General features: G+C 38.4%; 4 protein-coding genes across 4 annotated transcripts; 3 read left to right on the top strand and 1 right to left on the bottom strand.

Moving 5' to 3' along the window:
* Nucleotides 1–8657: 8657 nt before the first annotated feature.
* LOC140236891 (uncharacterized) lies at nt 8658–36598 on the top strand. The gene is made up of 26 exons (XM_072316829.1): nt 8658–8721; nt 9731–9880; nt 11016–11159; nt 12546–12701; nt 13190–13324; nt 13611–13733; nt 13910–14038; nt 14340–14471; nt 15084–15218; nt 15694–15830; nt 16049–16171; nt 18149–18233; nt 18989–19165; nt 21489–21623; nt 22306–22488; nt 23373–23432; nt 24805–24868; nt 25478–25521; nt 26265–26334; nt 26825–26871; nt 27484–27556; nt 28232–28275; nt 28797–28803; nt 32944–33007; nt 33445–33552; nt 36494–36598. Exons 1-26 carry the CDS (start codon nt 8658–8660, stop codon nt 36596–36598), a joined length of 2694 nt encoding a protein of 897 aa, XP_072172930.1.
* Nucleotides 36599–42578: 5980 nt separating this feature from the next.
* LOC140226911 (uncharacterized) lies at nt 42579–45911 on the top strand. The gene is made up of 2 exons (XM_072307346.1): nt 42579–43684; nt 44388–45911. Exons 1-2 carry the CDS (start codon nt 42779–42781, stop codon nt 44799–44801), a joined length of 1320 nt encoding a protein of 439 aa, XP_072163447.1. The 5' UTR covers nt 42579–42778; the 3' UTR covers nt 44802–45911.
* Nucleotides 45912–52596: 6685 nt separating this feature from the next.
* LOC140236878 (RNA transcription, translation and transport factor protein-like) lies at nt 52597–58394 on the bottom strand. The gene is made up of 7 exons (XM_072316819.1): nt 58328–58394; nt 56972–57096; nt 56397–56496; nt 55047–55127; nt 54116–54267; nt 53115–53163; nt 52597–52770 (listed from the first exon to the last, which is right to left on the bottom strand). The coding sequence occupies exons 1-7, from the start codon at nt 58392–58394 to the stop codon at nt 52616–52618; spliced, it is 729 nt and encodes a 242-aa protein (XP_072172920.1). The 3' UTR covers nt 52597–52615.
* Nucleotides 58395–63409: 5015 nt separating this feature from the next.
* Nucleotides 63410–67626, top strand: LOC140226903 (galactosylgalactosylxylosylprotein 3-beta-glucuronosyltransferase 3-like). The gene is made up of 4 exons (XM_072307334.1): nt 63410–63781; nt 64639–65204; nt 65952–66248; nt 67108–67626. The coding sequence occupies exons 1-4, from the start codon at nt 63493–63495 to the stop codon at nt 67204–67206; spliced, it is 1251 nt and encodes a 416-aa protein (XP_072163435.1). The 5' UTR covers nt 63410–63492; the 3' UTR covers nt 67207–67626.
* Nucleotides 67627–68710: the final 1084 nt, after the last annotated feature.

Raw genomic sequence — 68710 nt, 5'->3', positions numbered from 1 at the left:
GAGACTTGAAAGTAAAAAGTCAGCGAACGGCGCGGTCAAAAAATTTCGTGCGGCGGAGTAGTGGTGAAAAATGTCGAGGGGGGGGTTGATTCAACCCCCCCCCCCCCCCCCCCCCCCCCCCCCCCCGGCCTTTTTAGGGTTAAGATCATTTCTCGGTGATTTGCTCTTGGAAACATTCCTGTAAATGAAATTTACTCTTAGTGTATAAATTAAAGGATTCAATGCAGTTTGTTGCTTTTTTTGTTGTTGTAATGATTTTTTTTTTTTCTGTAGTATAATCTAGTTTTAAGGGTAAGTCTGTAAACTAAGTGGACAGCAATAATGTTTTTAGATGAGTCCAGTCATATTGTAAATCTATTGGTTTATCTTAGCAAAATTTGAAAGAAAGGAGGTAGAATTTGCAGTGTTTAGAATTTCACACTGCACAGGTGCTTAATCATTCACTTGATTCTCTGTGCTTGTGCTGCTGTGACCTAAAACATTGGGTTGATAACATACTCGGCCAGCATGACTTGAGGCTTACTAAATTGACAGCCGTGTGCTTTCAGCTGCTAGACCAGTACAATTACAAGTGTGCACTTGATTTAGATGGAAAAAAAAATAAAATTCAGCTTTGTACGCTGCACATATGTGTATATGGTGTACACATGGCACATACACCGCAAGCAGTCAGTGGAGTTTAGTCAAACATATGGCCAGCATGAAAGACATTTGCGCTTGGTGTTCAATGCAATATTTGCAGTTGTCGTAGCAGCAGATTTTAATAACACGATTGGGTGTTTCCCGGTGGCTGCTGTAGTAATTTCAAATAGTGCAGCTGGCAAGAATAGCAGACCTGTATGTGATAAAGGACCCCAAATGTTGCAGAGATATGAACAAATTCCATTTTGGTCTTTTGCTGAGAATGTTTTCAGATTTAGACAGAAGAGAACATGAAAAGTCAGCCCAGAAAATATGCCAAGTTAACAAATTGCATCAGAGTTTAATATGATTAGGATGAAAAATATCTGACCTTTGAACTGCTAGGCAAGGACGGAGCTGCCAAGTCTCCCAGAAACCTTGAATATCTGCTTATGTCTTGAGAAAAATTTGGAATTGGAATTTTGAAATGCTTTTGGAATCGTTTTGGCCTGTTGTATGTAAAGCACCAATCTCTCCATGATTGCTCTTTGGAATGTCACCGATTTTGATGTGGAAGTGTTGGCAGCCCCCTCAAGTATGCATAAGATTGCCAGCTTCAGTGCCATAGGCAATGGTATAGAGTAGACTTCTAGGGTTCTTGTATGATATGTATATATGTACAGTACTTTGATTGTGCCCATTCCAAAGATTAGTTTTCAAACTCTGGGCAGGTGGTGTTATGAAATTTTTTAGCTCCCAGGCACCGGTTACCTCGGTGAAAAGAATCAGCTTGTGCCATTCCCGCGAAACTGTAAATGGTCTAATCTTATTTATTGAAATCACAGTGCTTTGATTGTAGTTGTTGAATACGTGCTTTTAGTTTAGCAAGTCTATTTCCTTTTGTTTGTCGGTGAATTAAGTTAAACTTTCCTTTCTTTCCTGTTTCATGTGTGAAAGAACAAAATGGATGTGATTTCATTTTTGGTCCCTGAAAAGGTAACAAAATATGCATGTATTCTCGCTTCAAACTAAAACATTCGACACTTGCTGTCTATGAAGGGAAAAGAAGGTTATAGTCCTCTCCAAATAGGTCATTTGTTTTTCTTTCTTAATATGTATGTGATGAATTTGTTATTCATGCGGAAATAAAAATCTTTCTTCTCTAGGTGGTGTCATCACATTCTGTAATGTTTGCCTGACACTACAATAAAACACCCTGCCTTCTTGTGGATAAACCAGTGATTTACCACCTTCAAGTTCACATGCGAAGCATTGCCTGTGTCAAGCAAAAAAGTACAACATGATTTGATGATTGCATAATTTCCACTGCTTCGACATCATTCCATTGCGCTCCAGTTGTGCATATTGATAGCCTTTTTGAGCAGTTGACTCGCCAGGGTGAAGACAATGATCTGTCATGGTCATGTTCTCTGCTGTAGTTTGGGAGTGGACATCGCCAAGAGCCATAAGGAGCAAGACGTAGTGTGCATACGATGTGCGTTGTGCTGTGTCACTGTATCCTACCATTTATGACCGTACATATTATTATGTGTGAGGCCTTTCAGTTTTTCTGCTGTTCTGGCACAAAGGTGCAACTGCATCATTTCCTCTGGAAACCGTGTGATGTGATGCCTTCTGTGGTATGCATATTAGGGTGATGTGTCATGTAGCCAAATATTATGCTAATTATTTTCTCCTACTACTACTACTGCTGCTTCTGCTGCTGCTTACGAGGTGCACGTAATCGGATTATTGTTTGACTTTGCCATTAGTAATGGCAAATGTAATCTAGCTTTTGGCTATAAACTGGTCATCACTGGGTTGTCAAGGTAATGTTAAAACAGCTTCAAACATAGTCTCATCTCCTACTTCTTGTGTGACATATGTCATATGTAAGGGCTTCCGAGTGTAGAGGCATTGTTGGGCAGAATTCAAGTGCTGGACAACTGGAACATTGGTGCTTTGAAGAAAGTCAGCAGCTACTTTATGTAAGAAAAGTACATATGCATGCAGTATATTTTGGTTGGTATAGTTTTCTTATGTAACTTTTCAGGTCAATCCACGTTATAGATGTCAAGATTATCCAATGAATGGTATTGAATTTCTTGTATTTGTTCATGCTTGGAAAAACAAAGGGATGAAATGGCCTATTTACATGTGACTGTTGTATAATACAGAAGTGTTATAAATTTCAGCACAATCTGTCATTCTGTATGTATGTGGTATGCAGTTCAGGATTAATTAGTCAAAATTTCACATTATTTGCTGCATGTGGAGATTCAATATTCCAATGGTTGCCTTGAAATCTGCAATTTAAATTATGCAAAACTGAAATATGAAATTACCACGACAGTACATGCCTTCAAAAAATGAGATACACATGTATTTGGGGAATTCAGGATGATATCAGAGCTAGACGAGTGCTAGAAGTGACTTGTACATAGTATTTGTGTAAATAAAATATGTACATACAAACAGATTTTGTGCAAGCCACAGTCATTAGTATGTAATCTCATATTTTGTATTCATTCAGGGACAAATGAGAATATTTTGTCGTCAATGTTATGCCACTGGAGGAAATCTTAGTCTCTAGAAATCTACTAGAATGGGTGTAATATGTTGACTCTACAGGCATTTGTTTTTTCTTTTTTTACCCCTCTTTTCTTTTCTTTTTCAGTGAGAAAAAAAAGAAGAAAATATTCAAGTCTCATAAATCAGGTTGGTAAGCACCAGACAAGCACCAAGACTCCACATACATTGTGTAAAGGCAATACCATTCCATTTGTGTATTATGTTCGATGACATGTTAACCCTTTCTGTACCAGTAGACACTCAAGCACACCCATGGTTGTAAAACAGTGTGTCCTCTCAGCGGGAGGATAAGGGATATTGAAGACAAAATTTAGCGAGGCAGAATCATTCAATTATGCTAGCATTTTATTGTAGTATTTGGAATATTCTTTGTTTCAGTTTTGGGATAACACAAATTTGTTGAATTAAAGGGAATTGCTCGTAATGTATTTATCTATGAAACAAAAACATAAAAAAGTGAGTGACTGCCGATTTGTAGTCAATATTTCTGCATTGAGATTCATTTATTCCAGTTGTCCTAGTGTGTGTTGTAAGTAATATGACAGCATTCCCGTGGCCAGGTTTATACGGCAGGGGATTGACTACATTTTCTTTCCTCTCTTTACTATGCAAGTTTGAGGTTTTCAAGTCCTGAAGACTCGGAATGTCCATCATCTCTGTATGCTCTGACTTGTGAGAGTGCATTTAAGAACATTCTAATGCCACATTTAGTCTACAGATCTGGCAGTTTGGGTATACATGTAAGCAACAAAAAAAATTGGAAAAAATTATGCAATTGAAAATTTAGTACAGTATTTTACTTTTGTCAATGTCAGCAGTGGTCTGATTGACATTTGTTTATAATAAAAGAAAAAAAGAAAGAAAAAAGACCCATTGCATTGCTGAAGCGGTAAAAAATTTGTAACTACCCGCCAAGACACAAAATGAATGCACAGTCCTGACTGGCTGACTTTCATCCCCATTGGTCTACACATGTATAGGGGGCCCGGATCTGTTCCTGTACTACACTTAATTTGCCAACTTCACAAATATTCTGGAGTTATTTTACTATTACCTTTTAATGAGTTGGCAGGAGAGTGACAGCTTTATGTGAAATTTGACTGTGTTTGTATTTTTAATTGAGATTTTCGTGTGTAACTATGAAGAATAATGTACAGTGTCTACAAAGTATAAGCGGAATGATGGTACAATAAATGTGTGACTAGTTCTAGCAGCAAGATGGACGTTTTGTTCTCTCTCAAGTGTGACATTTCAGGGTGTGTAGCATAGATCATCTCTAGGAGCACCTGTTACTGTACAGTGTACCATCCAACTGCTGGATTGCATTATACTTGTACCAGAAGTAGTACATGTACATGCATCTGTGTGTGTGTGTGTGTGTGTGTGTGTGCGTGTGCTAAAACACGACCATTCACCCCCACCATTTCTAACCCTGTTTAAAGATTTGTATACATGTATTTACCAACCTGTACTCAGTACCCAGTATCTCGTACCTTTCTCAACCCTTCCCCCCCCCCAAAAAAAAAGTAATAAATAAAAAAAAAATAAAATAAAAATGAAAATAAATAAACAAATAAATAAATAAATAAATAAATAAATAAATAAATAAATAAATAAATAAAATAAATAAATAAAAATTACAATGAGTACAATGTACTGTACAAGGATTTGATCTGTCCATACAATTTGTGTTGAAATTTGGGTTGTTTTCGTTGCTTCCCCAGGCTGCTACGAGGTGTAATGTCTGCCTAGGATCATGTGTCAAACGAGAAGTGACAGTACATGTATTTGTTTTATTTTAGAGCCATTACTTACAGCGCAGTGCACATCCTTAGTGTTTTCTCATGATATATTTGAAGAAGGTATATGATTGATATTACTAATCATTCTAAGAATGGCAATAAGATGAAGATAATAACATGGTTATGAAAACTTTAACCAATAATGATCCACCAAAAACACGAACTACTTAATACAGAAAGAAGACTGTTGTTATGCTAGTGACCAAGAAAAAAACAACAACAAACAAAAAATAAATAAAAAAACACCTCATTTGCATATTATTGTCTGAGATGGATCACGCATACAGATATTACGGAAAGCCAACAAATTCCCATTTGTCGTAAATGTGACTTTGTACAACTGTGTGTTGCTGCTACTTCTCCATGTCCGCCACTTGGACGCTCATTCCCATGGGTGAAACACCATAAAACGCGGTTTTGATAACGAATAAAGAACCGTTATTTGTGGTATCATGATGTAGATTATCATTCATTATCATTATCATTATCTATGACAAATTTGCTCTCAGCCAATCAGATGCAAGGATTTCAGTAGCTTGTCACAACTATGACAACTTGTCACTGATAACAAGTTTTATGAAACGGGGCCCAGTCGACGTGAAACCTCTCAGTCTCCAGACTTGCCACAAGAAGCTGATTGTTACTCGACGAAACGTTGCATGACGTAATTTCAGATCCAGTTTTCAGAATGATAAAAACTGGACGTCTTGCGTGGTGTTCTGGTGTTTGCGCCTTTATTTTTGTACGTTTGTGACAAATCTAATGCCCATGTTACAGGTGAATTTACGGGGGAAAGGTCGAATAGGAAACACGGATGTAGGCTTATAGCCATGACGAGAACACAGACAGAATATTATGGCAATTACCAGTACATGTTGGGTAGTCAGTGAGTGTTATTTTCTTGCTTGTCAGTCGCAGTTGGAATTCATTGTCTATGGCGCCGCCCTGATGGGGTCACACATTCTGGAATCAAACCATAGTATATCGCTTGTTGGAACTCCCCTTGCACAAATCTTTAACTTGGGCTCAGGTGCCTATTCTCGATATTATTGTAGTATTGTCGGACTTTCGGCACACAAAAGCTGTCCACACAAGCATCAAACAAATGAATGGCGTGCTGTGAAATGACAAAGAGAGGTTTTTAAGCAAACAACGGACGTGCACAATAACCTGAATCATAATTTTCTGGCTGGATATCAAACAGAGAAAGAAAGAGATCTAAAAAGAGAGAGAGAGAGAAACGGAGATAAGGAGAGAGCGACTTAGACGTATTCAACAAAAAATGATAGGAAAAAGTTAGTTTGCATTGTATGCGAACAAACCATTGTCAACGTCGAGCTTCTTTTGTGACGCCATAAGGCTTTATGTTGTGCATGGCCACGTTTTGCTGCACGGACTTCAGCCAGTTCTTCTCAGCGCGCATGTATCGGTTCCACCAAACCTCCTGAAAAAAAAAAAAAAAAAGAACTTCCACGCCTGTCACTGAAATCAATGTCTTTTGTGTTGCAGAGGAGGTTTACTGTGGTGGATATACCCGAGTTGGTTTCCCTTAGTTCCCACTGCAGTCAAGTCAGTTTCGTGCGTTTTGGAGGTTATTCTTTTTTCTTTTCAGAACGGAACAAGGGACCATTAAATCTCAAATGGCAGTGGTCTCGCATTGATGATGGAACTTTAACGATTTCAGCTGCGTGTATTTGGGGCAACGAATATTGCTATTCGTGGCCATAAAGCCAGCTAGCAGCATCGTGCTGCGTGATGTCAGGTTTGTGAGGATGGGAAGTCCATCGTGACATCGTGAAGAATCCATATATTTCTGCCTCAATCAGTGTCAAGGTAAGTGGTATAGGCTGTAAACAGTGAAGTGTGGAATTATGTGCGTGAGCATATACACAGCTGTGCAATGTAAGACCTTATATTTTGTTTATCCAGTCATTTGTAACACGTTTTCAGACTATGTTTGTATAATGTGTAATGTCACCCGTAAGAAGATAGTTGAGTCTGTGCATTGTATGTGTGCAAGTAGTAAGTGTGAAGTGTTGGTATGTCTGTTTGTGTCTTTCTAAGTACATCATAGATATTGATGTTGTTGAAATGAGATGAATGAATAATTGAAGAATAGGTGTGGCTGATAAAGACATAATGATTGAATGCATCACTTTCATGCACCCCCAGAAAAAGTCATTAAGTATTTGCCCTAATTAACCACGACAGTTTTGAGCTACATCAATGAGTATACTCAAAGAAAAAAGAGAGGGGCAATATATTAATCTCAGTCCCCGGACAGTACAGTGAAATGGTTGATAATTATGAGAACTACACTTACATTACCCCACACTGTCACCATCGAATAATATAAGCTAAAAAAACAACAACAACATAACCCCACCTCCACCCCCACACACACTAAACAAAACAAACAAGCAAACAAACAAACAAATAAACAAAACCCTGAAGATACTGTCTGGAAGATCATACGAAGTTATTATACATTATAGGAGGACGGAAAAGTATCAACAAAACAATCCAGAGGTAGTTTGTACTTTGGTTTCATCGGGGATAAGGTAAGTTACTTTAGTATCTATATAATAATTATTGTTAACATTCGTGTGAAACTCGGTGGAAATGTCTAAAGTGGCGCGATACAGGGCTTCCACATAATGAATGATGGGGACGATACTACAGATGGAGAAAAGGAGGAGAATGATGACAACCATGATCTACTCATTATTCCCGAGCTTTTATAGGAAAGAAATTGTCTACCCGTCATTCCCGAGCTTATATAGGAAAGATATTGTCTACTCGTCATTCCCGAGCTTGTATAGGAAAGAAATTGTCTACTCGTCATTCCCTAGCTTATATAGGAAAGATATTGTCTACTCGTCATTCCCGAGCTCATGTAGGAAAGATATTGTCTACTCGTCATTCCCGAGCTTGTATAGGGAAGATATTGTCTACTCGTCATTCCCGAGCCTATATAGCAAAGATTATTATCTACACATCATTCCCAAGCCTATACATAGTCCTGTGTCGGAATATACATCATGCGTGCTTCGGAGGAAAGAATCAGATTCATGTGCGCTGTTACAGGATTTGTTTGTTTGTTTGTTTGTTTGTTTGTTTGTTTTACCCTGCCTCTCAAAAACAAACAAACAAACCTAAAATCAAAGAATCATCTTTGAGAAGATAGAAGTCTATCGTATTTTTAGAACACAATTCATTGATATATTATGATACTACATCGATCTATGTTGAGTTACGCTTTGCACCATTTCTTTCCAGTTGTGTACCAAATCATGCATGCTTTGATGTTTGACTGAAAAAATGCATAAATTCAATGAAAATCAAAATAAGTGAGAACCATTCCAACTACGTATGTATAAAGGATGCCTTCAGGCAGAAGATATTCAGTGTCAGATTAAGGTAATGGTAAACAATCATTACTTTTTAATTATGATCATCAGTATGCGCTGAAAAGGAATACTGCTTATCTACTCAAACAAATAAAAAACGTTCATCCTCGCCATAATTACTTAGTCTGATTGAAGTTTAAACGTTTATTACCGCTGAACCATTGAGTGACTTTCATCTAAGTAATGGGAGTTATGACCATTTTGATTTGCCCACCTGCAGCGGAGGAAAGCAATGGACCTGGTGGGGACACTCTTGGTATTCTATGCGGTCTCCACTGGACTGGCGTCAGCACAAAGTAAGTGTCCATGACCCATTGTATCGCTCGATGGCTCCATTTTTAGTTTTCTAACCAACTACTGCAAAGAGACTACAACGTTATTGCTGTTTTTGTTTTTAAGAGAGATTTTGTTATCTTATAGTGACGGTGGTTGTTGTTATTCATTTTCCATCTGTGAAGATGGCTGAATAGCCCATATTCAGCTACACTAAGCTGGTCTTCCATGGGGTCCAGTTGGATGTGGGGTGGGACCACTTCACCGGGTTAGACACCCTGCTCTTTGCGATGAATGAATGAAGCGGGATCTTTTACGTGCATGAGCTGTGACTCTCTCATACGCGGGACCTCCATTTTGTGTCCTATCCGAGGGACAGAGTGTTTTGCCTCTTGCCAGAGGGGACGGTATGTTTACACACAACATTGCTCAGTCCAGACTCGGGTTCGAACCCGGGCCGCGTGATCGTGAGGCAGACGCGCTACCGACTGAGCCAAACCGCCCGTGACAATGATATGAATTTAACATAATTTTACGCAATCCAAATGACCTGGCTTTTATACCAGCAGAAAAAATAGCAATCCGTGGCTTTTTCGTGTGTTTATACAACGAAATTCTGTATTTTGATTATGAGTAGTCAATGTGTCATTACCATTCTTTTTTTTTTTTCTGTGTCTTACCCTCTTTGCTCTTAATTCATTAGTACCCATTAAAAAAAAACAACAAAAAAAAAAACAAAACTGGTGACAAATTCATTTCAGGAAAGTCTAATACTCTCTAACATATCTGAACCTGTAATTGGCTTTGACTATCATGATATCAGTAAAAAGAAAAAAAAAATGTAGACCTACTTGTAGTCGAAAGTTTGAAATTGTAGTTGTATGATTGTTACATCATTCTTATGAATTAAAATGACACACTCGTATCAGTGCATGGTCATTAGGAAAAATGACTGAAGCTGGAATCTGTTCAAAATGTTTAAAAAGATGACATGATATCATGCTGCTGCCAAATATGCTCCTGCTTCCACAGGTACGTGTGCCAACGTGAACTGTCAAAATGGCGGGACCTGCTTCAGTGCCGCCGACCCGTCCTCTTCCGTACCGTTCTTCTGCCAGTGTCAGCCGTCGTACCGGGGGACGTTTTGCGAGACGGCCGTAGAGGACGAAACCCCGAGTACAGGTCGGTGTCTTGGATACACGCTATACAAGCTCAGTTGGTTCCACGACATTTTGCTCCTGCCACAATTGCTTCCATTAAATATCTGCACGCTAAGCCAAAAATACCTTTACCCGTAAACATAACCCTAATCCTCAGATCAAACTGAACCTCAAAACCTATCACAACCCTATCTCTAACCCGAAGTCCTTGGATAAAATAAGACCGGAGCAATTGCCGCTGGAGCAAACGTCATGTCACCAGCTCAGTTTTCACTTGACAGCCCAGAGCACTTGTAACGTTGCCCGGCGTATCTTGGCGTGTTTTATATTGTTGGAACGTCATGTTTATTACATGTATATACGCAGATTGTGTCGCCTCTTGATGCGCGACAGACAAACCGCAAGCATCTTCACGATGTTGGAAATTAAATGCCACATCCAATATGATTTGATTTTAGCGCGAATAATCATTCCATTGAGAAAAAGTAAGATTTAATTTTCTGAAGTATTGAACAGTAATATTTATCGATTAATGCAATAAAGACAGAATTCTATTTCCGACAATTGGCAATTTCTCGAGTTGAATCACCCAGATTGGTTGCAGGATGCTTAAAAGGGGAATTTAGCAATTTACCCAAAGGATACGTGGATTCAGTGTAAAGTGCAGAAATAATTAAGAAGATGAGCACGCATCAATGAGGTTTGAGGAAAAAGATATAAGTGAAGTTGGATGAAAATTGCACGATTCGTTCGAAATATCTGAAAATCAAATGTAAAGAAAATATTTCTCCTATTATTGTTACACGTTAGTAACAAGTTCAGGAAATGTAAACTTTCTATAGAAATGAAATCATGTGCACTGCTCTTTATATTTTCGTTCCAATAGTATGACATCGCGAGTCGTTAGTCTTTTCATCCAGCAATGACGGCGCACGGGTTTAACCAAAACTTTAGAAACTCACAACTTTTGCGTGGATTGTGAAATTGTCAAACTTTACGGATGTGTCTAATTTGTTTCTCATTAAACAAATTAGATACACCTTTTTTTTTGCGGCACAAAGATAAGGACGCACACTAATAAGCCACTCAAATATCGTCTTAAACTATCATCATCATAATTGTTATCATATATTTCGTCATCCCGCGCTCTCTTCTAGTTTCATGCGCAGACATCGTCTGCCAAAACGGAGGAATCTGCTTCAGCGCGGACGACCCTTCGACAACCGTTCCGTTTGTATGCCTGTGCCAGCCGCCTTACGGAGGAACGTACTGCGAGACAGTCATCCAGCAGCCATCTTCGAGTAAATACCATTGAGTCACGTTCTCATTGCAAAGTCATGAAAGTGTACATTGTTTTCCCGATATATATTCATCCGCATATACATTTTGCATTATATTAAATGACTTGTATTTTTTTTCTCAAATTGCTCTAGATCTATAACATGGATTGACAAATGCATGTTTTGTATTATGTATAACTTTTTTGTTGATGGAAATAAATTACCGGTGAGTTGAATGAACGAAAATCATAAAGGAAAAGATAAAAGAAGGGAAAGATATCAAGAAATGAAAAATAATATTATATAAAGTGGAGGGCGCAGAGACAGATCCGGATAACATCTCCATTGAAGCACTGTTATCTGTCAGCAATTGGTCAGGGGTGTAAAATTGGTATCACAACGTCACGTATAATTATGTTTTGACACATTCAGGGCAAATCTTTATTTCACGTGTAATGATTATGATGTTCACATGACAGTCTAGGTGGAATACCTAAAAGAAAAGGTAGGCTCATTCTTTCTGCGAACAAATCTAGAGGAAAACAACATACCAGGAGGTGTTTCATAAAGCTGTTCGTAAAGTTACGAACAACTTACGAGCGACTGGTGATCAGTTCTTGTGCTGAATTATGGATATTCTAATAAGTATAGCACATCAGAACTGATCTCCAGTCGCTCGTAAGTTGTTCGTAACTTTACGAACAGCTTTATGAAACAGGGCCCTGGACTTTTAGGCTCAGGATCTCAACATTACATCAAGATAACTCGGACTCTAATCCACCGATAGATATTTTGGACGCAATCGAAAACAAGATATAACGGATTCATTTACTTGTCACTGGTAACCACTTATGGCAATAGACGGAGCTATGATTTGACATCTATGCCTTCGATAATTCCACACCATTCATCAGATGGAGTCTGTCGGTGATTGTGGATAACTGACAAAATGGGTAACCGTTGCTGACAGGGTATCATGACATTTGCTTCTGCGACAATTGCTCCCATGAAATATCTGCACGCTAAGCCAAACATAAATTCTACACACAAACGTAACCCTCATCCTAATCATAATATTCGTATCAAGCTAAAGCTAAAACCCTATCACAGTCCTAACGCTAACCATAAGCCTCGGAGAAAATAAGACCGGAGCAATTGTCGTAGGAGCAAATGTCATGTCACCTACTGACAAAGCACCTTCAATGGACACAACACACTTGGCCGAAGAAACAAGGACGCCCAAGCCTATGTAACTTAGTTAGATACGTGAATGTATTGCAGCAAACAAATGCAATGAAGTGAAAAGAACAGAGCGTAATAATCGAGATGTCTGTATATGTGTGTACATTATCTTATCATATCCTACGGCATGATGTTTTACTTTGTCTCGCTTTAATTCATTTTCAGCTACTGCTGCTCCACGAGCCACAGCAGAATTGTGCACCAGTGAGCCATGCAGAAATGGCGCCACTTGCGTCGATTCCACCGAGCCAGATAGGGCGACGTTCCTGTGTCTGTGCGCTCCAGGATTCGTGGGATATTTCTGCGACAGAGAGGACACAGGTATAGTATCCGAGCGATTCATAACCTGCTATTACCATAGACTCTCCCACAGAAATGTACCGCAGATACTGAACCATACGTTAAAGAATAACTGTGTTGTGGAATGTTCAGTATGGACAAATGTACTACTAATCATTGACTATAATACGTACTATCGTTACATCCCGGCAACGTAACAAAAGTTGTTTTCAACTCTTACTGCAAAATCAGTTAATGTTTGTGTACGTTAACTGTACTTTGAACATACTCTTTTTATATAATTATTATTTTCTGCTTATTTCTATTTTTCAAAAAGCTCACGGAGATTGGTTGATGCGCAATACATGTTTATCATTTATTGTCATCATCATCATCATCATCATCATCGATATCATCGTAACCATCATTAATTATTAAGGTTTTTTATTTTTTTTTTTTAAATTTCAACAGACATTTATTGCGATTGTTGTTACTATGACTTAGAATTCAATCATGATTATTGTTAACAGGGACGGGGGACTGCGAACCCAACCCGTGCCTAAATGACGGGCTGTGTGACCCTACTCCATTCGCTATCAGCGGCTTCACGTGTGACTGTCAGCACGGGTTTTTCGGCGATCGCTGCCAAAATTCAGTGTCTGTTAGTGGTGAGTCTGTCGAATTGCTGTTACTTGTAGCTACTCTGCTCATGTCGGAATGGGCACCTGTGTATCTAATGCTTGATGATAATGTCTGCGCTTTCGATATTGGTATTTTATAGTCATAGACACCCACTCACACGTACACTGAAGCACAAACATTTTGTGGTAGGCCTATAATTGCAGTAAATATTGGTTGTGCATGTGTTTGTTCAAATACTTATAGGTAAACCTATACTAACAGATTGAGTAGACTTAAATCAATAATGTATCCAACACGTTTGTTTTTTAGGCTACGATGGTTGCGCAAGCTCGCCGTGCCAGAATGAGGGAAGGTGCATCAACCAATACGAGACAGAAGACTACTACTGTGATTGTCTGTCGGGCTACAGCGGGCGTCATTGTGAGGTCACAGGTCAGATTTCTTGTGATCGCATTACATGTCCTTGAATATATTATTTTCACATTTATATGCATTCATACATATTGTGCATCAACAGTTGTGTGATCATGCAGTTCAAGGTACTGAAGCCAATGCTTTATCACGCATCAATCATTAACATTAACTTCTTCTTTTTTTCAATATCACAGGGCCTTGTGTTGGAGATCCGTGTCAAAATGGAGGCACCTGTTTTGAAGAAACGCTCGTTGCTCCTGGTTACCAATGTGTTTGTTCTGCCTCTTTTTATGGAGACAACTGTACAGAAGAAGTTCAAGAAAGTAAGTAGACATGGATGAATAGACGTCAGACTATCAACTTTTATCGCAGGACTCGAATCAAGAATTCAACACGGAACAATGTTGACTGTTTAGTATTAAACCTTTTTCCCAATCAACTTTTCGCAAAATAGTGTTGATCTTACATCAGACATCTTTAATGGACGATTACCTACAGTGGTAACGAATGTTACTATTATCATTTAATTTCTCATTAGGCCCTACTATGTGTTATTTTTGTTTGTCATTTCTTGTGAACTTCTATTTACAATACCATGTCATTGGTTTCCGTGAAATCGTACAGACCCGTGCTCGCCGAACCCTTGCATAAATGGACTGTGCTTCCGGCTTGAGCAGGCAGCCGCCATGACCACTTCGAGGCTATTTTTCTGTCAGTGTCAGCCCGGCTTCACTGGAACCACATGTCAACACGAAGGTATACGTAGTGGCCCCTACCTCACCCATCGCACTTACCCCGACTTTTCTGTGAATATTTCCCGTTCTCACAAAATGTTTTATCGCATTGAGTTATAATCCAAGATATTTTTTTATCAAAAGATGGAGTCACGGTCACCACTCAGTTGGATATATCGTGAAACGTCACACCTACAAACAGAACACTGTTATTTCTCATTATTTCCTAAACGGTGCACAACGTAAGAACGGAAATCCACATTTTTGCTTGGTATAACTCACGTGTGAAAAAAAAGACGAAATGATGTGGCAAATAGTAAAAGTGATTTGGAGAAGGATGAACGCGTGCATTTGTATCATCCTTGACTGTTTTGAAGCATTCAAAAAACTCTTCACATCGGTGACAAGATCTTACAGTTAGAAATGGGTTTGTATAGCGAAACTGTAGTCGACTTTTATAGAATTACTCAATGTGCTGCATATCGAGTCCAAAACTTTGTGAGCATGCCATGGTCGTGGGGTCTTAGAGTTAATAGTACCTGAAAATGTGTGATAGTATATGACAGAACTAACTCTCTATCGTATCATGTATCATTACTGACCATCTATCATCAAACTAATCTCTATGACACAGATCCGTGCTATTCTGATCCCTGTGAAAATGACGCGGAGTGTCGAAACGCCCTCGTCGGCGGCAATGCGGATTTGGTGATTGGCTTTTGGTGCCAGTGCACACCAGACTTCGTCGGCAGAACATGTTCGGTCCCGGGTAAACTATAATTCATCAATGGTCATTATGATTGCAAATGCTCATTTCTTTTGGTTTATCATTCTTTTTCTAAGCCCTATTTTACATGCATTGCTTGATTTTTCAATTTGAGACGACAGTGCGAATATGCGACAAAATTCTCATGATATCTAAAAGCAAAAAATTATTCAGATCATAATCTACTCATCAGTTAACTATGTCAAATATCACACTAGCAATGATAATATAGGTTAATGATAATAATGATCATTTTAAGATACATAACGGCATACAAAATGAGCTGTAATTACATAAATAACGAAGGATGATTACATTATAATAATACCAACATTTCATGATGCAGGCACATGATTGTAACCAGATGAAAAGTCATTTTCATCGTCTAAATTCTGATAATATTCTTTGTATTTATATTCTAAATCTAATGGGTTGCTTCTTTCTTACCGTGGCCTTCTGTTTATGTTGTCACTACAAGCGCCATGTTCATCGAACCCCTGTCTGAACGATGCCGAATGTATCGACGTGCGGGGTGTGGACGACCCAGTGTTCGAGGAGGAGCTAGTCAGTTACACGTGTAACTGTCTAGACGGATGGATGGGGCAACACTGCGAAGTACAAGGTGGGGATGAGCGTAAATTGTTTGTCTCTTTCTGTGTTCTATTAATCAGCTAGATCTGTCGTTTGAACTTCACGATTACCGTTGATTTAAACAGATAAGAATGAAAAAGAGGAATCAATGAACGTGTATCTGAACGATGGTATTGGTTGAGAGAGAAAAAAAAAAATACACACAACTAATTATCATCTGAATTTTATCTTTTTACGGTCAGTTCCTGTTGCCGACACCTGCTCCTCTGATCCGTGTCAGAACGGTGGTTCGTGCAGACCTAGCTCTGCTGGCTTTGCTTGTGACTGCCCGAGCGGTTATTCCGGAACGACTTGTCAATATCTTGGTGAGTTTGTTTGTGCCTCTCCATCTCGCACTCAGTTGGTAAATATATCTTGTGTATGGTATGTACACTGTATGTATCCATGTATTTATGCATATATATATATATATATATATATATATATATATATATATACACACACACACACACATATAAGCAATAGGTGATTTTAATTCCCACAGGAAGAATTTGCACGTCGAAAAAATGATTGCGCTTGGTTCAACAGTTCAGGTCAAAGATGACGACAAACATGCACACATGAACATCACTAATACATTGTATTAGGCAAGTGATGTAAAAAAAACAAAAAAAAAAACGATACTAACTTTGCGGTAATTTGTATATCTGGTGTTTAAGGGCTTAAAATCACACTGACTTCTCTTTTTTGAATGATCAGATCCCTGTCTCTCCAATCCTTGTTTGAACGGTGGCAAGTGCTACATCAGCGAGTTGGGAAGTTCTTACTTCTGTTACTGTCCCACTACATACACTGGAAATGAATGTCGGTATCATGGTAAGTCCGTACGTGTTGGACACTAACTCTGTAGCTGCATTCGTGCTGCAGACTCTCTCGTTTTCTCAAGTGATAAAAAGAGCAAGGAGAAATTTTCCATGGTCCAAATCAGGTGCGATACAATAATGAGGTAGAAAGAGGAATTATGAAGCACCAGTTGAACATCTTGATATCAGTCGTAGTTCTTTGCAGTGATTTATGATAGTTAAAGGGGCCCTGAAATCCAAATGCACATTGATTTGTGTTGATTTATGATACCCTCAACATCACTTTTGCGGTGAAACGAATATCTGGAAACATTCCATATATTTTTAACGATTTTTCTTCTATTCTTCTTCAGATTACTCGGGAACGCCCACAAAAAAAAATCCTTTCAAACCAATCAATATTAAAGGGACTGTACAGTGCTGGTTGAGGTGGGGATTCACATTTGAACATTTGAACATCGCAATGATTGACAGATGATGTCATCTCAAGAATATTCAATATTGATTGGTTTGGAAGGATTTTTTGTGGGCGTTCCCAAGTAATCTGAAGAAAAATAGAAGAAAAAATCATTAAAAATATATGAAATGTTTCTAGATATTTGTTTTACCGCAAAAGTGATGTTGAGGGTATCATAAATCAACACTAATCAACATGCATTTGGATTTCAGGGCCCCTTTGCGGGATTCTCTTGGAAACATAAAAATCCATGCATTCACGTTTTTTGAATGATTATGATAACTATACGAGCCAGATGACTGATGATCGATACATAACCTCTATCAGACCTATGCTAAAGCAGTTACAAAAAATACAATGTTTTAGGTAACAGGCACATGAAAATGGTACAAAGTAAGGTATGAAGAGGTCATTAACTCTGATGTCTACTACGTACCATTTTCATTTTAATGCTAAACTCAACAGTTGGTTTCCTTCATCTTAGTTGACATGGCATAGCATGATGGGCACATAAACTGATAAAGTAACATAAAAGCAGCACAATTTTCAAACGATAGAAGGTTTCAGGACATCTCCCTGCATGTAATAACCGTCGCCATCTTCTGGAGGACTTACTCTCTCTCTAGATGAATCCACCAGGTGATAGCTGCCTGGGAATGCTGTCTACAAACTCCCCGGAACTAGAAGTGTTTCTTGTGGTCTACCTCTGTTACAATTAACTTCAATGTTTCTGGTCAGAATTTAATGATTTAGATGGTTCTTTTCTCAGCATGTGGTCTGGAAACAAGAGATGTCTTCGCCTTAATCTTTTGGGTAAAGCCATTTTCTTCCTAGCTTTTAAATGAACCTCTCCATTTTCAGCAGAAGCACCCCGTGGTGAATAGGAATCATTCACCTAAATAACCAAAATTACAACAGAATTTATCACACAAGTAAAATGAGTTGTTCAACTTAGAGGCATTATTGATTTAAATATAAGAAGTTTTCCCTATACAGAGCCGTGCCTATCTGAACCATGTCAGAATGGAGCGCTGTGCCTCAACCAGGGTAGTGACTACAGCTGCACCTGCTCCTCAGGAACGATGGGGACAAACTGCGAAATCCAAAGTCAGTATAAAAGCGTTATGGAGTCTCGTTTGATAGGATAAAACCTTCCTAATTCGTGTAATTGTTGTCAAATAAGATATTTAGGAATACACATATACACATGAAAATTTATAATGTTACGCTGCGTGTCACATACGGTCAGTATTCGCCTTATGGATCACGTGGATTAAATAAGTTCTGAAATTTGCATTTACGCTAAAGTTTCCGTACACCAGACCAAACAATGAAAATCGTAGGGATATCAAATAAAGAACGTCATGATATTGCCATGGCTTCATTTCCCCGAGACTTGATTACAATTCGGCAATTTATGCTCGAAGAATAAAAATGAGAGACTGAGCCTATGAAAGAAAGAAACAATCCTGTTTGTTTACTCACTTTTCGGTATGACTCGAAATAGAGAGGTCAAGGCATTTCTCTCACGAGAAAAATCATAATATTAACACAACCACCAGCGATTTCTCTCAAATACGGTTACTGTAATACGCCTTTTGAAAGAAAGTAAATCAAATCGCAAGCAAATCCTGTCTCGATTTGATGTGCTAATCCAATGATATGATAACTTCGGGAACTGTTTATCATATCATCTAAGAATCCCCTTGTTATCAGAATGATGTCTCATCATTTGTCTAACAATATTCATTTAAATTCTATAAATGGCATGCCTTACACCAGAAAACAAAAAGTTAAACGCTTAGCCAGAATCGGTTAAGAATCGTCTAATACTTATTTGTGTGCATATGTGTGTGTTCAAGGTGTCTGCTACTCAAGCCCTTGTCAAAATGGAGGCACATGTTATCTTAGTGAGGACACGACAGCTTACGTCTGTCTTTGTGCGTCGGATTTCCAAGGCGATTACTGTGAAGAGCGGATGGTTGAGGTGGGCGTGTCACCTAGCTCCACACCGAGCACTGCGACAAGGCCACATGAAGGTTTGTGTCATGTCGGGCAAAACACTGGGAAATCAAAACATAAAGTAATAAGTGTACGGGTGTTGGATTGGAGTTTTTCAAATCATTCATTTGTTAACCTGTTTGTATATCTGTCTCTCCCAATCAAACAGATTTGATAAGTGTCTGTAGGATAGTTTACGTAAGATTTGGGTTTGATATGGTTCTCTCTTTTCTAGAAGTATTTTATTTCTATCATTGCATGCGACTTAATATATTGCTGTAAATTTCCATGAAACTGATCATCGCAACTAAGTGTGGCATAAACTTGGATATGGTTGTAACAGATCAGTGGCGTATCTAGGGAAAACGGCGCCCGGGGCAAGCACGAAAATTGCGCCCCTAATTTCTGAAAAAGTGTTCAACCCCAACACCATCCCGGTAGGGACTTTAAACAAAGTCCACATGATGCTTTTTCAAGCACTTAAAAGGGATCTTTTGAGGGTGATTTAAATGTAATGAATTTTGATAGATTTTGGCGAGCGAGCGCAGCGAGCGAGCCGAAAATTGTTGTATTTCAGCTTACAAAACATGGAATTCTTGTCATTTTTTGCTTATTAAATCTCACAATTATAGTGACGACCTTATAGATAACGATATATACCAAAAAACTGAGGACTTTAAAAAAACTCTAAATTAGTGCGCGCGAGTGAGCTGAAATTTGTATATACATTATGTCCTCGTCATCATCACGTATTGTTCTTATCTTTTTTTATCTAAAATTTTTGGCGAGCGAGCGCAGCGAGCGAGCCGAAAATTGTTGTATTTCAGCTTACAAAACATGGAATTCTTGTCATTTTTTGCTTATTAAATCTCACAATTATAGTGACAACCTTATAGATAACGATATATACCAAAAAACTGAGGACTTTAAAAAACTCTAAATTAGTGCGCGCGAGTGAGCTGAAATTTGTATATACATTATGTCCTCGTCATCATCACGTATTGTTCTCATCTTTTTTTATCTAAAATTTTTGGCGAGCGAGCGCAGCGAGCGAGCCGAAAATTGTTGTATTTCAGCTTACAAAACATGGAATTCTTGTCATTTTTTGCTTATTAAATCTCACAATTATAGTGACGACCTTATAGATAACGATTTATACCAACAAACTGAGGACTTGAAAAAATACTCTAAATTAGTACGAGCGAGTGAGCCGAAATTTGTATATTTCTGCGTCATTACGTTTTTTTTTTCTTATCTTTTTTTATTTTTTTTTTTGCGCCCCCTTCCCCCGTATGTTCGAAACCGTTGGCGTCCTCTTTTGATCCAACCGGCGATCGCTTCAGAACGAATGAAATTGCAGTCGCTGCTCCGTGTAACATTTTTCCTGCTAAATATAAAATGACATGAGTGAACACAATAGACATTATCATTTTGTCCGCGTCATCGTCACGTTTTGTTCTTATCTTCTTCTCTTTTTTTATACAAATTTTGGCGAGCGAGCGCAGCAAGCGAGCCGAAAATTTTTGTATTTCAGCTTACAAATCATGACACTCTTGTCATTTTTTGCTATTAAATCTTACAATTCTAATCAAGATATAGCGACGGCCTTATAGATAACGATTTATACCAACAAAGTGAGGACTTGAAAAAATACTCTAAATTAGTGCGAGCGAGTGAGCCGAAATTTGTATATTTCCGCGTCATCATTACGTTTTGTTGTTATCTTGTTTGATTCGGGGTTTTTTTGCGCCCCCCCGTATGTTCGAAACCGTTGGCGCCTTCTTTTGATCCAATTGGCGATCGCTTCAGAACGAAATTGCAGCCGCTGCTCCGTGAAACATTTTGCCTGCTAAATATAAAATGACATGTGTGAACACGATAGACACTGTCATTTTGTCATCATCACGTTTTGTTCTTACCTTCTTTTTTATATAAATTTTGGCGAGCGAGCGCAGCGAGCGAGCCGAAAATTTTTGTATTTCAGCTCACAGAACATGGAATTTTTGTGTGAACACAATAAACATTGTCATTTTGTCCGCGTCATCATCATGTTTTGTTTTTATCTTGTTTGATTTGGTTTTCTGCCCCCCCCCCCCCCCCCACCATTTTCCCTCCCCCCTTCCGAGCGAGTTTTTTTTTTCCTTCTTCTTCTCCTTTTCTTTTCTTTTCTTTTTTTTCTTCTTCTTCTTCGTTTTTTTCCCTTCTTCTTCTTCGTTTTTTTTTCCTTTTTTTTTCTTCTTCTTCTTCGTTTTTTTTTTCGTTTTTTTTGCGCCCCCAAGGAGTGGCGCCCGGGGCACGTGCCCCCCTTGCCCCCCCTTAGATACGCCACTGTAACAGATAAATGTTCTTCTTCCTGTGTAGATCAATGTTCGTCCTACCCTTGTGCTGAAGGGAGCACCTGTGTGTTGGACGGGCCTGACCCCTACGGAGTCTACACTTCCATGTGCCTCTGTCCGGACGGCTTCACTGGTGTCACGTGCGCCGTAGAACTCCCACGTAATAAAATTTCATATTATTTTATTGTCTGCTTCCCGATTAGACAAAACACCTCAGTTGAAGATGATATGAAATGTCAGACCTCGCATTATGCTCGTTTTAGTCTACGTAGGCTAAGGCATTGTTAGATTCTTTGCAAGATATTGTGCTGTTTCCGTGGTGAGCGAATACTCTTCACTGTGATACTGACGTTTTATTTAGAAAAAAAAAATCTGAAGTTCGATTGTAATAGTGTTGTATCTATATTTACGGTTCATCGGCAGGATGATATCCTTTTAGTTCTGTTTTTGTGTTGTCATAAATGATCACGGAGCTCTTCTTTATCGCATCTCCCCTAATTTTGCTGTTTCCCCAATCCTGAATACCCTTTTCTGTCTTTGTACATTTATGTATCTGATCTAGCAAACATGTTTTTGCCATCGTCCTCTGATATTCAATAGCCACACTATTTTGCGTCAGAACCGAAGAACGCATATCATAATTATATAGTACATGTCGGTTTTAACAATATTATTATTTATTCATCCCCCTTGCCAATGGTAATGACCTGGAAACTCAAGAAAACGCCACTACATTCTATCTGTTACTGATGGAGTGACGAGGTATAATGAGGACGTGATTCTTGTTGTTTACACCACGTTTTATTTCGGATCAATGTATCTTTTTGACTTCTTTCGTGCAGGCCAAGAATCCACCCAAGCGCCATCTTTCTCTCATCGTGTCTCTAACACACAACCTGCTGACAAAGCCCCATGTTCCTCCGACCCTTGTCTAAATGGAGGCACCTGTGCAGACAGTGCAGAACTCTTTGTCTGCCTGTGTCCAACTTTCTATGTCGGAGAACAATGCCAAACTGACATCCGAGGTGAGAAACCTGCTTCTCGGATGACCTAACTGGTAGAAATACAACGGAAAGGTCAGGAATGCAATAGATAACGACTTTGGTAAGATACAATGAACCGTCTTTAGAATAGACGGTTATGTGCCATTTGTTCAAACGTAACGATATGCATTATTTCGTTAGTTTGGTTTAGATTCCAATTCACCCTCTGACATCATGATCACATCACCTCTGAGATACCTATTATCTATACCTACCTACCTACCTACCTATCTCTCTATCTATATCTATCTATCTATGTATCTATGTATCTATCTACCTATCTATCTATCTATCTTTATATCTACCTAACAACCTACCCTTTTCAATTCGTTTCCCTACCATCGAACAGTTTATATCTCATTCATCTATCTATCTATCTATCTATCTATCTATCTTTATATCTACCTAACCACCAACCCATTTCGATCCGTTTCCCTACCATCGAACAGTTTATATCTCATCTATCTATCTATATATCTATCTATCCATCCACCCATCTATCTATCTATCTATCTATCTATCTATCTATCTATCTATTTATATGTCTATTTGTCTTTCTATCTATTTGCAATAAAATCTAGCTAGCTGCTAGCTATATCTATGTGCCTGTCTCGTTTATAATCTTTTGCTCTAACTACTTCTATCTGTCCAATCATCCGTTTACCATTTTTTTTTTGTCTACAAACACACCAAAACATTATACTGATGAATATCGAATTGGCAAGGAGAACTAAATTTATCAATAGATAGCTAACTGGCAAAATTTATCTTTTAATATTGGCCAGTTTTGTTTTGTTGACTTTACTTACGACTACGTGAGTCTGTTTGCCCAGTACTGCAGTCAATGTTGCCATTTTCCTACACAGATTGCTCATACAACGGTGATATTTTCAGAGAGGGACAATCCAGAAATAATGGATGTGGAAGTTGGTAAGTTGAGAATATTGTCACAACAGGTATCTACGTTCGTCTCAATCTTGTATTGATGCTTCAGACCATTTTATTACTACAAATTATGGAAGTGTAGTCAATGAATAATTGAATAGAGTTTTGTTAATAGCCTATACGTTATATTGTCCATGAGTCGTCGTGACATTGGCCAGATCCACCTGTTCCGTTCTTATACCTGATGATTTTTATCCTGTGTCTCTTTGCCCTCATGGACTGTTGAAGAGATTGTGCATATGACGTATCAGAATGTATACAAACATGTGCTCATCTTAATTGCCATTATCAACCATGATTAGTACATAATCATCACAATACGCACATAATCTGTTAAGGATGGCAAAAATGCACCTACATCCTAATCAATGTTTATTCGGACATTTGGAAAGGTTCGGTTAAAGAGATGGTACAGTATTGGTGGAGATGAGAATTGGGCTTTAACTCTTTGCATGATACCAAGAAATCACTTATGATATAGTACAGAGCATACCATTTTTAGAGGAATTCAAAGTTTATTTGATGAAAATCATGTTTGGAATGACTGAAACATAAAAAAAAAACAACACACACACACTGTAAAATAAAGCGATCGTAATTCAGTGTGGGTCCCACACTTTATTAAAATCGCTCTTTTTTGGATATCTCAGCCATTTCAAAATGAATATTCATCAAATAAACATTGAATTCCTCATAGAATTACGTGCTCTTTCATACTTCATAAGAGGTTTCTCATTATCTCACCAAAGAAATGTTAGAAACCTGAAATTAGGTCTCAACCAAAACTGTACGATCCCTTTAATATAATTTTGACTGAGCCTCCTTTCATGAGAGTAATATGTCAAAAATTCACAATGTACATTTATTAACAAAACTGGATGTTCATACTTTCCTTTTTACATGTCACATTGATTAATACAGCGTGTGCCAGAACGGAGATTGGGAATGTACATCCAGTAATTGTGGTAAGAACAAAATTTCACATCCGTATGTTGTAGCTATAATTTTAGCAGGCGATATCACTTCTTATCCTGAACGTATATAGAGCCCGACAATGCTGTAGATGATGCTTTCAGATTTATTGTTTAGATTTTTATTCTTAATTTTTGCTTCTCCGGTGTTGTTTCGCTTCAGATTCGTGTTTCTTGACTCGTCCTCCTTAGGAAGTACAACAGAGAGGATATTTGAGAAATTAGATCCACAGGTAGAAGAATGTGTGTCTAAATTTTGGACAGAAAAAAGCGTGTACAACGTATTATTTCGCGTAAAAAGCAGACAACAAATCAAGAAGAATGAATCATCGTCTTTGTTGATTTCTTTTTTTCTGATACGATTGATGTCATTGTCTTCCAGAGTGTCCTGTTGCTGGACATATTTACATGAACAACGAGACATGGACGAATGACTGCAATACTTGGTAAGAAATGTCTCCGATCATGCTCAGTTTCCTTAATGTTTCAATTGAAGGATTGCGTAAGTTGATAAGGAATAACTTTCCTGATTTTGTGCCAAGGAGTGATTCAATAAGGATGTTTGCTGTTTCTATACCACAAGTACATGTTCCAACAGAAACTGTTTAAGTGTTTTCTGTTAGCTTGTAAGCACTGCGTATCAATTCTCCTTCTCTGGTTTGTTGTTGTTGCTGGTTTTTTTTTCTTTAATCAGTAGAGAGCAAAATTATGAAGTTCGTATACTACTGGCATACCTCTATTGGTCCGTTTACCAAGATACTTCGCCTTGTTTTTGATGTTATTAAAAGTAAAAATCATACCAGCACTCTCTGGGTGCTAGTCATAGCTGAAACTTTGTTACTATGATTTAGCGATTTATAACTATTGATTGTAAATGATCTAAAAGCAAAGTGTGCCGTGTGTACATAATTATGATATATCAAGACCCACATTGACTCATTTACAAAACATCATAACCCAGCCTAGCCTTTACTGTTGCGGGTCGTGTGTAAGCATTTTTTCTTTGCTCTGTCTTGTTTTTCCTTCTCAGTTTCTGTTTTGTTTTTCCTTCTCAGTTTCTGCCAAAATGGAGCGATTGTATGTACGAATATCGATTGCAGTGAGTATTAAATTCAACTTTTCTTCTCTAAGTTTTAGCGAAAGTAATGTGTGATACATAACATATGCATATTCTTTGTGTTTTATTTCTTTGTGTTTACTTTAGTAATAGCTGGTGAATAAATTGTAATGATATCATTTCAAAACTTTAAGCTATGCACAGGGGCGGATCCAGGAATTCCGTAAAGAGGGGGCGTGTTTACAAAAATAAAGGGGGCGCACGCACCCCTCCCCCCATTTTTTTTTCTTTTTATTTCTTTTGTTTCAACAAAAAATAAAGGGGGGGGGGGCGTGCGCCGGTTGCTGTCCTCCCTGGATCCGCCCCTGATGCATGAAGTATTTTTCTGAAAAATACAGTGGAATAGTATACCAGTACAGTCCACACGGTTTACTGTTCATCATAGCAGTTCCATACGACAATGTAAGCGAGGTCAGTGTTTCGCAATCATGGAAATCTCCCTGGCAGAGATTTGTCAGTTTTGCTATTTCATCACTTCTTATGCAACCACTATAAGAATACACCATGGCTTAAACATGAATCTTGCTGAATCTTCTTTTAATTATGACCAATGGTGTTACTACTGTAATATTCTTGAGAATGATTTCATCGACTTTGTAATCCCAAAACTTCCAAGGCAAGAGAAAAAAATAAGATGAAAACAGAATATGACAGCTGTTGTTATTTCATTTATTAGGAGCCTTAGAAGGTTTTATGCTCTTAATTTCTTGTTTCATTTCTTGTAGGTACCGTCTGCCTCTTCGAAGGAAGGTTCTATAACATCGGAGAGCAGCGGGACAATCATTGTTCCACATGGTATGGTCCAGAAAACAGTTAACTACTATAGCTGTACGTAACTGGGAAAGATTTCACTCCACATGATGTTTCACTTCTTTCCTTCTTTCATCCGATTTGTATTCACAGATTTTCTTTAAACAATAACCCAACACTCCCAAAGCAACCCACTTGTTAGTGATTTAGTACTGGTACGGAATCCATCCCTGTTTCATTTAATGTTTCATTTCTATGACTTATACCTTTGAAGTCTAACCGCAAGAGCTTCAACAATATTACACTAAAATCTATTGAAACAGCATTCGCAAAGTTGGCGAAAAGATTTTGAACCGTATCATTTTATAACGCAGCCCAAGGTGTTGAATTCCCCGTAGCTCAGGCCGCAAGAGGTCCTGAATATCTTAAATGTGTCATTGTTGTCGTTTTCTTTGATGTCACTGTCTACTTACCTAATACACTTAACGCTGTTTGCCGGTATTTATTCACCATGTACTCTTTATTTTCCTTTCAGTCTTTGCCAGTTCGGTCGATGGTACTGCGCAGACATTGAAAATTGTGGTAAGACCGAAATTAATGAAATTATGTTTATGTTCTTTTGTATGAATATGTCTAGAAGAGAATTCTTCCGAGACAACAGTTTTATATGACTTTTTTGAGTTCTATTCCTTCAAAGTGTCTGCCAAGCAATCGAACATATGTGTTTTCCCTTCACACGCACACCCACACACATAAACATATTCAAACACACGCATAATCGAGCGCGCGCAAACAGCAAATGTTTATTAGAACAGCTGGATCCTGTTGCTTAAGTTAAAAGCTGAGATCGAACATAATTCTATGACTATCAAACATAAGTCTCTGAATACTAAAGCCCGATTGGCTAATATCTGACTTACGTTTGATTTACTGACTTACGTTTGATTTACTGACTTATGCTTGATTGCATCTTTTAAAGCAACCGCGGGTTCAGAGCGGTATGTGGAAGTCGTGGTGCTATACAACTAACTATTATAATGCTGCTCGGTAATCAAGAATCGCAGAACTACATTTAATAAATACTTGAACAACAGTTCAGTGTATCATACCCCAATCAAATTATGATATTTTGTAGTAGAATTCAGTGACTACGCATCATTGGAATGACATAACGATATTTGTCCTCTATTTCAGTTGACAACTCTTGTATGTACGGTAGTACAGCATTTGATGAGTACAGTATACGACCACAGCACTGTAATCTCTGGTAGGTACACTGGAGTTAAGCCATTATATTGCACAGAGTAATGATTTCACTAGCCATTTCCAAGACCTTGACAATCAAGTTGTGACTACACGATGAGTTTTGTATATATTCTGGTGCTTTCCAGATTTAATTCTACCAGGTCACTAATGTTTCTGTAACAACTGATTGGTTAGAAACGTCCGAGACGTAAAAGTTCAAAAGCCATTTTGCCTTCAAATCCAAATCTATAGGCATGTTAAGTCAAGCTATACCGTTGAGAAGCGTACTACATAGCCAAACTACTTCCACCCGTTTACATATAAGTTTGTCTAAAATTTGAATTGCCAATCACATTGACAATCTACAAGAAGATAAAGTATAAAAATAAAATAAAAAATAAGATTAAAAATGCGAATTTTTTCTTACATATTGGTTGGCGGTGATCGAACGAAAATAAATCATAAATGGCATAGTTGAATTCCATCAATCGAAACAGTAATCAAGTACGTAAACTTTATGGTGTAACTAGCTACGTGGTATAGTCCTTGAAACTCATGATTGAATAGGAACATCTTGCCTGTTTATGGCCATCTTTTCTACATCAATTTCTATTTCAGCTCATTATTAACCACGCTCTATACCGTGCGTTCATACTTATGTGACATGCATGTTTGCTTGAAATTCCTCTATTTATAGTACGTGTGAGCGGAGTACATGGTCCTGTACGACAAGCAGTTGTGGTAAGTTGTACAGTGTATTTTAGTGCGGTAAATGAAGTGAAATGTTAAAAAGATAGCTGACGAAAAACGATAAAATAGTAGGCCTGTTTGAACCACAGTGACGCTTCCTCTGGAAGGCAGACCAATTCTCACTCTCAGTCTTAAAATGAACTCTTACATGCTCGATAGGTGGTTATTTTCGACAGCATCTAATAATAAACAACGCGTCATCTGAGATATAAGAAGTGCATCGGAAGCGTATATGATATCAATCGTATCGTGCTATACGGGAGAGAAAAAAAAAGCATACGTATTTAAAGTGCATTAAACATGTACCATTTGACTTTACTTCGGGGCAATCTTACTAAATTAATTTAGGTATTCTTTCTTTTTGTGTGTGTGTCGCTAGGGGATATCGAGTTCTGTGAGGATGTATGGAGGCCTACGCCTTTTTGAAATATATAGAATTCCCTGTTGTGATTGTGATACATGTCGTATTAATTCTTTTCATTCAAACTTCTTTCCACTGAAACTCTCACCAGATGACTAGTAAGTATGCTTAAACTCTTATATTTTTCAAACGTATCACTGTTGGTAGCTGTGAGACGTGATTCTTTTTTGTAGTTAGATCAATTTGTAGTGACAGATTTTGGACAGAAACACCGTTTAAATGTTTGAGCTGGTCTATCTATCATTAGAGGAAATGTCGATCTTTCTTTTCTGAGTTTGTGGAATTCACGTGTGCTTGTATTGCGCTTTCACCCTCCCTCTCTCCCTCTCTATTAATAATATTGAATTACGTATGTACCAAGAAATGCACCAAATACAGCCACGACACCATTAGTGATTAGCCCACTGCAAATCATGTACATATATATAGGTAATGGGCAAACGGCTTGATCACTTGCTGTCACATTCATTACTGAGGTCAAAGTACGGAAAGTGCAGAATATGATAAGTGTAACATAATAAGTGTAATATAATAAGTGTAATAAGTGTAATACAATAAGTGTAGAATATTATACTTAATGCCAAAGTACGTGAAGTGTAGAATATTATACTTAATGCCAAAGTACGTCAAGTGCAGAATATATACTTAATGCCAAAGTACATAAAGACACTTGTGTAGAATATATACTTAATGCCAAAGTACGAAAAGTGTAGAATACATGTATATACTTACCATGACATTCTGCAAGCAGTTGACTAACACCTTTTCTTTCATCATTTCCTTTTGGCGTCAGCCCTAGGGGCGTTCAGATTTTTATGAACCTCAGCGGTAATGTGTCTGCTTTGACTGGAAACGAGATATCCTTTGTGAGGTATGAATATCATTACATGATTCTGTAATAATATTGTATCAAGAGCTTTATTTTCTGATGAACATAAACAAGAATTTGATAGCATTTGACATCAGTCATGATCTTTAAAGACACCCAGTCGCGAGGATACATGGACATATTTCAGCCGCGGGCGGCAGCACGTAAACTCGCTTCCGAAGTTGCTACGAAGCGAAATGTGTGTGTGCGCAAGACATCCCTAAAGCAATGTATCGCGCTATAGTATCTCGTTTGCTCGCTTGATTGATCTGAGCGCGGGGAGTACGTTTTGTGTAATGTGAATTGAATGTATGGTATACTGTATGTATACTGTATGTACTGTGTGATGCAATGTTCGCATGAGCTATAGTAGCTAGCTGCCTATACTTGTACGACTACAGTGTACGCCTTCTCTTCATCGCACCGTCGATCGTCGTCAGTCGTTAACTACACTGTAATCGTCAGATCAGATTATATATAGGTAGGGTGGCCATCATGGACGCGACGATGACACATCGTCATGGGTAGCGGATATTACCGCTGAGTTGTCCATTCTGAACGCGGACGATTGGGTCGGAGACCCTGTGTCTTGTGTAGCCCTACTAGTACTACATACTGTACGAGCTGAAATTTTCGCGTACAGATATTTTCGCGAATTGCTACTTGGAGGACATTTTCGCGTGTTGTTAATTTCGCGGTTGCGAGTGTCTAACTGAACTTAGCTATTAGCGCGTTGTTATTTTCACGAGTTGTTATTTTCGCGGTTCAAAGGCGATTCGCGAAATTCGCGAAAATAAAACCACCGCGAAAATTTCAGCTCGTACAGTATCGACCACCCTTATTGAAACCGACCGCGTATAATTCGCGCACTGAACACTTAGTACGCACTTCTCTGCGCGCAAAGCACATAAAAATAGATTGGCTTTGAATGTAGATGAGGATGGTGTGGGAAAACGCGATAATTCATTGTTCATTAATGGTTTTAATCAAGGACAAAATTTCGAATGAATATTTTCACCGAATCGTAATGACAGCACAATGTAATGTCTATGGAAGTTTCTAAAAGGCTTCTAAAAAGCTTCGTACAACAAGGTGTTCAATACAACTCGGTTTGCGTGCATTGTCAATGCAAAAACAGCGGTCGATTCTATTAACGCGATTTACCGCGGGGAGCTGAAACGAGGCCACGCAAGTTCGTCGGCGATATTTTTGCACTGAAACTTCTAATCGAAAACGGAACAACGGCATTTGATAGAGCTGGATTTTCTCAATCACGTGTGGTAGGTCAAGTTTTTTTACGTGAATTTCAGTGTTAAATATTCTTATCAAGTAGATAAACATTAGGCGGTCGATTAGTAGTAGGTCCAACCATACTTGCCCTGGCGTGTGTAAATTCAGGACGGGGAAGCGACTGTGCCCGTGCAGGGCCAACGGCCACAGTTGCACTGCACAGTGTAACTGTGGCCGTGATAGAAGGGGGCCGTGCACCAACCGACATACCTTCAAGTCGAAGTAGGGCCTAAACTAGAATCTACTATTGTTAGATCTATCATCTTTGAACCTTTAGTTCCCCTGTTTAAACGTTAGAGTTCTACCAGATCTATTGGGTTAGACTACATGTATGATGGAGCTTGCGATAGATCTATTCATTTTTTTAAAATTTATTTGCAAATCCTAAATCATATTCTTGGGGAATTTGCATAACATGATTGATATGAAAAACTTCTCATTTAATGGGACTAATGACATTAAACTGACCCAGCAAATGCCATTTCAATTACGGCATTATCATAATTTGACATAAATGAGAACGCGGAATTATACATAGAAAAATAGGCCTACTTGTCGATCAAACGCAAATGCCCTAAAGTTACTGATACTAGATTAGAAAAAGTCATTCCACTTCAATCACTGATTCATGTGTAGACTTCTACTTACACATCATCTGGATCTGGATTCCTTGAAGTTGTGACGTGGCCAGCTGGGGTTGCTTGATTGGCGTAAGCCGTGGCAACACAATTCCACCGTGCATGTCGTAACACGAATTTGCACATTCTAAATAAAAATTCCTGCAAAACTGTTCATGCAACTCCAGCAAGTGGAAAGCAAAATTTTCATCGGCACGCTGACGCTGAAGCCTCCCCCTCTGGTCTCTTACTTGTCCTCCAGCTAAGAACACGTCTCTCTGCATTCTCCACTCGTCGATAGCGTCAAACAAGTAGATACGTTGCCTCGAGTTGGACGGCTGTTTGATCTCCATTGTGAGGTTTCATTACTAAACCAAAGCCAAGGCTAAGCCGAAACAGTACAGCACTTTTTATTGCAAACAGTACTCGCATACCACACACAATATTGATACTGACATACCGGTACCGACGACTTCTATCAACTTTGTTATGTTACGATCCGGCCCAACGTACTGTAAGCTGTACGTATAACACATGCAGCTGACGCAGCAGACAACATTGCACGATGAGATCATAGCAACCTGCCATATGGCCATATGCATTGCAACTTGCTATACATGAAGCTTAGAGTTTTAACATTTCTTCATCAAAGCATATTTATAAATACCAAATATTAAACAACGTAATATATGAACAATTTATGATATTGTTATGTAATATTTTCAGACATTTTTAAATATTATTGCCTAGATTGCTGAAATTGGCACCATAGCGCATATAAACAGAGACTGGAGCCAGATACGTACGTACGTACACCCGACAGCTCTCACTACTTGTTGTGTCGCGGACCGGGAGAGATTTTCATGCGCATGGCTGTTGTGCGGTTTTGTGCATGCACCCATTCGGCCCCATTCGGTAGGTATTCGGGCGTCCATGTTGAAATTACAGTGGACAGCTCGCACGGCGCTCGTGCCCCATCAGGTTTTCGCTGGTGCGCTGCGTAGCGTCGTGTTCGGCATTCGGTACGTACGGGGGTACAATAACGGGAGGAGCAGCTTGCCGTGCTTTTCTACTGAGCTGCGAATCGCCTGCGACGACCGGCTGCCTTTAACTCAAATTTCACCACTTTTGATGAAAGACAATATTTCGTCAAGATAGTTTCGATCATGATGATAGCATATAAAATAGTACAGTATATCTTTATTTTTCGTGCTTTCTTCCGATTATCCTTTCCTCATTACGACACCACGTGTCATTCCAATGGCTTGCATCATTTGAGCATCTAGTCGTTCGTTCCTGTCTTTTATTTCAAGGGCGGAAAAGCAAATGTAGGATCGACATGGTGTTGTCAAGCACCGTCTAGATTGCAACATTCATCTTCAGTTCATTATCCCACTTTCATGATCTCTTCATCTGCGTAAATGATGTCTTCTGATCGCGTCTTATATAATTTCGTGTTACAGCTACTTCAAGACAGAGGTCAACCGAAGGTACTTTCTCGGCGCAGAGCAGCTTAGAGATATAAAGGTACCACAACAGAAAAGTATGTGTGTGTGTTTAAAAGTGTGTGAACGTTAAATGGAGTGAGATATTTTAACTGATTTTGAAGCCAAACAGAAGAATGCGTAAACCGTCTATGACATGCCCTGCTAGCTATTTCTTGGAGCTCACAGTAGGTTTTGATGTGTTTTATAACTGAAGGAACTCAAAGACCGTAACTCAACACCAACTGGAAACCATATTTTCTAAGTGTACTCCTATTCATTATTATCGAAACTGGCGGATATCGATGTTACAATTATGCAAATATACGAACGTACTAGTCAACGCTGGTAGAGAATATTGGAAACTGGTCGGAAATTCAAGCATATGTGGGCTGTTGATGAAGTAGTATCTTCTTAACGGTGTAATATCTGAATAGAATAACATCTTTACGCTAAATTTTCTCTATGTTGTCTTTACAGCTCTCCTCGGGAGGAGACATTGATTTTATGCCTTTCCAGTTCAGTATAGTCAAAAACTCTTCTCAAGATATCAGCCCCGTGGCGGTAAGGAACGATATCGAGAGCAAGGTAATTATTCTTGCAGACCAAACATCACTTGGATACAGGGTACAAACCTATATCCTCTACATGATTATTGCTTATGATCAGCACATTAACTCCTACAAGCCCCCGTCTAGAAAAAAGAAAAGAAAACACATAATATTGAACACAAGTTTAATGCCAGCGACCCAAAATGGCAAAATATCAGTGGACTGATAAAACACTTCCAGTTTATTATTTCATCAATGAGAAATCAGACATGAGAATCCATGTTTCATAATACGGATCTATACACACACACACACACACACACACACACATACATATATATATCTATCTATCTATCTATATATATATATATATATATATATATATATATCTATATATATATATATTCCTGCAAGCGTGATAAAGATATTATGAAAGTTTGTTTCACTTCCCTTTATCACGTGTAAATGAAGACAGATGCTTGGCAATATTGTTCTTAAGTATTTCTGCAAATTACTTATTCTGTCGAGAATCCTACAATGACCATGTATTCATCGTTATGTCACAGATGAACAACGGCGAGTTCTCGATCCATTTCGGGGGCAACAATTATCTCGCAGTCCCCTCGTCGTTCGAGGCTGTAGAAATCGACTTCGACAACGATGACGAAAGACTGCCGGTTTCGTCAAGCCCACGGGTCCTGGCAACGGGCGGCATCATCGGAGGGCTGGTCGCACTCTGCTCCGTTACCGTGTTTTTGTTCGTTGTATTCGTGAGTGCATTGTTATGTTGTGGTCATGGAAGTTGTGGTCCTGCATGGTATTTTTCATGCTTCCATTACTGATGCTACTACATGCAAGGGCGCCGGAAGCAGGGGGGGGGGGGGGGAGGGGGGGGGGGGGGCCGGGGCAGGGGTGGCACTTGCCCCCCCCCCCAACCAAAACGAGTTTTTGCCCCCCCCCCCCCCCCCCAATTAATCACTGATTTAAAGACCAAAATGAACAATAAAGGCATATTTCTTGTCTAAATGTTGTAATTTCATAACTGAAAATGCAAAAATTTATTACACTAACAACATACATTATTGTATCTATACACTAATAGTAACTTATGAGTAAATTTACTGTATAGATGGTAGCCTCGTGTCTTCGAGTGTGCCCGCTGAAACATACCTTTAGTAAACCTTACATTTTTCATTTTCTTCTTTGCTTTCTAGTAGTATAAGAATATTTTTTATTGTTCAAACGATGCGATCACATTTAAGCTTTTAATGAGTACATTTCAGATAAATTACAAAGTGAAAGTGGCTCGCTCTATAAAAGCGACTTTTATACTCTGTTTTTACAAAAAAGTCCCTACCGTGGGAGGGGGTATCCCCCTCCCACACTCTCCCTCGACGAGGATCTCACACCATCACATAATATACCCCCGTATGTTAAGATCATGGTCCTTCCAACTGATTTTTTTTCAATATGTTAATTCCCTAGAAATTTGCTTTTAAATGTTCTATAAAGGCGACTTTTATACTCTGTTTTTACAAAAAGTCCCTACCCCCTCCCACACCCTCCCCCCGCTCAGTCGCTTCGCTCCCTCGCCGAGGATCTCGCACCATCACATTATTAATGTACTCCCGTATGTTATGAACATAGTCCTTCCAACTGATTTTTTCAATATGTTAATTCCATAGAAATTTGCTTTAAATTCTCTATAAACGCGACTTTTATACTCTGTTTTTACAAAAAGTCCCCAACGTGGGAGGGGGTATCCCCCCTCCCACACCCTCCCCCCGCTCGGTCGCTTCGCTCCCTCGCCGAGGATCTCACACCATCACATTATTATGTACTCCCGTATGTAATAATCACAGTCCTTCGCACTGATTATTTTCACTATGTTTAATTCCTTAGAAATTTGGTCTATAAACGCGACTTTTGTACCCTGTTTTACAAAAGCTTCCTACAGTGGGGGGAGGGGGGGGGGTAATCCCCCTTTCCACCCCCCCCCCCCCTCACGCGCCGATGATCTCACATCGTCACAATGTGCCCCCGTTGAGATTTTGCCCCCCCCCCCCTCAAAAAAAAAAAAAAAACAAAAAACAAAAAACAAAACAAAACAAAAAAACAACCAAAAAAACAAACAAACAAACAAACCAGAAGTGTTCCGGTGCGCTTGACTACATGTACATCAATTCTATATTTTCTCTTTCTTTTCTTCTTCTTCTTCTACTTCCTCCTCTTACTCCTCCTCCTCCTCCTTCTCTTCCTCAATATTGCTCTTGCTGTTTTATTTGTAAGAGCCTTTCTATCAGGGGGAGAAGTCTTTAATGATAATGATGGATGTTACCTTTAACAGGACAATAATGTCAGACTAGTCAGTCCGTATGAAGATATGTGATGGTTAACAACAAAAATTAGTGAATTCTGCCAAACTCTCTCAAAATAATCGTGCTGTCTGTTCTCTCATGCAGTTGTGCAAGCTCTGGAGAAGAAAGTCTACAATGGAGGCTTCCGACGAACCAGTAATTCTCGCGGTAAGAAAATCGCGTATGATTATGTGATATCGGTTGGATGTGTGTGCTTGTTCTGTTCTTGGAAAATAGAAAAGGCTGTTTAACGTTTTGAGTAAAGATCAAACCATAATTCAGGTATTTTGCAGATAAAGGACGATGAAATTGTCCTGGTTTTGTTTTTGTTTTTGGTCCTGTTTCTCTTTCTTTTTGAAAAATCTGTCAGATTTTCTTCTCCGTTTCCTATACCCTTAACCGTCAAATGAGTCCTGTAAAATCAGCTGCTCCGAATTTTGTTAAACTGAAGGAAAAAACTCTATATTCCTCCATCCAATTTGTGATGGAACAAATTCAAATCGTGTATTTATCCTTTCATTATACCACATGCGGCTGTTATAATGATCCTGAGAGAGTTTAAGAGAAGTGAACAAATTTGTCAAATACGACATTTGTCTTGGTACCATTCTCCCACTACAGCAACTTACGACGCAGGACTCGCTGGCAAGCTCACCTCCAGTCAGCCCCGCGGAACGCTCTCGATCCATTCCGGCTCATTTTCGCTTCAAAAATCCGTACGTGTAGTTCCCCTGCAGGAAAATTTCATTGTAGTTCCCGCAGACAGCTGGACATCGGTCTCTTCTTCCGACAATGCCCGACGTCAAAAAGAGGGGGAAGGGGGGGGGGGGGGGTGTGAGGTGGCATTAAAAGGAAAAATGTTGATAGTGGTTAACTCTGTGATTCCAATACCATATTTTACCCTTAACTTCGTTTTGTTGCACAAGCAGTAAGCCTATATAATATTACTGGACCAAAGATTTTTTTCCAATATTTTTTTTTGTGTGTTTTTCAGTAATAATAATAATAATAATAATAATAAAGCATTTATTAAGCGCAGAAACTATGTCTATATATTCTACTGCGCTTCAAGAGCACTTAAGTTCCTATGTTGCACAATGCTGCATGGGAAGTACAAAAAGAAATAAGCCCATGCTAAAACAAAAAAGTTTTCACTTTTGATTTAAAACTATTTAAAGTCTGACATTTCCGAATGTCTAATGGTAATCTATTCCACAACCTAGGGGCTGCACAAGAAAATGATCGGTCACCTAAGGTAACTTTAAGTAAGAACAATAATGCATCTCAACCCCCCCCCCCCATGCACACAACATTATCAAATAAACATAGTCCCTTTGCGTTGACTATTTGCACAAGTAGTTTGGCCTGATTTGAATTCTGACGAAATGAAAGAAAAGATAATGATACTTGTAATGCATGCCAACGGCGGCGCCGAAGGTTTGGGGTTTTGATGATGTTGGTTTGGTTTTGTGTGGGCATTTTTCTGTCTGGCAGCAGACATTATCAAGTCAATAGATTTCCTATGGCTTGGTACAGACCTATTTTGCTGTTTTATCACTTAGTATGCCTATATTATATCGATGCCTTCGAGTATAGACCGATTCAAGTGACTGTTCATGGAAGTGCGCCCTCTTAAGGCGACGCCATTACTGGGGGCCAACCAGGCCGGGTCGGCAAGCGCCGTGCGTGCGTGGCAAGGGTGCCAGCGGCAGCCACTGCTTTTACCACCCGGCGCCAGCCGGCCAGCTAGCTATCTCTGGCGCTGGCAGCGATCGACGCATCTGGATTTGTGACAACTCTAACGTCTACTTTTTTTTTTCGTTAGCTAATTAATAAAATTAAACAACTTATACCGGCTATGAGCGAATGGGTAGATGGCATATACGGCTGTAGCCAAAACAAGGTAAATATCGGTACGATCCGTGAGTGGAATTGTAACACGTTAGACTCTACTTTCTTTTGCGATGACCTGGGTATACTATAGGTACTCGCGTGTAAGCCCCTTAACATTAGATCTATATTCACATTTGTGTAAGAGGATAAAAAACACCTGGGGAGAACTATGGCTAGGCGCAGACAGACGTCTAGATAGTAAGCCTAGACTGTTGAGCAGTTAACTGATATAATTAAATACAAATAATGAATCAGTTTTGAGCTAGATAGTAGATATGGCGCTATCAAAGCAACTAATAAGATCAGTTAACTTAAACCTTTTTAGGCTTTTGCCTTTTCTCGGACCAGTGGGGTAAAGTCTGTATAACGTTTTTTAGATCTTGTCTAGAATTCTAGGCAACAGTCCAGACTAGATCTAGACCCGTCTAGACCTATTGACTTCTACTTAGAACCCTCTAACGTTAGCTACATCCTATATCATTTTCGGTTGTCACTAACTTCCGGCAAGTCTAACTAAGTAAACCAAACTGAAGGCAAATCTAGGCGTTTCTAAGCCGTACAAACTTAAGAAGTTAATTTACGTCGCCTGATGTCAACAAACAAACATTCTACTGTTTAAGGTCTAAGTAACCTTGCATTTAACATCGCGCTAACGCCTAAAATTATAATCTACAAAAGTGATTTTCAAATCAAACTTTCTTAATATGAATTATGCTTATGAAACGGATGTTTGCCACCATTCATGGCAGTTTAATATCTATAAGTATCACTTTATCAAAAATTAATTCCAATTCAGAGTTCCAGGCCCAATGGTCAATTTAATGCTGAACGCTTAGTGAAGAAGTAAAAATTTACAATATAAGATTTTTTTTTTTTTACACATCTTGAAACATACATTTGGCTGTAGTGTAGGCTTCAAAATGTTTGTCATATACAATGTAGTATACTAGTAGCCAGGAAGTGTATTCTAACTTTTGTAAGTATTGCACCAAGCATTTGATATATATATATATATATATATATATATATATATAATTTTTATATATATATATATAGATCTATATTTAATTAATTCTCAAAATCTTTGATCTGAACCATGTCTTCTAAAATGAACAACTGTATTTCACGAATATGAATATGCAGTGATTTAGCCTAATCAAGAGAATCTATTAGGCATAGGCCAAAGTTTGTTTCAAAAATCTGTGCATTTTTTATACCGCTGTGTTTCACTTAAGTGTATATTGTATTCACCATGCGTCAGTAGTGTCTGAATTTCACACACTGACGTGCAGCTTCCGTTTCCGTTTTTTCGCCTGTTATTTTATTTTGTGCACCCAACAACTGCACAATATGTGTTTTTTTTTTTCTGATCCTTTGAAGCTTTCATTAATATTAGATCGATATGTCTGAATTACTCAATTTGTCCAAAAGAAAAGCATTAAAAGCCGCTGAATGACTTTTCCACAGTGAGTAAAACAATCACAATTTTAGCGCGGCGGTCGCCGACCCAGCGGCCGCCGGCGGCGCATGCGGCCGCGCCCGGCTAACTATGCGCGATGGGTACGCTGGGCTGCTAGCTGCAAGTGCAACTCGCTGGGTAGCTAGCTCGCTGGGAGCCCCCGTTGGCCCCCAGTTATGGCGGCCGTTATAGCGCCGCTAGTGGCGGTAGGTGAATAGGCCATCGAAATTGAAACGGTCTATTGGTGTACTGGTATCTGAAAGGTGACATGTGCGACTTCGACTGGTGTCACTTTATTTCCTGCTAAAGCGCAACACATGAAAGAAAAGTCGACAACTCATGTCACTTTCATTTGCGTTTCCTGTATGACGCGCAACGAAACGACACTTCCCGCAGGGTGCATTTCATCATGCGTGTAAAGTCATTAAATTCACCGGATGAAATATTTTATTCTTACCTTTGCAATCTGTTTTCATCTCTTGTTGATAACTTGTTCATTGTATATTCGGACTTTTAGTCCACTTTTGTACATAGTACGCTTGCAGGCCAAGATTTAATCATACTATAAGCTAAATAACTGAAATTATATTGTTTTTATCACATAGTGATAATCCCATCATTATTTGTCCTATAATATGCTACGTATATGTCTGATTATGTATTTACTAAGTCTTTAGACATTGAATTGATAATGCAATAAGTTCCAGTGTTTTGACAGCATCTATTTGTACGTAATTACAATATGAGAAGTGTGATACATGAATTTGTGCGTTATGAATCTGTTCACGACTGTAAGAGTTCACTAACCTTTCTACATTTCTCTTTTTATGTGTAACAATGTTTGCAAAGTCTTTGGATGCACATTCATTTTTCCCCAAAATGTTTTCCTCTTCGTATATCTTGAACATGAATGGTAGGACCCCTATATTAAAAAGTTGTAATTGTTATCAGGATATAAATTTACCATTATATGTCTACGAATGCAAGCACCTATGAAATGACATATTGTTTAAATGATACGTAAGTGTAACATGTCATGCATGTGGCACTAATGAATATAAGATCCGAGGGTACTAAGAAAGAAAGAACACGGCTTCTGGTTTTGTTCGTTGTCTAATATTTCTCTCTGCGATCCCATTGCTGTACCGATGTATATCAATTAAAGAAAAAAATCCCTTGCAAGATCTCAGATTCTATCGGTGTAACCACCCAACCACACACACACATACACACACACACAAGTGGACTCATTTCTAAAAGAAAGAAACGGTTTAATATAATTGCTTTGTTGTCATCTGTAATCTTCCGATGTAAGTGTTTATTCTTGCATCATTCTGCGGGACTGGTATATACGCTAATTCTGAAAGTGAACTTTGCCGCAGTTGCAAGATTATCCACCACAAGTTTTTATCTCACTTATCTGTGTCTTGACGAAAGATGGAGTGTAAAAGATAATAGGATAAGTGCATTTGCTTTGCTTTCGTCATTTGTGTTCAGTCATCGGTCAAAATGTATATTCAAAGTTATCGATACTCTTGGTTGAGAGGTTTACTGCACTGTTGCCAGCTATATTAAAAGCACGGGTTAAAGCGAAAACGTAGTTCTGGTAAGGGCTTGAGAACCCTTGCACCATTTCATATTTGCTTGCAATGTATCGAAAGAGTCTACCAAGAAACTTATACGTGTACCTGGCTGACGCGATTTGCCGGGATGATGAGTTGTTTTGGAGTATTTTAAGATCGAAAGAAAAGTCGGTATATATACACTGTACCGACTTTCATTCCAAGGGATCCAGGTTAACTCGGTCTCAAGGACAACACGGCCCTGTTTCAAACAATTCATACGCAGTACGTGATCGCCAAAGAGGTTCTAGAACCTCTTTGGTGATCGCCACATTCTGTACATAGGTTCGTCATTGAGTGTGCGCTCCTAGGATTCTTTGATGAGCGCGTTGTATTAACTCGGCACATAGCTGCGACCAGCCAGAACGCAAAGCGTTCCCATAGTACAACACTGTAGGCCTACAATCCAAAGGGACAACGTGACCCCGCCATCAAAGTGAGGCCAAGTTGTCCCCGAGTCCAAGTTAGCCTGACCCTGATCGGGTAAGTTCTGAGATGTAAACATTTTTGGTCAATATTTCGCATTTTCGTCGTTACCCAAAGAATACCTCGTTATTATAGCGTTATTCCACACATTTCTTAGTCATTTTTTAAGTGTACATTTTGGTAGATATGTTTTGCCTTTAATGATGGAAGGGTGAGTGATATAGTGCGTCAAAATAAAGCAGCCAAAATATATCGACACAGCGTTCTGATCATCTGAGGCAAGCGAAAATTGTTTTTCTCATTAATTACCTTGTTGACCTCAATAAATGTGTTCCATTTAGATGACAATTGTGTGTCTAAAGACAGTTACTGTGACATTCAATGGCATGTATAGTCAGACAAATATTTGACCGGCTTGCAAAAGAAGAAGGTAAAATTATGATTTGTTCATCATGACCACTTTAAAGGGTTGTGGTGTTTTCAGAGGGGTTTATGAGCATGGTGTTTCTCAATCGAACAGTATTTCTTCAGATTTCATCCTCCAAGCATGCGACACGTATATAGCAAAGATAGATACATATTATATTGATGGAAAATAGATTAAAGGATCGGTGTTTCTGAAATGTTAGTCTTATTGTACATCTGTTTTCCGTGGTGTTACATTGCAATTGCATCCTTCTTTATGCATTCCGTGTAGTGAGTTCAACACTCGAACATGATCACTGACTTGATCTTTGATTGGAATTAAACGTGTGTAACATTAATTTTCGCAAAATGTTGTTTCATCAATATAACTTCTGAGCGTAGACTAACAAAATAATAAGCTGTGGGCTTTATCGGTAGCTCAGCCTTGTGCACAGACGACTGAGCAGGGCTATTTGCTTTGTGACATCAACTTGTGAAGTGCAGTAGGACACAACAAAAGCAACAGCACTAACACACACACACACACACACACACACACACCACACACCTTACACCTCCACAAACCCATGAACACACAAGCAACAAATAAAAAAAAAAAATCTCACGAATGGGCGTACAGAAACTACGACAGTGCATGATTAAGTCACGGGTACTGGAAACACATAGTATGCAACTCGTATACTACTACATTTATTGTACTAGTACCTGCACAAACCAATCAATTATCACCCTGCATTCTGATTGGTCAAAAGTATAGCGCCTGACTTATTCTCAAAAACAAAAAGAGCGTAGACGACTAAGCGTATGTTGCCACATTGAAGCGCTTGATTTCCCTGCACGTACAGTACACTGACACACACATCCCCATGGCTGGCCCATGGCCCATCAATTTAGCTGTATGCTTTTGACGCGCATCGCATGTCCGTTACGTTGTGTGATGTTGTTCTGTGAGAGCTAGATTCTAACTACAATACTGAGTATTAAAGCTGAATGAGCAGTTCCTGTTTTGTGAAAGTTTGTAATTTTGATATGACTGACAATTCTACAGAATCGCGTAAAAGAACTTCTAACGTTAGCTAGATGTCAGCCATGTTTCCACGGAAAAGGAGGAAACGGACGATCATCACAGCTGAACAGCTGTTGAAGTTGGAGTCCCTGTTCAAGCAAGAACAATGGCCAGGGAGAGAAAAGAAGGAAGAGCTGGCTAGAGAAATTGAAATGTCCACCCATTTCGTCAACATCTGGTTTCAGAATAAACGATCACGTGTGAAAAAGCTTGCTCAAGAGGAGGAGGAGATTGAAGCCATGAGAAAGAGACTGCTACAAGCAACGGCTGATGATAGTAAGCAATCGCCATGCATTGCACCGAGATGCGAGACCCAAGATAGACCCATTGATCTAGCACAGCGCGCTGTTGCATCGGCAGATCACTCGTCAGCGCCGGATCAGGAGTGCCCTGCATCATCGAACCCGTCCATTCCCGCGTCAAGCTTGCCTATCAATTCGCCACAAGTAGCATTTGGTAACGCGGCTGTATTGCTTCCAAATACTTCCAAAACCAAGTCTTCGACTTCAGTAATTCTCGCCACAATTACTCATCAGGCTAAGAAGGTACCCGGGCCCGGGGACAAGGTATCGGCTTCTGTTCCTCTGCTGCGGACGCACAATTCGAGTGACAGCACGACCCGGAGCATGACTCGAAGTCAAATAAAACCAACATTTTGGAAACCAGACAAAGTGTTAGAAGGACTTCATCGGGTTGCTCCAGCGCATGTAAACGATCGAGTAATTTACGGAACCAACATTGCCGGCAACATCAGATCAGGTTTTCATCATTCCCCCAGACATGCTCCACTCGGCCATTCGCTCTCGGTGTCGAATTGTTCATCTTCGCTGGCCACGACGACAGCTCCAGCAAAAAGCAGCCAGCTGCCACACGGGTTTATGCCTGACGTTACAAGTTTCATCCAGCACACGCAAACAAGTGTGAGTAGTTCTATATTCTGATGCAATTCACATTACCAACAGATAAATGGCATTGAATGTATTTCGTGTCTGACTTTGTTGTCCAATTCATGGGATTTAAGTCCTGACTTTGAAGATCAACAGCTTAATAGTATATCCTATACCCTAAAAGTAAACTAACCAGACTGCATTTCTGATTCGAGAAATCATACATAGATCTCATTCAGTAAAGAAAAAAAGAAGTCAAGACTCTTAGTAGGTCTAGGAGGGTTGCAGTTTTCCTTGCAGTGCCTAGTGGATCATAAGGCATTTCTGCCACAAGTCTTGAGTTAAGAAAATAATAATAATGATAATAATTTGGGAGACAAGGAATTAAAGCTTGCCATAAAATAGCAGTGGGAGAACATTCCTATTGTGGACACCTTAGGACAAATCTACTTCAGTGATTTTTTGTAATATTTTTTTTTTTTTGGGGGGGGGGTGGGGGGGGGGTGGGGACAATCCTTGGGTTTAGGGCCTATGCAAAGCTATGACCTTAATTAAAATGCTTCGCATGGTTACAGAAGTATGTACCGGTATTCAAATACAGGTGTAGGCCTTACTTATATAGATGGTGGAAGGCAAAATTATTGGAAAAATAACTGAAGATGAATGACACACAATGTAATAAGCTGTTTACATGCATGCAAATTACTTCACCCCTTCCCCTTTGTGTTAAATACAGGAATCATCAAACATAGAGTCATCTGATCAACTCACCAGCCGACCACGTAACGGCAAAAACCAGAGACCATTACTCCCTAGACTAGACGCCACTGATCTCCGAAGTGTTAAGAAGATGCCCGTTGCGGAGAGCCCATCGGAACGAACTGGTAGTCGCGCACCGACGCTGCTGCGCTGTCTCATACTGATGATGGCTCTCTCCGAACAGACGGGCGCTGCATTTGGGTTGAAGCCGGCAGACTTCGACCTCGCCTTTTGTGCATCGGCCTATGGAGTAAAAGTGGCTGGACTGAAAATTCTCCAGTACGACAACAAAACGGGCTTCTCCGTGTCAAAGCCAGCCAGGAAGAAAAAGAGAAAGAAGGAGAAGGAGAAAGGCAAGGAAACAAACAAAAAGAAATCTGCCAAGAAGTAGTGCTCAAATCAAGACATAAGTCTTCCTAAATTCTTCCTTGCAAAGATCACTCTTTCCATTTGACCTGAGAACGAGATGTTATGAATTGCAGAGAGAACAGCATAAAACCAATGGAATTGTTAAATGTCATAAACATATTCTCTGGCTGCCTGCATTTTGGCTGTGTGCAAATAAATATGAGAGAATGGGAATATGTAGGAAACTGTATGTGCATGGCTATACTCACTTTTATTTTTGTATTTATCAAATATATGATACTGTATTAGTTGTACTTATTCATGACTTATTCTTGATTCCTGTAAGATTTACTTAAACATTATTGAGAAAGAGCCATTCTGACTGGGGAAAATATCATAGTAATATAAATACAGCAGTGATCATTGTTACAATCTCAGCTTTCAAACATAGATTCCGTACATCATATACATCAGTATCAGATTTTGGTTTGGCTCATGTGTATAGTACAGGAATATACACGAGCCACTACATCTTGAAATTAATCTGCTGCCATCAAGCTGTATTCATACCCAATTACCCTCGGGCAAGGCTTGACATGGGTGTGTCATGATACAGGAGAAAGTGGCCTAGTGGGACATATCTTGTAAGAATCAATGCTCTCTGCACTGTGGAGGTCGAATGAGTTTCTGTTTTGGCAAGATCTAAATACAGTGCAGCTTATTTTCTAAATGTTGCTATTTATTTGTCGACATTGAGTGGAGCTTTTGATGTATGTGACTGCATTTCATAATCTTGCTCATCGTGGACAAAGTTTTTCCTATTTACTGTGTATTCTTTCAGGCTCTCCTGAACAAAAGTTACTGTGCTCATTCAGTGCCTGAAGTCTAAAATTCTTTCCATTGGTTTCATTCTTGTGAAGTCTTCTCACAAACACCTTAAAGTGGTCTAAACTCTCAAACTATTTTTGTATCAGATTATTTATCAAATTTATGTCGAGTGTTCTGATTTCATCTGCAGACACTGTTGCAAAACTATATGTTCTATGTATCACTTTTTCACATCATTTCATTCTACCCTATTCTGTGTGTACATCTTTATGTAAGATATTGTGTGAATATGAATAAGAAGAAATATTAAAGTGGAGAAACATTATTCTTCATTGGTGATTGTAATGAATTGCATTGTTTTGACAGTGACTAGTTTTCCTGGTTTTGCTTTAAAAAAAATAAATAAGTGCACAGTCAGTACATAATCTATCACATATTTTGTCTACTATGCTTCAAGGAGTAATTTAAGCGTTCTAGTATCTGAACATGCACCTCATATCTACCATAAGCAATTTTGTCATGGTTGTAGAATTCAGAGATGTTTCTGGCCAGTTGCTTCATGAGGGTTTTCTTCCTAAACACCTGGAGATTTTCTCATTAAGAATGGATGTTGCCACATATACACATGTTTTTGATATGTGGGGGAAGCCATGGCAACCTTTGGACAAGTTTAGGCTTTGCTGGGTTATAATTTGAGTGGAGCCACACATATAACTTGCTTATTACCCTTTGGAAGGATTCAAGGTACATGCACAAACATGAATGTGCACTTTGGGGACAGCTAAATGTCACGGTGGTGTACATGTAATTGTTCTGGCAGTGGAATAGTCGCTGGGGCATGTTTGACACAACATCAGCACAATATGACTGCAATGGCAAATATATTATGAACATAATCACAATTTGCACATCATAAACCACATCATGTGAACACCAGAAGTGGATTCATATCTTCACTTTAATTTGACCACGGTATTGCATCATATGCAATGTTATCATAAGGTAATTCAGCACAGAGAGAAGGATACAGCACTCCGTGGGGCTGTTCAACCAACATATCATTGATATATAACAGTACATCTTTCCCTCATACCGGTCTCACTGCGGTACTTGAGTTGCCATATACTTTTTTTTTTTTTTTATTTCACTTTGCCTTCTTGTATGGACACTTATAACAATCTATTACGATAGTTCTTACTGATATACAATTGGCAAAGCCCATCGATTTTCATGTTACACTTTATATGCTCAAATGATATAGTAGTGTGTTGAGGAAGCTAAAACGATAAGCTGTGATGCTGGTACGACATACAGTACTGTACATGTACCATACAATATCATCAATACCACTCATCTTCAAAATAGAATCTACATACAAACCAGTTATCAATTTGATTGTCATTTCCAAGATTATTTTTCTTGACTGGAAATGAAACTCAAGTAAAGATAGTAACCACTGCGTAAATGACAGTCTAGTGACCTATCCGGTCTACCATGTGACATACCTTAAAAGGTACAAACTTGGTCATTTGACTGAAATGTTTTTAGTATACATGTACACACTGTCATACTTATCACATTCTTTCCACTGACTCAATTCGAGAAACAGCTATGAAAAGTAAGAAATAATACACATACATAACTCTACAGTTTCACAAGCACACATATATTCATTAGATAATTATACTGTTGACTTCACAGTATGTCAACAATTCATTCAATTATCATACAAATACATGGACAAATCAGATGAAAAGTTCTGTCCTAGATGGACATTTCTGAATGACCCTTTTTGTATTACACAAATACACGTGTACAGTACTAACACGAATGGCACTCTTCACTACAGGCAGTCATGTCTGGTGCTAATAATTAAGTACAGTGGCATTGATGAACAGGTGAACCAGCAAGCTCAAGCAGGGATATTTTTGTCTGTCTAGATATTCAAATGACTCTATTCTGACACTATATGGTTCTTGACACAGCACACTACAGCCAGTGCACTCCTGGTCATGGCCAAGTCCAGTGGTCAGTGTCAAGGTATATTACATCTCACGGCTCCTATCCATTGTCAACAGAGAGCATTTGCAATATCAGGACTTTGACCTCTCACCCCTACAAACTTGCAAGTTCTGCTCCAAGATGGACAAAATGAATTCATCAGGAACATAGGAGTTTGTTACTGTACCAGACATCACTGGTAAGGTATACTGTAGTCTGAGTGAGCATTTTCTGCAGGCAATGAGAGCATAAAATTATAACTATATTCAAAACGAATGTTTATTGCTTCTCTGTGTACAAATGACAATGTGTTATTTACTCAAGCAACAAATCTACATTTCCCTCCAAAATACATACATGCATGCATACATACATACACACACACACACACACACACACACACACACACACACACACCCATACACACAGACACTCTGGCCATGGAAGGAGTAATGACAATACTGCTTCCTTTGGTATGTTGAATATCTGGAGTTACAAGTTGACATCTTAATGGACAACACTGAAGAAACTGAGGTTTGGAAGTACATACACCATCAATACAGTGTACCCATAATTATTTGAAACAAATCATACCAGGATTGAGGGATGTACAATATGAACGCATCCATGCTAAAGTTGCAGGGCTGCCAACTGAGCTCTCACGCGATTCACCCAGTTTTGACTGTTTAACTCTGATAAACAAATTCTCATGCTGAAACCCCAAACTCCAAAATCCCTGGTATTTCAACATTCGGTCTGCCCAAGCTTGAAAGTTTCCAGCTTTTCCTGCAGGCACACCTGTTCTATGTATGTATTGAAGTCATTCCTATTTATGCCCCAGATTGCACCACATAAATGTAAAATTATTGTCAAAGCTCCTTCCCATGTAAGGGGGACACCCCTTTCTACATCCCCCCCCCCCACCTTCACTCCCTCGCAGTGTGTCGCTCCAAACTCTCACCCAAGTTGGCAGCCCTGAGGTAAATGTGCACCCTGTGTTACCATCGAGCATCGAGAAAGTAAATTATCATAAGTTGACAAAGATAAGGGCATTGACGCCACGAGGTTAGTTGCACCTCAATGCCCTTACCTTCCTCATGCCCTTACCTTCCTCAACAGACATCATGTATACTGTTGCATACACTGCACTCCCATTATGACAAACACAGTTACATGTTAACTAAACTCTCATTACAACAAAGTAAAAATTCAGGTCCCAAAATTACTATTTGTATGTACTTTGTTGTTTGACTATGATGAAATTATAATATAACAACAGAAAAAGAAAACTAGGACTCCTAGGAATTCCTAATAATGGGAGTTATCTCGCTCACAACTGCACGAATATGTGTTCAATGTCTTGCAAAAGATAACGGGAAAAAAAAATCAAAGATATCTTCTACACTGTAATATACTACTTAATGCCCTTTGATCTCAAATCAAAACAGTATAGGTGTACATACTGAATACATGTCCAGGTTTGACCAATTACCAAATTATCACAGTGTAGCAAAACGAAAATACACAAGAGGGTTGGAAGAAGGTCAATGCACTTCTGAACTAGCCGATGTACACAGGTTTGCTTGAATACTGAATATCATGGACATAATGTCAAACGAATGTTCGCGTGTATTTTAATTTTGCAAATTACGCGAGCGCCAAGATTCATGAAATTCAAATGCATGTGAAAGTTCTCGCCTACACTGTATGTATTGAATGCCAGTGGCAATTCACGAAAATTTCATGCCACAAAAAAGGCTCCAATTTGTGTGAAAATTTCATGCCACATATATATCATGTTTTACAGTACCTGGTATTCATTTCTCCTTTCTTTTCAATGCAAGGTATTGACAGCCCACTGGTAGCTTAAACACTCTCTTGTATAGACTTACAAGTGTGCAAATTATGCATGTATACAATTGAGGTGCAGTACACCATGCCTTACTCCAATCCTTTTGAGACTGAAGGTAGGGCAATGTTTCATGACAGTATTTGACTGAATCCATACATTATAAGTTGAATACGGAATACTTGAAATTACATAACACTAAGACTTCTATGAGTATTGGCACATGAGCAGGTCAACTTAGAAAAAGGTTGACTCTGCACTATCATTTTGTACACAAGTATGAATTACTTTTTTATGACCATACTGCTACTGGCTGATTGGAAAAAATAAGTACACTGTAAATAAATACATTGTACACACTGTTCTTTGATTCCATTTTGATCTTTTACCAGTGTACAGTATTCATTAACCAACACCAGAAACTCTAGCTTTTGTAGGAATATTTGTATTCAAAGGCCCAAATTCTCAAAGCTGGAATAACTATTCCGCGGAATAGTTATTCCGGGGAATAAGTTATTCCACCTTTGACAATAGATTCCGGGGAAGAAATTGCGTCATTTTACGTCACGAGGGCCTGATTTGAATAAGAGGCGTAATAAATCGGCGGAATATGCGGTGTAATAAAGTTATTCCACCTTTGAGAATTTGGGCCATAGAGTTAAGAGCTATCCCTTGCCTTGAAGTGTGTCAATCTACACCTGATGACCTTTTCACAACCACATTTAAATATGAAAGCCTTTATAATGCAAACTGGGGAGTTTTCTGTTGCAGCTACATTTGGGAAAATGGCATCTTAAAAATATAGAACAGTGACCTTTGACCTTGGCTTTTGAGTGATCACAGACTACTGGTATTATGTTCACAAAAATAATTGTGGACTTATTTCAACCAACTATCATCACCACTGTCTAGCGAAAGTACTGACTGAAAATGACACATTTTGTCGAAGTACAATGATTTTCAACCTTGTCCTTTGACCTTTTACAATTATTTCTATACTACAGCTGTACAGGTGTACTAAGTAGTTCTACCTTTCCTACCACATTGTTTTACCAGAACTACTGGACATTCCTGGCAAGGTTGAATTTGTAGCCAGAGTTCAGTAACCCTTGACCTTTGAGTTTGAGGGATTTTGCCTCACATCTAATCAGAGCATCTACACCACATGTGGAGCATGCCTGGACGAGGTACAAAGATATCCACTGCATGGCTTATCTTAATCACTAAACAAAACCTGGATAAGACAAACAGACAGACAGACAACTGAAAAACAAACATCTCTAGCACTCCTTATTTGGGACAGAGACACCAAAAGCAACACTCTCAACGTTTACTGCATGTACTGCACTTCAAAAAATAAATTCTGTAATACAGGAGTGCCAGAAGCATTTACGTTAGTAGGATCTATAAGTTACAGAAATTCAAAAATTTATTTCAATTTCATGAGGTCAACTACACAAAGTTTTGAAAGAAAAGCTTTCCCCAAAATCAGTCTATGACACACACATCTACACAGAAAAACTCTAAAATGATGTACTACTGTTTGTACATAATGGAAAAGTATATGCATCAAACAGAAATTGATAGTGATAATAAATTCATTGAACTTTAGATATAGAGTACCATGAGAAACAACTGTTCTCTCAAACGCAATCATCTTTTATCACTACAAACTACAGCCAAATTTTGAGTTGCCAATTTGGTGACAGGGAGGTCAATAACCTGACAACGGAGAGAAAAAAAAAATGGTTCAGCACAGTCAAAAATCATTAATGCGAGCACTGCAACTGCAGATTTTGCATCTGTGCAGAGTCAACTTTGGCATGGCCTTCCATGAGTTCACATCATGTGAGGTTAGTCACACTTTAGAAAATACTTTGTATAGCAAGGAAACTAGTGTATAAGCTGTCATTTTTGCGTACAGATATTTTCGCAAATTGACACCAACGGTACTGGAAATGCACAATTACCTTAGTGCAATGCGACATTTTGACGTGTTGTTAAATTCACAATCCAACTGTGATTCACAAAATTCACAAAAATTAAACCCTCGCGAAGATAACAGCTTATACAGAACAAATGTCAACCCGATTATAGCACTGTCACCTGTGCACGAATACTGTGTATGAATTTAGATATCACATCCCAGAACATGCTAGTTCCTTCGATATATTTTCAAAATGTATACATGGCTTAACTGTACATTCTCTTTTTTTAACCCAATATGCCACTGGGGTGCCAGCTACGTTTGTTCGTCACAATATTGCAATGTCTGCTTTCCCGAGCAAGACCAACGACTTTAAATGTGTAGCAAATAAAACATATTTTTCAGTTATTCACATTCAAGTCTTCACGGTGAAGAGAACCTGTTACATCTGAAGAGAAATTGGGAGATTTTGACATTGCAACTACAAATTCATCACCAGTCATCTAAAGCAAACCTTCATGCTTGATTATGCTTTCTGACATATGGCCATGAAAGTAGACTTGACAGCCTTGAGAGAAAAAAACAAAAAAACAAAACACAGAAGTATGCATGCAGAAAGCATAAAAATAGTGATCATGTAAGCAGAAGTGAGCTGAATTACATAGCAAACACGATACATCAGTGGGAAAACATCACACCTGATAGTTGTTGTCATCTGGATAAATGAAATCAACTTGCCACATCATATGACTTAAGCCTTCAGATATGCCTATGCAGATCACTGTAAACTTTCCCCCACAGATCACAGTATATCTACACGTACTTGCACTGGCATGTGAAAAACTTGGGGGCGCATTCCTGACATCTACGTCGTAGTGTAGCGACACTACATGCAAGTCTCCCTTTCAGAATGTAAGCAAGTCAATCCATGGGTTCCAGAGCATGACGCATTTCCCATCTGAATGTTTTGTACTTTGGTGCTGCCCCAATGTCCTACTGAGCAGAGCCTTTCATCTCCTCAGTGAATGCAAATATGGTCAGTTAGGGAATCCTTCTGAGCAGAAACCGCACTCTCTACAGGAGGGAGTACAGCAAGATGGAATAATCCTGTGAATTCTGGACACCTCCGCAAAACAAAAATGAAAATAAAGCAAGTTCCTGACAAGCATGCATTTAATTTCTCCTTCCAATCCATTCCTTTTTTGCTTTTGCTCTCGTGAAATGTGAATGCCGCAGCGAGGATGAGTCGGCGTTACCGTCCTACCTTGCCCAGTCTCTGGTCTGTCTTGGGGTCAGCAGTGATGGACTGGACTGCCACTATAGCCTCGTTGATTTTGGTCTGGAGGTCACGGAGCTCATTGATGTGTAATAGACGCAATATTCTGCCAGCATCATTCAGTATTTGATCTAAAGGGTGGAAGAAATTCGTCATTGTGAATTTGGTGAGTCTTTTTTCAACACTCTATAGAAATAAAACCTAAAGATAACAGGAAGATAAAGACTTATTTTGCATAAAAAGCAAATTTCATGAGATATATCAAGCAGTATCACTAAATCACTGTTTCAGTAATGATTACAAATTGTGTGAGGTTTAATACTACTTAATAAGAACACTATGAACCCCAGAAAATTCCATCTGACATTCAACAAATTATAGTCACACCCAACAGACAGCATGCTGAGAATGTAGTGGTCATTACTACTGGGGTGGGCACTATTGCGATCTTAATTGGGGAAAAGTTCTGTCTTACCTTTGGAATCAAAGCCTAGTTCATAGTCACTCAAGTTGATAGCAACACCCTGGTGGAATGAAGAAGAAAGGGGGAAAATTTAAGAATTCATTCAATCAAACATGCTTTGAATAGCTGAACTAATGTAACTAATATGCAAGATAAAAGTGAGACATTGTTGTAGGATCAAATGCAGACATATATAAATAGTAATGATTATCTGAGCCACATCTGTCATTCATACTCCTGCACTGAAACGCAAGCTACACGTTGTTCCAATGGTATCAAAAGAAGAACATGCAATAGCTAATCATAAAGCCTTTATATTTCATTCAAGCTCGTAGAGAATCTGGAACACTCATTTGTCCTGGCTGCTCCCCCAAAATGGAGAAGCATTGCCATTTCCTAGAATCCCTTTCGACTTCATGCGTCCTGGTTGAGGAAAATGAAAGTCCTCACTGCAACAAGGGGCATGGTATTACATCTGAACAACAAAATCAAATCAATAGGACACTAGGATTTCTTGGGAAAACTACAACAGCATAAAGGACACATTATTATTATTGCATTGGTAAAAGGAGAATCAATGAGAAGAAAACACACGGTTAAGATCGTACAGAGGCTGAATACTACTGACCTTGCTGCTTCTTTCTTGTTTGTAGCAAGAAAAAGAAAAAAGATGCTGAAAACTGTTTTTCCAAAAGTGGTGAGCCAATAAACTGAAATGAAGTCAAGAGGGCCTTTTTTCTTTCTTGTTGAAAGAAAAGTATGTAGCAATTTTCAGTGTCTATTTCAGTGTCTATAACATACATTATCAATCACTGGGGCACACCATGCTTCTTACAGTTTGCTACAACAACTGCCCACATGTGATCACTCATGAAGACTGCAGGTAACTTTAATAAAAAAATGACAAATTTAGAGACATTTTCAACTTAGAAATTAGAGACTGCGCGTGGAGATAAATTCTGCTGGAATGCAGAATAGGAGTAGCTGAGATTAGAGCAACATTCTCTTCCTACCTCCTCCAGAACGCCTGCCTGGGCCTCCTCGGAGAGCCGCTCCTTGATGAGGAGGCTGATGGCCTCCAGTGTGACAACTGGGTCAACGTGGCGTGGAATATTCAGCAGGGCACACAGAGATACCAGACCTGCCTTGACGTCTGGACTGGAGACTAACGGACAATCAGAGGGATGAAAATCACATTGTCATTATTGACTAATTAACATGTAATGGCACTATAGATACTTATGAAAGGTCCTGTTTACATTTGGGAGCAGTGATTCAAAAAATGTTCAAGATATCATATTTGATGCACATGTGTAGTTCTGTTGTATCACAAAACATCCTACCTAATAAAATTTTTGCAATAAAGCCTAAGATATGAGATATCAGTATTTTTCTCAATAAACCATAATTGTTGATGGTTTAGTCTGGAAACATTTCTATCATAACTACTGTTCACATTTTGTGTATTTAACAATACTTAACATCGATTATACGTAACAGACTCAAATTTTCACAGTGGTTGTTTCTATCCCTAACTCACATTCTAAAACTACTTTAAAGCACTAATGCAGGGTTTTTGTTTCATCTGCAAATGGTAAATTATGCCTTTAATATGCATGCACTGATGCACATATAGCCACTGCCATACATTTGGACATGATTTCTTTCAAGATAAGTGGATATACAATCATCACGAAGACTCAGCGCTTACATATACTATTTTTCATATGAAATAATACTTTGCAGCAAGGTGCAATATTGCATTATTTCACACTTCTTCTCTGCAGCCCAAATTAGTCATGTGATATTACAAGAAAAAAAAAATTTTTAGTCTACGATGTAAGAATCTGAAGTTTGGTAGAAGCTTGTGGCGCTATGTTTTTAAGTCTATTTGCCTCACATATCTGAATTCATACAACTTTATCTCTGTATCAGAAGCCTCACCATCAATTCCAGCAAAGGGATCATCTGCTACCACCCCCGGTGAACTTTGACCTCCGACCGGTAAACTCTTATACACTTGAACTGAAAGAAAGGGGAGAAAGACATGACTATGTGTAAATTTGGATTGTATGATATGTTAAGTGTTCAATTCATAAACGCAAGCCTACAAAATATTTCTCATTATAAACCTCATTTGATGAATCCTCGATTCTGATTGGTCAAACGTGCACTCAATAGTTTTTTTTTGCTATACTGCCCAGCAATCAGCACGCAGTTTTCAAGATGCGTGTAAGTATTTTTTTGTGTACTTATTATATTTTAGCTTACAGTGAAATTAAACTTTACATAATTTCTCTGACCAGTAGCACAAAATATCCATTTCAATGTCTAATTTAGCATAAATATCTTGAATTAAAGGGACTGTACAGTACTGGTTGAGATGCGGGAGTCATGTTTTGAACATTCCTAAGTGAGATAATGAAAAGCCTCTTATGAAATATGAAAGAGCATGTAATTTCAAGAAGGATTCAACATTTATTTGATAAAAATTGGTTTTCAAATGGCTGAGATATCCAAAAAAGTGTTAATAATAAAAGGCGACATGCCACAACTTTATTAGGATCTCTTTGTTTCACCTTGTTTTTGGATATCTCAGCCATTTCAAAACCGATTTTCATTGAATAAACTTTTGATACCCCTTAGAACTGCATGCTCTTTGACATCTCATAGAGTAGTTTCTGAATATCTCGCAATACGTTAAAAGCTAAATCCTCAACTCGACCAGAACTGTACACACCCTTTAAGTGAGATGGTGTATCTTTAGAGATATATCAACCGCTTCTTTTCAGGTAAAATTTAAAACTATTTGCCCCGATGTGATTTCTCTACAGAAATGTTGAGAAATCATCTCTGGGCAAATGTTTTTAACCATGCCCCTCAAAGTAGTTGATTTTTTGTCCTTTTTTTACACTATGATTTCTTATTTGCAAGAAGATCAGAAATACTACAGTATTGGCACATTTATGTTGGGCTGTCATTATAAAGAGACAGAATTTTGGGGGCATTTAAGGATAGAATTTACTATGAGCACTCATTTCTGGAATATCTTGTATGATGAGAAAATGGCATCGATAGCAATGCAAAATTTTCATATACATGTACATTTATTTGTGAGAGGCAAGATTTGTGAAATCAAAATGGCCATGACAGTTTTGGTTTACACAATATGCATTGGATGCCAGTGGCAATTTGTCAAAATTTCATACCACCAAAAAGGCTGTTGGTTCCAATTCTGAAAAATTTCATGCCGCAAAAATTTCTTGCGTAACATCTTGTCATTCTTGTAATCACCTTTTTCTCCATACTCCAATCTTACAGCATGGCCCAGGAGCCAATCACACACTGCTAATCTGTCACTTCCATCCAGTGGACACTGCAGATCTTGAATGTACTGAAAGATGAAAGCATAAATATCTTGCAATGACTTACTGCACCAGAGTCATCCCATTGAAGGGTTTGGGGAAACAGGAAGAACTCAATCGTCAGTCCAGCAAAATGAAGATTGTTAGTTACAGTGATAAGTTGACAAACACTAATGCTGCACATATTGTATATCAAAATTGACAAGACAGATTTTATGTCAAATTTGATATCTTAGCCCCTGTTCAGAGATCAATACAAGAGCATAAGTGCTTGAAAAGACATTGAACAGAAATCATAATTTGATAGAATAAGATCACACATTTCATGCAAGCATTATCTACCACCTTTTCTTTTCATAGTTATTCTCTATCCATTAGGCCTACAAGTAAAACTTTCAACTTGCACCCTACAGAAGTGTTAGACTTCAGGTTTACATTTCTCACATTGATATCTATATCACTGCTCACACACAACTTTATGCAATATATTTGAATTAGCATTACCTTGGCAAATGCCTTGGGCCACTGCATGCTGCTTTTACTGCGGAGTTCAGCTCGGTCCTCAATCTTGTACAACCTGATTTTCTGATCTTCCAACCACTCAATGAGATTTCGCCAGACATTTTCATCTTACATGGATAAGACAGGAAAGGAACATGAAAACACAAAGAGAATGAATGATTAAGAAAAGCATTTAAGTTCAACTAAATGCTTCATGCCAAAACTGTCTGAAATGTCTGAGAGAGTACAAGCCTGTAGGATTTACATAAATGTATGTACCTGATTTTAACAACGTGCTGATACATATTAACCTAGACTGCATGCATATATGAAAAATTGAAAGATGTTGGCAATGGTCACTGGAACATGTATCAAAATATCATATTTTGCAAGGATAAAGTTTTGTGAAATGTCAGGCAATTGGAAAGGCAATATCACGAGTGGCTGAATTTGTGATTTAGAACCACATTGAAAGAATGATAAAGAATTACTATGCCTTTTAGAGAGAAATGTGAGCATTTTCCCACTTTGACTGATATACAAGCACAATGCATTTGTGCTACATTGGGCAATATTTTTGTGAATTGTTAGTTTTGCAAGGATTGGTCAACAAGTAATGAAACCAACCACCATTGAAAACATGGTAAAGTCTAAACATATAAAAGTCCCCTTATTTCTTTATCTACAAATGTATGCAGTCACCTGCCACTTACCATTTGAAATTTTCATGTAAACTTTGAAAATTGTGAGACATCTTCAGTGAGACGTATCACTGAATTGACAGAATGAGTGAATAGTCATGAATCACGGCGAAGAGTAAGATAACACCTGCATTTCCATTTGGTCACTAAGCCTAAGTAAAGCTGTACACCAATATGTCAAGTCACACAAGTGCATTGCCGAGCACGGTACTGCACATGAGACAGGGAGATACTAAAGAAGGAGATGAAACAAGAGTCTCTCCATTGTACACGTACCCATACACAGTCCCGCGGAGAAGTCATGTGCTCGATAGCAGGTGTTTATAAATTGCTTTGACAAAAGACATTTCTGTGTAAGTCAAGTGTGCACCACCATTCCTCAATCACAACAAAACCTTGACTGACAAGTATGTCTAATTCCGCGAAAAACTTCTCATTTATAGTAATGACATTTGCTGGGTCAGTTTTTCGCTTCTTAGACAGACACCATTGATACATACGCCATTGTGACGGTTTCCACCGTTCTGGCTGAAACGCAACTTCGACCCAGTTCCCCCGCATAAAAATGGTTATTATTAATTATTTTTCTCCAGCTTGGTTTTCAAACCAATCTGGAAAAAAATATATACAGGATTAATCAGTACACATTTCGACTCACCTCTTCCACTGTTTCCTCCTGTTTTCTGGTTGTTTCCTCCACTTCTTTGCAGCACTCCCCAATTCATCGCCGCCTTCATTTGAAAAATGACCGCACGAACGTCTATGGCATGCCAAATGCTCATTCACAATATTACGATGTTAAATTTAGAGCTTGAACAACTTACTAGTACTTTAGTCAATAAACCTAAGTGTACCGATATAGTGATTGTATGGAGCATTCGGCTTGCCATATAGACGTTCGTGCGGTCATTTTTCAAATGAAGGCGGCGATGAATTGGGGAGTGCTGCAAAGAAGTGGAGGAAACCAAAAAACAGGAGGAAACAGTGGAAGAGCTGAGTCAAAATGTTTACTGATTAATCTTGTACCAGGTGTATATTTTTTCTAGATTGGCTTGAAAACCAAGCTGGAAAAAATAATAATAACCATTTTTATGCGGGGGGAACTGGGTCAAAGTTGTGTTTCAGCCAGAACGGTGGAAACTGTCGCAATGGCGTGTATATCAATGGTGTCTGTCAAAATGTTTACTGATTAATCCTGTAATAGCCTGTATATATATATTTTTTTCCAGATTGGTTTGAAAACCAAGCTGGAAAAAAAAAAAAATAATAACCCTTTTTATGTGGGGGGAACTGGGTCAAAGTTGCGTTTCAGCCAGAACGGTGGAAACTGTCGCAATGGCGTATGTATCAATGATGGTGTCTGTCTAAGAAGCGAAAAACTGACCCAGCAAATGTCATTACTATATTAAAATGAGAAGTTTTTCACGGAATTAGACATAAAATTCTACTTGTCGGTCAAAACAAAACCAAGCAAGCAGTAGTTCACTGTCCTTTCAACATTTTTAGAAGCAATTATTTAGTCATACCATTGTTGGTATTTTTATTGATTAGAATCTATTTAAAACAGGTCAAGCGATCAAAAATAAATAAAAAATTGTAACGTTAGACTCTAACGTTAGTTCGTAATACCGGTAGGCATATGGCCCAAATTAACTGTAAAACATAATCACGTAGAAACACGGATATAACTAGTATAGTAAGGGTACTAGGTCTCGCGCAGGGACCTAATGATCGCGCATAGCGTAACTGCGTATAGCAAGCGATATTACGCGTAGGACTAAGCGCAAAATTTGCCGATACGCCCATGGAATAAACATACCTGACTTACCGCTCAACATGAGAAGGAAGCAGGTAAGAAATTTTGATTTCCAACAAATTTTCCACTAAATTTCCAATTTTTTACCTTGTACAAACCTACCTTCCCTTAAAATCTGTTCTAAGGATGTTGTAGCCTAGACGTGTCGTCTCGCTTGTCTCGTTCGTAGTCGATAGAATTCGTAATTTGTTCGATCGATCGTTTACCACGTGACGTCATTATACACAAGAACAATGTATGCTGCCAGCTACGCTGAAATACTGTTAATAAATGTTGTTTTAAGTCAAATTTTAACACAACGATTATAATATTACAAAGGAATAAATATTTCAGTCTATCGAAGTTGAAGTGTGATTTCAATTTGAATTTGCTTGTGATTTCTTGCGCTAACTTGTGATATATTTGAGACAGGGGAGGGCCATAATGATACTGAAGAAAACAAATTAGATGAGAGTGTGACAAATGGGTGACGAAAATGAGAGGGTGACGAACGGGTAAGCACACACACAAGTACACACACACACAAAAAAAAAAATATATGTTCATATTTTACTATTTTCCATTTTATATTACGTGTATATTATTGGTTAAAGTGATTAGAAATATTGTAAGAAAACTTTATAAATGAAAATCATTAACGATTATGAAAATATCAATGATGAAAATAATGATAATAAGAATGATAAAATGATGATGTTGGTGGAAGTGATAATAATAATAATGAAAATGATAATGATGATGATGATGATTATGATGATCGATGATGGTGGTGGTGATAATAGTAATAATGATAATTTTAACAATAATAATAATAATAATAATTATAATAATAACACATATAATAATAATAATAATAATAATAATAATAATAATAATAACAATAATATACACAAGTTAGGTAAAACTGCTGTTGCTTAACAGGGACAAATTTAATATAAAGTGAAAAAATATTCTACGGAAGCCGGAGCACGTTACAGCCGCAGAAGTGCAGACACTTTCACGCATGAAACTACAGAGGGCAGCTGCGCGATCTTTACATACCCCGAGAAATTGAACGCAGAAAAAAAAGTCCGACATACAAACGGCAACAGCGCACTACTCCGTCATCGTATCATCAGGAGATTCTGGAAGGTGATTTTTCTGCATTTTCGTGATATTCATTGGGAAATTCAGGTACAATTATGGAATAACTTCTATTATAAGAGCATTTCAAATTTTCGTGCGCGATATCTAGACCCCTCAACCATACGTAGCCAATCACATAATCCGAAAGATTGCACATTCATATAAGATAGACAAGGCTAAGGTTACCAGTATTATTCTGGTCACCTACCGGAATTCGGTCACTTATCCCTAATCACAAGCCAGTGAATTCTATTGTCACAACACGTGCTCCGCACGGCGGCGTCTGGTCGGGCTATTTGATGGGGTCTACCATGGCTACATTTGTTTGCGTTATGCCATTTCCAACATCATTATGCACTTGTCGGACTACAGCCATTATGACGGCCCAGCGCCATCACACAACCAGCATCCAGCATATCTCACATCATCAGCATTCATTGCAGTTTGTCTGCTGCTTACCTGCAACATTAATGTTTGGTGACGGGTAGCTAAGAGCTTGCAACTTCCGTCGAAACATGATTCCCGGTGAGAAATGATGTGCAGTTAATATAATGCACGTTTTATCTGACGTGAGGATGGCGGTCTGGTATCGTACTGCTGCGCGCAAAAAAAAAGCCCAACAACATGAAAACGTGTCGGGTCGGGTTCGCGAGGTCAGCGATTTAGGTCAGTGATAAAATGTGTCGATCGCGGTCACTGATGATCTACCTTAACAGCAAAACAGCAACTGCATTGCTGCAATGTACAACACAAGGCTTCCAGGGGAGCATTTCATGAAGCATTTTGTCCGACAAAGTTGTCGGACCAATTTGCTCTCAGCCAATAAGCTTGTAACAGTTTGTCAGAAAAATATCCGACCAAAACGCTTCATGAAATGCCCCCCAGATGTGGTTTTACATGGAGATCAACAGTGCTCCGAAGTGCAACGTGACGATCCCAACACTCCTTTCTCAGACTATAAGGTACATGAAAAACGTCAACAAAAGCATGAAAAACGACGACAACAACAATTAAACTTCGAAAACCTACAGCAACTCAAAATTTCAATCAAAAGGCACTAAACATGCCCATTTATAATTCCTATTACAGATTTCATCCAACAAAAAAAAAAAAAAAAAAAAAATGATAATAAAAAATCGATAATGTACCAGTACTTGGACATTGAATTGAGGGTACATCGAAGAGATAACACATCTCTTTTGGGAACGCGTGTTCATACAGCATGTGCATGAAAATTTTGACATTAAACGATCACTGCTAAGCCGACAGTTGAAAATGTATGAAATAAAGTTCAAAATGCATTCAAACAAATTCGTGCAAACACGTACATGTATTTACAAAAGTGTAAACATATATCACAATGACGTTATGAAACTTAATCAAATGGAATACCGATACTTAACTTTTATGCATATGGAATAGGGCATGAAAACTGCTTTTTTTTTTTCTTTTTCTTTTGCTAACCTGCTGGATTAGTACATTCGGATGATATGTGCCTGTCACATAAAGAGTAGAAAAAAGTGCAATACATGATCCAGTTATTTTTTTTTCTACTTCAATTTCAATTTATTTCAGCAACTTTTTTTTCAAGAATACAATGCACAAACGAAAAAAAATATATATATACAATGACATCATGGTAAAATGACATTTTCTAAGGAAGATTCGTTGGTTCTTTAGATGAATATCACAATTGCAGGTATACAGGTTGGGTATGAATTAATATTTTTATTGCATGAAAAAAAATATGAAAGGTTCAGTGAGGTCAGGGTCGGCACAAAGGAGGGGGGCGGCCAGGTATACTTTTTTATTCATAGCTGATGAAATCCGGAAGTGGCACCAGAAAATTGCACTGTAAAAGGCCTTTTTCTTTATTGATATCATCTTATTTGAGAACATTTAATTGATGAAATAAAGGATTAGTATTTCTTATAAAAGGTGGAATTTGTACAAATTCTCAAGGCCTTCTTTTTCCAAACAACACATCTTTTCAATTTGGATTTACCACAGTATGACGGCGGGAAATCAATACAGTCACCGCATGCATATAGGCTATTCCAGTGTAACCACCGTTACACACTTGAATATACAGTAGCAGGCTTACTGGCCTACAATATTAATATTATTATTGTACATACACTTACTGGGACACTAGGATGCAGTAGGCCTACGTTGTGATAAGCTTTGTTGTTGTGGGCAGGGTTAGGCCTACCTACGATTCTTGAAAGTGCAGCCTACTATTTTCCTACACGTCATTTGCTTCCGAAGTTGGTTCTTCAGCCTGCTTTGATAATATCATGTTTACTTATAAATGTCTTTTTCAAGATTTTGGCTTGTGCTTTTCGTTAGAATTATAAAGTTTCCTGTAAAAGGTAAACAAAGAAATCAATACAAAAAGAAGAAATGATTAAACCCAGTCCAGGCTTTTTTCAATAATTGAAGAAGGACGAATGGGTAGAGTAGAAGAGAAACTAGAAGAAGTAAAATGAATAATAATAATAATAATGATATCAATACAAATAATAGAAATACAAATACAAATATTAGATGATAATAATAATAGTAGCAGTAGTAGTTTTTAGTAGTAGTAATAGGCCATAGTAATAATAATAATAATAATAATAATAATAATAATAATAATAATAATAATAATAATAATAATAATAATAATAATAATAATAATAATAATAATAATAATAATAATAATAATAATAACTATAATAATAACTATAATAGTAATAATAGTAATGTTAAGAATACAGAAGAAGAAGAAGAAGAAGAAGAAGAAGAAGAAGAAGAGGAAGAAGAAGAAGTAAGAAGAACAGACAGAAAGCAAGAAAGAAAAAGGGAAGGAAGGAAGGAAGAAAGAAAAAGCGAAATGTATGCAGAAAAAGACAAATCCGAATATCGACGAGCAAGGGATCATGTGTGATAAAGGAGGGTCGGGCAGGCCCTACTACTGTATTCAACCTGAACACGTCCACGTAGACCGCGCGGTACTCGTCTGCTCGGAACGCTCTTTTTCGGTGGCTTTGTTCAGTTTGTCTAAGGATGCTGTCGTGACACAACTCTCAAACCGCAAAATGCGTCGAGTTTTACGAACAAGAGCGCTTTTTGCCGCTTATTTTCTCATATCTTCTGGAAGTATTCTTTGGCTGGTATCCACGTGTGGTACGTTGAAGCTTTTCATAAAGCGCTTTATACTCAAAACTCGACAGAATGAAGTGCCTGCTTAGATTACTCTGGTGTGTAGTCCCGAGTGCTCAAAGTCATGTTAGTTTATGAATGCACTATGAAGAGAATAGGTTTTTGCTTTTGTTGATGAGGTAACGTCTGAAACATCTTCCTATATGTTCAAGAAAGGTTGCTGAAGGGGTAGGATATACTGATAGTGTGAAAGGGAGTGGGTTGTAGGGAATAGCACTTTGAATTTGACATTGTCATGGTCATTTCCTTTCCAAATAAGCAAATTTTATTGTTGGGCACTGCACTGTCACACTTTATAATCTAGTCTAGGTAGAGTCTGTAGGTAATTCTTCAATGATGATAGAGGCATTGTCACGGCAGTTTGGTCTTACATATCACAATGTATCTCACAGACGTGTTACTCATGATATACTGAACACGATCTCCTATTAATATGCACAGTATTAAATGTGTGACACTCGAGATCTTTTTACATTACATACTGTATACACCATATACTTCGCGAGTCTAAATTTTCGCGAATTGAGACTTCCTAACAATTTCGTGAGTGGTTAAATTCGCAATCGTGGAGTCGTGTACTGAACAGAGAAATATGTACGCGTACGTCACATTCAAATTGGGATAAGAGTCAATATTTACGCGTGTTTTTAATTTCGCGAATAGCAGCTGACTCGTGAAATTCGCGAAACAAAAACCTCGCAAAATATTCGGCGTATACAGTACATGTATTCTACGTACTGGCAACTGCATGCATAGCCAAGTGATTTTTTATTTGAAAGTATGAATGAATTGTTATTGCTCTTTGCACTTTCTTTTGCCAGGAATAGGCTGCTTAGATTCTGTACAGGGTCATCAAAAGGACACAATGGCAGATTATTATAAAGAGGAACTGCAAAGGACTAGAAACAGTGCCAGACAGATGGAAAGAAACATGAAAAAAGTAATTGAAAAGCTAAACAGACAGTATCCGAGGGCTGCGGAAATAGTTGAAAAAACCTTGACCAATTCTACAGCTTCATTTCCAACAATTTATGCTATCACACCAACATACACCAGACCAGTGCAAAAGGCAGAGCTGACCAGACTCGGACACACATTCTCCCAGGTGAGAAATTTTCACTGGATCGTGGTGGAAGATTCTGAGCACAAAACGCGCCTTGTGGCAAACTTCCTGGCAAATTGTGGCCTTAGCTACACCCACCTGCATGTGAAGACAATGGATGAGTACAAGCTGAAGGAGAATGAGCCAGCTTGGAGGAAACCACGTGGGGTTGATCAGAGGAACATCGCCATCGATTGGATTGTGGAGAATGTGAGAGAGAAGGAAGCAGGCATTGTCTACTTTGCAGACGACGACAACACATACAGTCTGAAGCTATTTGATGAGGTAGGACAGCGAAGCATTTGGATGCAGGATACATGCTTAACACAATCATAGGCGACAGGCCAAAAGAGAAAATCCGACCGAAGTCGTCTGCTGAAACCCATAAATGACATTGAACATGCCTCAGACCGCTATGAAATATTTTGCTCATTGAATTACTGTAGATCAAAACACAAATTATGTTTCAGAGAAAGAAAATGTTTGAATGAAGGATTCCAGTTCCATGTTTGTTTTTGTTTTTGTTTTTGTTTTTGTTTATAGGTTGTTCCCGCATTAGGTGAAAGCTAGATTTGGTACAGTAGTGAATATCATTTTCATGCAGGCAGTCGTGACTGAGAATACTGAAAAACTGATTACTTGTCATAGTGTCCTTAATTGTATAAGAATTCCTCTTAAGAATTTGCGATGTGGTATCATTTAATTGCCTAAGATGTATGGAGATTTCTGAATCTTATAGGAAAATAATGGAGAAGTAGTAATTTGATGTCTGTAAGCTGAAAATAATTGATAGTGGCATATCTTAGTGACTAATACTGTTTTGATTGTTGATCAATCTATTCAGCCCTACTATCACAGAGAGGAGAGAATATTTCATTATTTCTTTCATTCAAGTATTTCATGCTTATATGTGGCCACCTAGTGGACCAATAGTGATGTAGACTCTATACTTTGAGAACTAAATCTGTATGCATGTGTGTATGTTTCTGTTTTGTTCATTCAAAATGTCATTTTGCATTGCTTTGGTTTCAGATGAGAACAACTCAAAAGGTCTCTGTGTGGCCCGTGGGATTGGTGGGTGGACTACGCTTTGAGCGGCCCATTGTCGACAAACAGGGCAAGGTTTCGTCATGGTATGTGGTGTGGGAACCCGACCGGCCATTTGCCATGGACATGGCGGGATTTGCCATCAATCTCCGGTTGTTCCGCCAGCAGCCTCACGCCAGGTTTGACATCACTTCAAAGAGAGGCTACGTGGAGACTTCTCTTCTGACGCAGCTGGGTATCACAAAGGATGATCTGGAACCAAAGGCAGACATGTGCACAAAGGTACAATATTTTGTTGTTTTTTTTTTGTTCTTTTTTTCATGTGCTGATGGTAAGCAGGAATTTGAGAGTTCAGATTTTTGATCTGATTTCAGACTTTTTTAGCTCTGCCCAAAACACACTTTTCAAACTTTTTTCCTCTCCAAATGCATTGAAATGTTCACATTTTATGTACTTCAGACTTTTTTTCGCAAGTTTCAGATTTTCTTTTTAAAGACTTTTTTTTTTCTGTGAGCTCTCTCACACCCCTGGGTAAGGTTAATGTCTTTTTCTCATCTCTCTGTATGATGTTTGCTGTTTTAAGCTATGCTTTGACCTGTGTTTTTTTCAGAGATCAGCTGAATTACCTTGATAGGATATCATTCATTATTAACCATATCAGACATCTGAGCAGGGCAACTTTAATTATTGTAAATTGCCTAATGTCTATGTTTTCCCTCTTTGGAATGAAATTGAAGATATGATTTAGATACTAGTACATTAAATGTCAATATATTCAAGTTTGTTCTAGATGTCTGATTTGGATAATGATAGTAATATGGACTGGCTACTTTCTGGGGGTACAACATTAATTGCCTTCACTAGAATCGTATTGCCCTCGTCTTCGATTGGGACAATACAATTCTAGTTCAGGCAGAGTGAATGTTGTATTCCATTCAAGGCCAGTCCACATCATATAGATGCATGCAATTCCAACTATACTGATATATTTCGTATAGATGATAGACAAAAAAAAAATGTGTATATGTAAAGAGAATGAGGATTTATTGTGTCAATGAGTGCAAGTCTCGTTTCTATTGAAAGTTAGAAAGAAAAAATGGAAAGAGCTTAAACAATTGCACCTCTTCTGTTTCATCAACAGGTACTTGTGTGGCACACGAGAACAGAAAAGCCGAAGTGGAAACAGGAAGATAAATTAATTGCAATGGGTAAGCCTTCAGACCCAAGGATAGAAGTATAGTGATGGCAGAGGCCTTCAGCAGGGAACATGTAGCTATGATAAACAGTAATGATATTGACAGTGTTGATGATAAAATTTATGATTATAAGATTGATAGAGATGGCTGTGATGATGATGATGATGAAGTAATATAAAAATGATCATAATCATTTTCACATCATTATGATATTTATATATTGTAATAAAGTATCTTGTTGTACATTGCATTTGTCAGCAAGTGAAAGTCTTCAGTTAGAGGGTTAGAAAGAAGATGAAAGGTACATTGATAGGATTTCAAACTGACATTGTAATTTCTAAGCAAAATTTCAGAAATTCTTGTTTAGAGCAGTTAGAGGACAAATTCACCTTTGTTGTGGATTGAGAGAATATAGCAATATTGGTAGAACACATTAGCAAAAGTTTGAGGTAAATCAGAAAATCTGTTCAAAAGTTATGAAATTTCAAAGTTTCAGTGCCGCCCTCACTGGATGAGAAGACTGCTACAACTTGTGATGTCACATGCGTTAAACGATGTAAAGGAAATGTAAAGAAACTTCATCATATTGTCACTTTTCTCACATAATGAAAGACCACTTGACTTGCCTCTCTTACAATGATATTACCCTTGACATATATCAATAATAAGTCGATGGAATGTGAACTTTATTCAAAATATGAAATTTTGCAGAACTTTGTTTATTTTTCCTTACAAAGGTGTATATCATTCTACCCATGGGACATCACAAGCTGTAGTAGTCTTCTCATCCAGCAGTGACTGCACAGAAACTTTAAAATTCATACTTTTGAACAGATTGTCCAATTTTCCTCAAACTTTCACCGATGTGTTCTACTAATATTCCTGCATTCATTTAATCTGCATGTGTATTAAGGTGAACTGGTCCTTTAATGTTGTTATTGAAATACAGGGTACAGTGACTTTGGCATTGTTCAATAACAGAAAGAGGGCATCACATACAATGTACACTCCATCACAAGATATACCATACCTGGCAAGTGTAATCAGGATTCTTTCTTGATCATTTGTATCATATACCAGAACAATGCAAAACCAAACACATCTTAGTCGAAACATGACAGAACTTTTGTGAGTCACTGAAAGAAGAAGGTTCAAGAAAGGAGGAAACGTGATAGATACATCACAGATAGAGCAGTACTGTACATGTGATTTAAATCAACCACTCTTCACTTAATATTACACAAGTTCTTCTGATGAAGAAAGCATGCATGTTTACCCAAGTGGTATACTCATGGAAGTGACAACTGTTAACTCATTGACCAAACACGTGCAATAGATTGTTGTCATGTGAACATGTTTGCATTACCATGGTGCTTGACGTAGTAAGAGTTTGTTTGCGTAGGGAGCTTTAGATTTTTGCGACATGAGCGTTAGAGGAAAAAAAAAAAACCTGTTCTTGGCATGCGCACGACCACTCATCAAAATTGATCTTGCGTTGTCTGAGTTTTCACAACAGTTCTGGACCACTTTAGCATCCGTTCATATCCA

The sequence above is a fragment of the Diadema setosum genome, chromosome 1 (genome assembly GCF_964275005.1).
Source record: "Diadema setosum chromosome 1, eeDiaSeto1, whole genome shotgun sequence".
Lineage (NCBI taxonomy): Eukaryota > Metazoa > Echinodermata > Echinoidea > Diadematoida > Diadematidae > Diadema > Diadema setosum.
This window is presented reverse-complemented; position numbering and strand designations above follow the sequence as displayed.

Bases quoted from the DNA above. Each gene is read 5' to 3' on its own strand.
- LOC140236891 (XM_072316829.1), top strand. From the start codon at position 8,658: ATGGACCTGGTGGGGACACTCTTGGTATTCTATGCGGTCTCCACTGGA. The intron at 14,472-15,083 runs GTATACGTAGTG...TCTATGACACAG, and splicing joins AACCACATGTCAACACGAAG to ATCCGTGCTATTCTGATCCC. The intron at 33,553-36,493 runs GTAATTATTCTT...CTCCCACTACAG, and splicing joins GGAACGATATCGAGAGCAAG to CAACTTACGACGCAGGACTC.
- LOC140226911 (XM_072307346.1), top strand. From the start codon at position 42,779: ATGTCAGCCATGTTTCCACGGAAAAGGAGGAAACGGACGATCATCACA. The intron at 43,685-44,387 runs GTGAGTAGTTCT...TGTTAAATACAG, and splicing joins TCCAGCACACGCAAACAAGT to GAATCATCAAACATAGAGTC.
- LOC140236878 (XM_072316819.1), bottom strand. From the start codon at position 58,394: ATGAATTGGGGAGTGCTGCAAAGAAGTGGAGGAAACAACCAGAAAACA. The intron at 55,128-56,396 runs GTGATTACAAGA...CCTTTCTTTCAG, and splicing joins ATTGGAGTATGGAGAAAAAG to TTCAAGTGTATAAGAGTTTA. The intron at 52,771-53,114 runs GTAAGACAGAAC...TCCACCCTTTAG, and splicing joins ACTAGGCTTTGATTCCAAAG to ATCAAATACTGAATGATGCT.
- LOC140226903 (XM_072307334.1), top strand. From the start codon at position 63,493: ATGCAGAAAAAGACAAATCCGAATATCGACGAGCAAGGGATCATGTGT. The intron at 63,782-64,638 runs GTACGTTGAAGC...TTCTTTTGCCAG, and splicing joins TTGGCTGGTATCCACGTGTG to GAATAGGCTGCTTAGATTCT. The intron at 66,249-67,107 runs GTACAATATTTT...TTTCATCAACAG, and splicing joins AGGCAGACATGTGCACAAAG to GTACTTGTGTGGCACACGAG.